At 47.9% G+C, this 70,961-nt stretch overlaps 3 protein-coding genes and 1 long non-coding RNA gene across 4 annotated transcripts; all 4 read left to right on the top strand.

Moving 5' to 3' along the window:
• The first annotated feature begins 26,189 nt into the window (after positions 1–26,189).
• On the top strand, positions 26,190–29,830 carry LOC144122842 (uncharacterized). The gene is made up of 3 exons (XR_013312913.1): positions 26,190–26,276; positions 26,389–26,575; positions 29,811–29,830. It is a non-coding gene; the product is annotated as an uncharacterized LOC144122842 (long non-coding RNA).
• A 51-nt stretch (positions 29,831–29,881) lies between these two features.
• LOC144124418 (uncharacterized) lies at positions 29,882–34,953 on the top strand. The gene is made up of 4 exons (XM_077657050.1): positions 29,882–29,918; positions 30,447–30,746; positions 31,017–31,097; positions 33,719–34,953. Exons 2-4 carry the CDS (start codon positions 30,567–30,569, stop codon positions 33,791–33,793), a joined length of 336 nt encoding a protein of 111 aa, XP_077513176.1. The 5' UTR covers positions 29,882–29,918; positions 30,447–30,566; the 3' UTR covers positions 33,794–34,953.
• A 3,625-nt stretch (positions 34,954–38,578) lies between these two features.
• Positions 38,579–42,560, top strand: LOC144122934 (uncharacterized). The gene is made up of 3 exons (XM_077655890.1): positions 38,579–38,744; positions 40,511–41,213; positions 42,506–42,560. Exons 1-3 carry the CDS (start codon positions 38,579–38,581, stop codon positions 42,558–42,560), a joined length of 924 nt encoding a protein of 307 aa, XP_077512016.1.
• Positions 42,561–51,184: 8,624 nt separating this feature from the next.
• On the top strand, positions 51,185–52,668 carry LOC144124417 (uncharacterized). The gene is made up of 5 exons (XM_077657049.1): positions 51,185–51,495; positions 51,649–51,937; positions 52,048–52,221; positions 52,289–52,402; positions 52,460–52,668. The coding sequence occupies exons 1-5, from the start codon at positions 51,390–51,392 to the stop codon at positions 52,656–52,658; spliced, it is 882 nt and encodes a 293-aa protein (XP_077513175.1). The 5' UTR covers positions 51,185–51,389; the 3' UTR covers positions 52,659–52,668.
• Positions 52,669–70,961: the final 18,293 nt, after the last annotated feature.

The following is a 70,961-nucleotide window of genomic DNA, read 5'->3' as shown; positions in this document are numbered from 1 at the left end:
GTATTTTCATTGTTTTTGCCTATTTCTTTTTTCTATTTCTTATAGCAATTTAATGTCATCATCAGCTGAACTTCGTCCACGGGAGGACGAAGGCCTCTCCTGTATCTTTCCAATTAACCCTGTCCTGTGTCAGCTGCGGCCGCCTTGTTGTGGCAGAATTCCTTATCTCATTAGCCCACCTACTTTCTGCCGCCTTCTCCTATGCTTGCCTTCTTTTGGGATCCATTCTGTTACCAATGGCCCAACATTCATCTTGAATTCACATTACATGCCCTGCCCATGCCCATTTCTTCTTGATTCCATCTAGGATGTCACCAACTCTCATTTATTCCCTCATTCATTCTGCACTTTAACCGCTACATTTATCATTTTCCTTTTTGTAGTTCTGCACTGTATCGGCCCCATAGGTTATAGGCTTTGCCCCACAAGATATGGCTGTTGAAGAATACTAGTAAACTGCCATTCATGGCTGGAGAGTGCCTGCCAAATGCGCTGCACCATCATTCTTATTATCCTAGTTAGTTTACACGTGTGGTGCGGATCTGTGGTCACTATGCTCTAAATAGATGCATTTACCTTACAACTTTCAATGCTTTGCTGCCTCTCGTGGGCTGTTCCGTTCCGAGTGTTAACATTACTGGAGATGTCAATATTATTTTTACAACCACCGTTCTGCTTTCTTTGCTTGTCTTCGATCATGCTTGGAAGTTTGTCCTTAGCTACTTAGCAGTGAAATATTTTTAGAAAATCTCAGATTATTGAGGCATTCGCCATTAAATTTCATCTACAGTTGCTTCCTCTCTAGTTCTCTGTAAATATCCTGGAAGCACGTGGCAAATAGTACTGGAGACGTGTCTCCCTGCGTGACACCCTTCACAACTAGTATTTTGTAAATTTCCTTGTGAACGACTATGGCACTCTCCAATTTCGGCCAACGACGGATTTCCTTTTGGCCGCTTTTAGGCTACCTCCCTTTTTTACTGATTGATCTTTTCCATATTATATTTCTTTGTGCTGTTTATACATGTGCAGTGTGTTAAATAAAGAACATTGTTTTTAAGAAACTGACGGAATGAGCATATACTGTACGACTGCATCAAAATGACGACAGTGTTTGTAATTATACACAGAAGTGTTCCCAGACAAAATATGTACAACTAAATTTTATTTTTCTATTTAGCGCTGCATTGCTTCTAACTGCTTTTTCCGAATTTGAATGTCGAGAGAAAGCAGCTTGCGCTGCATTTTGACTTTTAGCCGCTGCTCGGCCAGCTGGCTCCTGCGGAGTTGCACATCGAGTTGGTGCACCTCTTCCTTGCGCCGCTCCTCAGCTTCAATAGCCGTAATTCTGGCGGCTAGTTCAGGAGCCAGCGTCCGCTCTACCGCAGCAACACGGGGGCCACCTGCCCTCGTGCGAGCAGTTTGTGTTGGTGGGATGCCTTCAGATGAGCTCTGATTTGGCACGACCACTGTTCGTCTGCTTGCGTTGAGGCACTCTTCCTGAACAGGAAGTTCATCCTCGTTTATGGGTCGGCTGTTCAGCAATGGTGACTGTGCAGGAACATCATCTGCAAAAACATGTGCATACATACAATGCCTTCATGAGAACTCTGCAATGCTTTGACAAAATTGGTGGACTCTTATGCTTACATACAGACTACTGTGATATGACACGCAAAGAACAAATAAGACCATGAATAGAGGCTATTCAGACCATAACAGAGAACCAAAAACATCCTTTACATGGTCACGACTATTGTAGACATCTAAAAATAAACTTATCAACATATATGTGACGTCATGAAAAATGGACCCAGTAGGAGCCCGTCAAGAAGTACTAATAAATATGTGGCCCCGCTTGCTTGAGCATATGCACATACAACGAGCAGAAAATAACTAACGTCTGCTGCAGTGCCGCTCGATCGCTGAGCACCAGTTGCGGATTGAATCAGGGATGCTGCGGCCACATATCGATAGGTGCGAGATGTGTAAATGCCCGTGTAATGCGGCATGCGGCATGTAATGCGGGCGCTAAAGAATCCCTTGCAGTTGAAATTTATCCATAGCCCTCCCCGACAAAGTCTTTCTCAGCCCAGGCGCAGGTTTTGGACTTGATGCATGAGGAAAACTAACCGTGACAGTTGTAACTAGTATTTAAAGAGGGCAGCCTTATTTACTAGAAAAGTCACCTTGGCTTGTTTCGTTGCCGTTTACCATGGCCTCTAATAGTGCAGCAGGTGGCAGGGACAGCACTGCCTCGCCGACGTGGGCTCCGTCACTGTCAAATGGGTTTGGCAGTCTTGTTGCCATATGGTCAGCAACTGCGCCAACCAGTTCCGTAGCCGGACTCATTGGCCGGCATTCGAGAGTACCACCACCTGCACCAAAATTCTTAATTGTGCATCTCCCACAGCACCATCCGTGCAGTGAAACACACTGAAGTGAGGTGTATTTTGTACGCAGCATGCAATGCTTGAAAAAAAAAAAAGCTAACCAGAACAGCACAAACCAGCAATGTATTTTTTCAGGAGGACACAGGGGCGCAACAAAAACACACGGACAAAGAAGTAGACAGGGACGAGCGCTTACTATCAACAGGCTTTATTTGACGTAGACCGTTAATATACTTTCGCCTACCCAAGCGCCACTGTGCGAATCACAAGCACGTGGGTAACAGAAAACACCAAAAGAAATCGAAAGGTAGGCGATTACAGAAATCTATCTAAGAAAACCGTTTCAGATCGGCGAAGCATTACAGACGAATCACTGATGCAGTTATCTCCTTTTTTTCTGATGTAATAGGCTTCCACCAGTTCCCGTTCAATCTGATCGCGGCTTCTCAACAATACTCTACAGTCCGATAATCGGGGAAAACAGGCGACCTTAGTCTTCTTAGTGCATTCTTGGCAATGGTCCGGGAGATGGGAGCCTGTCTTCTTTAAAGAATTTTTGTGCTCCAGAAGGCGCTGGTTGAGGCAGCGTCCAGTTTGCCCAACGTAAACCTTCCCGCAAGTGAGCGGGAACTCATACACAACTCCTTTTTTGCAGGTTACGTGGGGCTTACGGTGTTTAACGCCACACTCTTGCCGTTTTTCTTTTCTTCTTATGCGTGCGCACAGACCGGACAACTTTCGCGGAGCAGAAAAAACAACTTCTACTCCGTACTTCTTGGCCACCTTCTTGATGTTGTGGGAAGTTCTGTGTACGTATGGTACCACCTCCGGCCTTGAACACTTCGTTGGGTCTTTCGCGTTGCTCTGCTTGCTGCCCTTCAATTTTTTGACCAAGGACTGCGTCACAGCAAGAATGAGGGAATCAGGGAAGCCTGCCTTTTCCAGCCTTGAGACCTGTGACAAGAAGCCAGCGTACACAGCGTGGTGACAGGACTTCGTTAGTGCCGATGAAAGACATTGTAAAGCGATAGCCCTTTTGACCGTCTTAGAATGATTAGAATGAAATGGTAGCAAATCTTTCTTTGCGCGCGGACAATACCGCCAGCAAACATGTGAAGGGTTAAATGTTAAGGTGATATCTAAAAACTGCAGTTGGTTATCACTGCTTGGCTTTTCATGGGTAAAGGTGAGTCCCATGCCTTTCCAACCAAACATATCTAAAACATCAGCTACGGCCTCGTCAAAACTAAAATCACTTTCCTTCAACAGAACCAGGTAGTCATCTACATATCTGAAGACATGAGCTATACGGTCTGAGTCAAAAGTTTCACTCAAAGAGCGGTCAACTTGCGATAAAAAAATAGTAGAAAGAACCGGGGCTACGCAAGAGCCTATGCAAATACCTTGCTTTTGAAGATAGGTACGATCATTAAATTCAATAAAAGTGGCATTCAGGTAAAGCTCTAGTAATGACATGAAATTGTCCACGTTCAAACCGGTGGCATTTTGAAACGCGGTGATACCATTTCTATCTATACAATCACGCACCGCGGTGAACAGGGGCTGGTGTGGAATAGAATAGAAAAGATCCTTAACATCGATTGAGAAACCGGTCTTAATATTCCTCGCAGACTGAACAAAGGCTATCACTTCATCAGAGTTCTTAGTGGCATAAGGGTCCGCAACTTGCAGTGTCCTGAGGTGCTTGAGCAGGAACTGGCTGACTTCCTTTTGCCATGTGCCCTTTTCGCTAACTATGGTCCGAAAAGGAATGCCGCTCTTGTGGGTTTTTGCGGTGAAAAAAAACCGATAAACAATTCCCTTCAGCCTTCCCAATGGCGCCGGCTAGTCTGTGCAGTTGAAGTTCCTCGCAGAGTGACATGGCACTTTTCTTCACTGAAGATCTTTTCACTTCCACTGTCTTAAAAGACTTGGTGACGGCTTCAACTGCCTTTTCGTTGAAAAGGCCTGACGGAATAATAACGAAACCGCTTTCTTTGTCTGCCTCCATAAGCTCGAGCGAATTGGCTTTGAAAAAAGCAACAACCCTTGCGGTGGGATCGGATCGGTGGTTTGGAGTACTCCTATTACTGACTGACCTCGTGATGGTGTCGATGCCGTCCAGGAGGCACCTTTCCTGGTTTTCTTGCTCCGTTCTGTTGGCAAGTCGTCGGTTCAGGGACAGCCATTCGTGAGGCTTGAGAATGGCTAGGACGCTGAATTTCGGCCCCTCCTTTAGGACGGACGCAAACTCTTCCGGTACTTCGGCTCCTCCCAAGACTAGCACATCTTGGCGTTCCGGTGCCTTCATCTTGACTTTCCTCAATTCTTCCAGGCGTCTTATCGCCTGGTTGATGGAGCACTTCCACCAAACTTCCGTTGTCTGGACTGCGAGCTTCATGAACTGGCGGTATCTGATGCCCGCGAGCCACTCCTTGTTTTGGGCATAGCATGCCGCACGTAGAAGGTCTTGAAGTAACCTCACTTGGTTCCATAGTTCGGACCGGAGGATCTTGCATACTCTTTTGGCATGACCGAAGGACGGTTTGTAGGCGAAAGTATATTAACGGTCTACGTCAAATAAAGCCTGTTGATAGTAAGCGCTCGTCCCTGTCTACTTCTTTGTCCGTGTGTTTTTGTTGCGCCCCTGTGTCCTCCTGAAAAGATATGAACCAACACGCCCAAATACAAGTACTTCTGAGCAATGTATTGCTCAAAAGTAGTTCGAAGATTTTTCACATTAAGAAAAATTAGACGATTGCACATACATCTGCTTATGAGCGGAAATTCGAAAGCCTTTCCCTTTCCTCTCTTTCTCCCTCCGTTATTTTAACTTTTTATTTTGTTTTCGTTACTAGAAATTGTTTTTATTTCAGTTAATTTTTCTTTTTGTTTTTATTACTTGTTTTCATTTTTTAACTTCAGTTTTTTATACTAAGTAAGCCTTCTCGTGCATTTACATCGTTTTTCATCGAATCAGTCACACAAAACCTGCTTCAAAGACAGCATTTATTTTCATTATTTCAACTTAATTAACTAATTACAATTAATCAAAAAACTTTTCCCATTTCAAGATCTACTCGCACACTGCCTAACTCAAACTTTTGCATATTTATCTCCACAGAACGACATAATCGCGCGGACAGAATTTGCGGACACGTTTTGCTGAGGTGACGTAACCATATAATTTTTTCGCATTAGTAAGAAATAACGTCAAATTGTTAGGATTAAGATGATGCCTGGAGATGAAACGTGCGAACATGCAGGAAAATGTATGGGACAGTTTTTGAATGTAAAACTGTTTCGCTCACCTGTCCGATAGATTTCCCTATTTTCTTCGGACTTCTTCTTCCAGCGGCACTTCATATTGTCCCACAGTTTCCGTAACTGTGCTACACACACAGTGCGTGTGCCGGCCAAGCTATTACACTCTTCGCAAACTTGAGCCAAGGCTTCGTCCTTTGCCTTTTTCGAGGTGTTGTCTGTTCGCTTGTTTTCGACAACGTCCCGATACTTCGCCATTATGTTTCTTAACACGAGGCGTTCATCTGCGGTGAAAGTGAACCGCGGAACTGCGGGCCGTTTCTTGGCGCGCTGGGAAGCGTCCGAAGCAGATGCCGATGGTGTCGTATCGAAGTCCGATACCACATCATGGTCGAACATTGTGCACGCAAAAAAAAAAAGGAAGGGCAGATACAAAAACACCTAAACACACACGAACAGTCGAACACGCGCAAGCACAAACACTGCAACAAAGCTGCACGAAGCGAGTCGGGAGCACAACAGACGAGAAACACGCGGCGAGCAAGGGGAAAAAGGGAAGAGGGACCGTAACAAAAATGCCGCGCCGGGCAGCTGCGACGGCTGCAGTTGCCAGACAGGTAAAGAAAACTGGTTATTTCTCCTAAAAGTACACGTTTTTTTATAGAAAAACAAAAAAAAATGCATTTTATTTGTTTTTACCTTGCAGTTTACCGCTAAAATAGACAAATGACTTCTATATTACCAAATAGGTGGTGTTTTAGTTGCAAAAATTTACAATACTCTCGTCATCGGCAGTTTCTTTCTTCTCCTCGAAAGCACTGGAGTGGAGGAGGGCTACTCGGCCAGCTCCTCGATGGAGGAATGTCCGAGGTGTGTTCAAGAAGCGCGACTGCTCCTCGGGCCGAGGATGAGCGCTCTCCTCCACTCCCAGGAGTGGAGGCGCAGCGTCGAGTGGAGGGTTGTTTGTGAATACGGCGATAAGTCTTCTCCTTATCCTCTCTTCCTGTCCCCTCACCTCTTTCATTTAATTTCTCCATTCGGCCTGCTATCCTTTACTTCCGCTGCCCCAGCTCGGGTGCTTCAGTATTGATGGCAGATGCCGGGGCTAGCGAAAATCTTTTCCTTCCTTTTTATTATTATTTTAATAAACCATCTACTACTTGTCAAAGCGTTTTACAAATGACATGCTTCGATTGTATGAAAAATGAGATCAGAGCAGACATTTATTGCAAGCTAGAAAAAGTGTGTAAATAAATTAGAATCAGTTTTGACGAGAGATGTACCTCCCGTCAAAAGTATTCGGCCCAAGGGGCTTTGCTTGTGAGGCATCCTGTATGCATCCTCAGTGACGATAACCTCTCGAAAAAGGTATGGCTTCACGTCCTCAGTCCTCCCAAGCTTTGGACTGCTAGATGCGCTAGGGATCCCACTGAATAGCTTAAAAGCAAACCCCTTGGGGTATATTCTTTTGACAGGGGCTGTACACCTCAAACCAAGTTCTGGATGCTACTCCTTTTCTGCTAGAGTTTTCAAAAGTGCCATATGCTCGGAATGAGCTTTTAGCAGCTCCTGATGCCTTTGCTCCTTCCTTTGTTCTCTATCTTCCTTTTTTTTCTCTTTCTCCCTGTGCAGTTTGTTCATTTCGTCAAAGAACAACTGCATGTGTTGCATTCTAGAGTTGCTTGGGCGCAACCTCCGGTCGGCTCTTTTTTTTCTTGGGCTCTTCGTCCTGCGAATCTGTACCGGCTTCAAATGAACAGTCTCCCCCTGATGATATCAAAGACAGGGTATCACCACTGAACTCTGAGTTTTCCTGGACGTCTGCGCTGTTGATGGTCGAGGACTTGCTTTACGAGTCGACGCTTTCTTATACCTCACGGTGTCCACACCGCGCAAGACTTCCGGCTCCAAGCTGTCATCTATAGCCTTTATGGCATCAAACTCTTGCTCATATTCCACGCGGCAGCGGGAATTTCCTGATGTATTATTGTGCTTCTCTTCGTTCCTCTTCCGCTTTGACACTGTCTTGAAGCGTGTTTCGCACTGCACAGCAGTGCGATGAATGCCGAGAATGCCGAACATATCGCAGGCAATTTGCTCGAACATAGCTCGCTTGCTGCGAAATTTCTTGAGTGGGCCCACGTCTCTGGCATAGCGTGCATAGTAGTCCAGAAGCAGCTTTGTTTGGCGTTCATCCCATGAAGCTGCGTTTGAAAAGAAATATGTGAAACAAGCTTCTCTAGGCATTTTTGAATTCAGTCTCACAATTAAGTTTGAGTGTTGTTTATTTGGTTTATATATACATTATACCTGGAAATTTATCTTTATTAAGACCTTTTTTATGTATGTTGTTTACCTCTAGGTGAAACTTTCAAGCATGACCAAACAGATATATATTATTGCATACAGGCTCTCTACATTCATTTTTTTTTCAGGCATATTCACCACACCAGGTAAAATGAATCCATCCTCTTGGTGGGTACATAAAAATAAGCATGCAGCTTCACCATTAAAGCATAACAGTGGAAGAAAGACGAATTGATTTGATGCATGCAGGGTAGCTAACTCAGGTTTGCCAACTGCATCTGAATTGCTATGGTATTAACATGCATTCAGGAAAGTTAGTATCTGAACTAACCAATTGACACCGCAGTTTCGTTCGGCTCCTTTGAAGAGTCCATAACTTCAGGCATTGTATGGTCTTCCTCCTCTGCATAGAGAAAACATCAAAATAAAAAAAATGACTGGCGGTTTAGCATTGTCAAGCCCAAAATATTGCGCGAAAGCACGTTAATTTTTTTAGGCACACTGACACAGATAGCCAGTTATACGGCCTTCCTTTCCTCAAAATGAAAGGGGTCTAAACTTTGCGCTGTTTTTGAGAAAAAGAAAGGCGCATAACTGCCTCAGTTTTGCAGGTAGACGTCACCGTTTACTCGCAGAACGATTCAGGTGTCCGCCAACCCAGTTACGCTTTTTAGAGGCTTCACGCAGACACACACTGCTGAAACCCCGGGGAGTGTGCTGTGTAGCGACACGCGAGGTAAGTGCAGGATGCTAGACATGCAGTTGACACGGGTGTTATGAACACGGACTTCATACGTTGATTACGCATTTCTGCTGGCCACGTGAAGAAAATTATCTGCCGCGCCAGTAGTGTTATTGGTGAAGGCTTATTCCAACGGCCGACCAAAGACCATTATTCATTCCCGGGCAGACAGATTGCACTGAAGTTTGTCTGAAGATGGTAAGGCTAGGAATAGACGTGCACAAGCGTCCTCCGTGAGCTGCTACAAAATGTGCAGTGCGTACGCACGGAGGATGAGGGAAGGAAAAAACGCAAAGTTGGAAACAGTCACACCATAGCAAAAGTTATTGTCCATTTTTTTTGTACACTAGAAATCGCACGCCAACGCGCAAGATATTAGGAAAAAACCACAATGCTGCTTTCGGCGTCGTACGTCGCTAGAAACTTCCACAGCCCTCAAAACAACGCCGCTGCGAAAAGGCGCGGAAGCGCGTTGTTCGTCCGGAAGAGAAATAAGGCCCGACTTACCGTCGATCATTGTAGTCAACACGACTTCGGCTGGTGAAGTATATCCAGAATGGTCCCATGGGGCGCTCATTTTTGCCGCAGACTGACAGCCGAAGTAGCGACAGGTACACGTGAAGCAGAAGCGGCGACTGCGACGCAGACTGAGTGCGACCACGTGCGGCTACTGTTGAGTGTTGACACCAGCGGTGCCGCGGCGGGGTTCCGGAAGTGACGGCCCCCTTCTGCCTCCTGCGCTTCCGCTCTAAGAATTCGCTGACCATTCGGATTGACTAGTCTCGCTATGCGCTCGGAGCGAGAGCGGCTCCCACTCTGCCAGATCCTAACCGGTTTCTGGCCGGTGCGGATTTTGGGGAAAGACTTGGACGGGCCCGGGCCGTCTCATTTTCCACTGCGTTTCATGGACCGTTCTGCGTCGAAAAAGCCCCCCCCCCCCCCCCCCCCCCCCCGCCAAAGTGGTTTCCTCCTTCCCTCCTAGAAACGTTCTTACTTAGAAGAAGGGGGGGGGGGGGGGTTAGTTGCTGTCGGTAGACGTGTCTGAAAAGGAGGCCTCGACCGTTGCCATTGAATAAAGTATTTCTCTCTATCCCCCTCTGTCTGTCTTCAGCAACCGGCTCGTGACTCACACGGCTGCATCCTCGAGATCACTCACTCTTCGCTAGTTTGACCCCACCGCCCTCCCTCTCCTGTACAGTGGCAGTGGGCCGAAGTGAGGCTGAAAAGAGCGCGTGTCTTGCTTCCATCCTGTCAACCCCGGAAATGGTGTCGAGTCGTCAGCCAAACATCCGCTCTCTCAACAGACAGTCTTTTCTCCTAATTCGCCTCGCGACCGGGCGCATCTAATGTTCACGTTTCAGCCTTCGGAAAGCGCCGGCGCCGGCTTTGTGCTGATGGGCGTGTTCATCAAAGCAAGCTCGATCGTTCGGCGAAAAATGCCTGTGGATAAGTTGTCTCCCCGAAGCCTCCTCTGTCCCTTGCGCCCTTCCCTCCCTGCAACAATGCCGCGACCTTCTTCGGCAAGTCTGGAAGTGCGCGACCGCTTGGCGGTGCGCCTTCGTCCCGAGGGGGATACAAAAACTGCTTGCACGTGAACGGGGGAGGGGGGAGCGACGCATCTCTTTCTTCTTTCGCAGCTTCAGCAGGCAACCAGACTCTGGTGCGAAGGTAGACGAGCAGCGTGCACGAACGCCTTTCCGTCCACCGCAGACAGGAACAGCAAATGAAAAATGAACGCGGTGAAATAAATAAAAATTTGGCAGAAACTGCTCGCGTGTGCAAATGCGAAATCATTACTACCCCCGGGTGCATTGATACCCACGCACACGCATGTATAACACCACCCGGAACGTTGTACGACAAACAATGCACCATTTCGGAAATCGCAGCGCCGCGAAAAAACCTAGCGGGCGCGCGACGCATTATGGGAAAAATGAGCGAGCGCCGACCGGCCGGTCATCTTTCCTGTCTCCTGCGTTTGCATAGCTGTGGTTGGTGTGTGTGTGCGTACTTCGTTTGGTTTGAGATTTCGTGTATTTTTTGGTGGTGGGCGGTTGCAGGTGCGCTATATTAAGTGTTACGTGCCTGTTGGTCACTTAGTGACCGCAGCCACTACTGCACGCGATGTCGTCGAAGTGCCGAGGCGGCGGTCAGACTTGTTGTGTGCCTGGTTGCGACAACAACACGCTGAGAGACAATAACGTTTCATTTCATGCGTTCCCTGCAAATGAAACAGAAAAAAAGGAGTGGGTGAGAAGAATTAACCGCCAGGGAAGTGCTGGTCGCTTCTCTTTGTGGCAACATTCTAAGCACCACCGGATATGCGGAGCCCACTTCAACGCAAGTGGACGCCGTGGTTATATGAACCGGCTGCCAACAATTTTCCCCCATAAAGTCATCAATCATCTCTTTCCTTTAATACCGGTAAGTATATATATTCAGACTGTTATTGCATATTATCATAACTTCCAAATCCTTTCCAGTCGCGAAACGCAAGAAGACGAGCTCCAAAACTGCCTCTGCCAGCCCGGTGCTCCTTCTGAACGAGTTGGAGATCGGCTGCGTTGTTGACGTGCCCCAATGCGATCAAAGTAAGCGACGCTTTAACTGTGCCATCTTTTTTCTGATGTTTCGGCTTTGTGTGTACGCATTTTCATGAAAGCGTTTTGTACGCAGAGAGTGACGCAGTTTCCAAGGAGCCCACCCAGCTGACCTTCGGTGCACCGGCTTCGCCTCGCACGGAAACGGAAGGTTAGTGGTGGTTAAAAATTGTCGCTTTCTTCATTCCACTATGAAAACTTATTTTTCGCTTTTAACGGAGCCCTATCGCGCCCACCTGATACCGGGGTCCACGGGTGTTGTGGCAACCGGCATATTTATAGCGAGCGGCTTCTTCATCCAGTGAAAACTGACAAAACTTTTTCCCGCGAAGCCAGTTTTCCGCGAGCTTTTGCAGCTAGCCATGGGACGTCTGCATGATAGGTTGCATGTTAGGAGTGGCAGAACCTCATGTGTTCTGTGACATAAATGTCATCAGTGATTTCTACCGTGCATATGTTACTACAGCGAGTTTTATGATAAACGCGGTACCTCTTCCACCAGTGCACAAAATTGTGAAACTTACCCATTTCATTTCTTTTTTCTCGACATTATTGCCTTCACCCCAGCTTGGAGAAATGTCCCAAAAGTCAGGCTATCCAAATGTAGTGCAAATTTGGCGGACTTGCTGGGTGCATGAAACCTAGTATTTATGTATTTTGGTTCACTACGGATACGGTCATGCAGCATGATTGGCGATTCCACACCAGTACGCTGGTAGCTCAAGCTGCAACGTCGTCGAACTGCATGCTCAGGAGGGGAAACAAACAGCTCATGAGGTTTAGAAGTATAACTGGATAGTATTGATCTGGGCTTGCTGGTTGGTAAGCTGCTTGCACAGGTGGATCAGTGGAGTGAAAGAGAGTTGGGCTGTATGGCTTTGTTATCCTGGTTCTTTGTTGACACTGCAGTATGAACCATGGCGCCCGATGCGGACGCATGTGCGCGCTGCTCCCAGCCCATTCGTGGTAGGCAGCAGTTTTTGCCGTGCGCGTCTTGCAGTCAGCGTTTTCACTGCAAATGCATCAACATACAGGCCGAGGAATACAACATCCTCATGGAATCCGGTGCCAGCAAGTACAAATGTGTTCATTGCGTGAAGCGGCGTGATCCTTCGGCGGCAGAGCTTATCGGCGGAGCCGGCGACACGGAAACGCCCCCCGAAGTGCAGCGCTCTTCCCTGGATTTTCAAGACTCAGATTCCATCAGTGCTTCCCCGAGTGTTGTTTTAATGCTACAAGAAATGGCTAGTCGAATGGATGCGTTAACTGATGAGGTGCGACAGCTCCGTGCGGAAAACGCGCTCCTGCGTGAGGCTTTGAATGGCCTGAGTGCGTCTGTTCGTACCGTCAGCCAGAGTGAGTGCTCGCATTTTGACTGCTCGGAATCTCCCAGCTACGCTTCAGCCGTGGCGGCAAATCCGCCTGCTGGAATGTCGGCCCCTCCATCGAAGCCTCCTGCTCAGGACCAGAGTACTCATCTGCAACGCCCGTCGAAAGCGGTGAGCCAACCACCTCGGCCTCGAGCAACGTTTGGCACAGCTAAGCAGTCCATGCTTAAAGTAGCGCCCAGACTACCGGCGAAGAAAAGCTTATTTGTTTCTCGTCTGGACCCGACAACAACGGCGTCGGACATACAGGAACTTTTGGCGGACACAGTAGGTGACAAGGTTGTTACTTGCACAAAACTGAAAACTAAGTACGATACATATTGCTCCTTTCACGTTTCTATGGATGAGCATTTATTTGAACTTGTGAGCAAACCGGAAGTGTGGCCTGATGGTTGCGTATTTCGCCCTTTTTATGGAAAGCTGTGGTCTTCACGGCGCTTTGATGACGCTAATGGTGCTGTAACTACATCCGAAAATGGCTCAGGAAATTAAGCTGTATTACCAAAACACGAGAGGGCTGCGAACTAAAAGGGAAGCTCTCTTCGCGAATGCATACGAATGTGAGTATGACATTATGTGCCTGACGGAAACGTGGCTAAACGCATCATGTTCAAGTGCGTGTTATTTCTCAGATGAATACACTGTTTTCAGGGCCGATAGGGTGTACTCTGACAAGATTAAATACGGGGGCGGAGTTCTGATAGCCTGCCGTTCTGTGCTAAATGCATTTAGGAGACCAGACCTAGAGACATACGAAGAATGTGTGTGGTTGGAAATTCCAACGTGTGACAAATCGCACTATCTAGTCGGCTGTTACTACTTTCCACCAAATTCTGCTCCTAACGTTTTTACCGATCATTTTTTGGATATTGGGGAAAAAATTGATTTTTTGAAGTACAAGGTTCACATCTACGGGGACTTTAATCTTCCTAAGGTCGATTGGTCCACTGGTTTGGTCACTAGTGACTGCACAGCAACTCGAGAAAAAGCCGAATGTTTAATTGATTTTAGTAATTTTCATGGTTTATATCAATTTAATACAATGAAGAACTGTGCTGGAAACATTTTAGACCTAATTTTATCTAATGTGCCTCTTTTTGGCGTGCAAGCGGTGCGCGATCCTCTTGTTCTAGTAGACTAATATCATTGCCCGTTTACCTTGTCGTTCTTCTTGTCGTTTCGTGCAGTGCGTGAGATGGTGCCAGAAAAATTTAGATACGCGTATGGCAATTACCTTAGGCTGTACAATGATCTTCTGGCCTACGACTGGTCAGAATTGCTTGAGACTGAGGATGTAAACACAGGCGTTGAGCTACTTACATCAACTGTACAAGGTATTATGAAAAAATGTATACCTCACCGTAAATCGAAGAAGTGTAGATTTCCATGCTGGTTTTCGCACGATTTGAGACATTACTTGAAGAAAAAACAGAAGTATCACAAACTCTACGTGAAATCAGAAAGTGAATATTGGTACCAAAGATATTCATTGTGCAGAAAAATTGTGAAAAAACTGATTGCACGTGATGAAGCCGACTACCACAGACTTCTCGAACAGAACTTTAAAAAGGAACCAAGCAGTTTTTGGGATTTTGTGCGCAAGCAAAGAAATGATAAGGTTAGTGCTGCTGTGATAAAGACGCGCGATAGCATCTGTTTTAAACATCAAGATGTGTGCCAAGCTTTTGCTGATCACTTCAGCTCTTGTTTTGTGCGCCATGATAACACAACTGCTGTTATCACTCTTGAAGACAGCGCTGACTGTTTAGCTTATGATATTGTCACCGAGCATGAGGTTCTTTCGGCGATTCAGAAACTTAAGCCAAAACTTTCAACAGGAATTGATGAAATTCCCAGCTTCATAATCAAAGGATGCGCTGACATTTTCGGCCCTGTTTTGGCGCATTTGTTCAACTTATCGTTGCGAACTGGTGTTTTCCCTCGTCATTGGAAGTTGTCAGTAGTTGTTCCTGTATTCAAGTCTGGCGATGCTTGTGATGTAAACAACTTTCGTCCTGTGTCACTAATTTGTTCTTTTGCGAAAGTTTTTGAAATGATTATGTGCGAACGCATGGGCTCATACTTCAAACAGAAGATCTCGATTCTGCAGCACGGTTTTTTGAAAGGTCGCTCTGTGGAAACGAATTTATGCAGCTTTCTTGATTATACTGGGCCACATGTATTTAATCGTGGTCAGGTAGATGCAGTCTACTTTGACATGACTAAAGCTTTCGATATGGTTTCCCATGAGGTACTTCTGATGAAGATGGAAAGATACGGACTTTGCCCCATATACTGCAGGTGGCTCAAAAGCTACCTTGGCAGCCGCCGTAACATGGTACGATTTTCCGGCTGTGTGTCCAACGAATTTCTGTCATCTTCGGGAGTGCCTCAGGGCTCCAACTTAGGACCGCTGTTGTTTTTAGTGTTTATTAATGATTTGCCGTTACATGTCAAGAACTCGAGAATTTTGCTCTTCGCAGATGATTTCAAATTATTCCGTAATATTGGAGATATTGAGGACTGCCGCCAATTGCAAGCTGACATTAACAACGTTGAGAATTGGTGTTTCATGAATCGCTTAAAACTGAATATTAAGAAGACTTCTGTTCTGTCTCTAACTAGGAAACGCGACACAGTTACGTTTGATTACACACTTTTGGCGGGTGAGATTTCTCGCGTGGCTCATGTACGAGACCTTGGTGTTGTTGTTGATTCAAAGCTTGATTTTAGACTGCATGTAAATTCAATTGTGTTACGCGCATTGAGGCATATTGGTCTTATCTCTAGATTAACAAAAAAATTTCGGCGGCACGAATGTCTACGCACTCTATACTGTGCCCTTGTGAGACCGCGTCTTGAGTTTGCGTCAGTAGCCTGGAATAGCGTATCTGTCGCCTATTGCACGAAAATTGAAAATGTCCAGCGTAAGTTCATACGCATCTATTATGATAGATATATTGGTCGCCGTCGTTTCTACGACTATGATTCTCTCTTGGCAGACCTCAATATGTCTACCCTTGGCGACAGGCGACGCATACGTGACATGCAGTTTCTGCAAAACGTCGTGCGCGGTTACATTAACTGTGGGACCTTACTGATGTCGCTGAATTTTCGTGTACCGCATGCAAAAGCTGCAAAATGTTTCGACACATTTTATCCCGATTTGCACGCCATCTGTCCAATGACTCGTTTACAAATCTTATATAACAAAACGTTTAATGACATGGACATATTTGCCTAATTGTTGTTTTCGTGCCTGCTTTTAAATCTTTTGAAGTGGTGTTTTTGATGTATCTGACCTAGTGTGCGCTCGTTTAGGCCACTTGGCTGTTGAGGCACACTCAAATAAACATATCTATCTATCTATCTATCTATCAATGTAAGCCGAGAGCAAAGGTTCAGAACACCCATTGTCGGCTGAAGTGACTATTTCAAAACCTGAAATCTGCATTAAAGCAGGGTCTAACTGTTCGCAAACCATTAAACAGTTCATTTTTTTTTTAGGTGCCGACCACTCATACTCCATGGGGCCTCCAGACGCAGCATCTGCTGCCGCACTAAGAAAAGTCGCCCACCTTCTCGAACACTGCGAAAAACTCGAGCATGAAAATAGCTTGCTCCGCAAAGACAAATCTGGGCTCCAGAAAGAGGTCGAGGATCTGAAGTCTCAGTTGCACGATGTGAAACTTGAGGCACTCAAAGAGAAACTAAAACTAAAAGATTGTGTTTCCAAAGTTCACGATTTCGTTTCAGATGAGAAACGACTCGTGTTTTATACGGGCTTCAACTCCTTCAAAAAATTTGATGCGTTCGTTCAACATGTTGATGCATGTACCAGGCACTGAAAACGGGTGCTGGCAGGCCACCAGCACTGACAATGAAAGAACAGCTAATTGCAGTGCTTTGCAGGCTCAGAGTTGGCCTGCTAGAGCAGGATTTGGCATATCGCCTGAAAGTGTCTGTGGCGACCGTGAGTGCTATGTACTCATTTTGGGTTAATTTTTTGTATGAAATGCTAACTCAGGTACCAATGTGGCCATCACGTAACACAGTGGACCTGTTCATGCCAGACAATTTTAAAGAACTGTACCCATCTAAACGCATTGTACTGGACTGCACAGAAATTTTTATCGAGAACTGCCCTACATCCATCAGCTGACACACCGCCTAAAGAAGGTGGCGCAGAAAGGCAAGGTCCGAGTTGTGTTGACTGCACCCGATAAACTCGGAAAATTGTGTAAAGCTGTTAATGTTGCCTCAACTCTGAAGAAGCCCCGTTGCCCGATAAAACATCAAAGGCCATATGTGGCCTGCAGGACTAATGTGGTTTACAGAATTCCCCTGTCATGCGGGAATTGCTACATCGGCCAAACTGGCCGTTGTATCAATGTTCGGCTTATGGAACACAAGCTGGCTGTCGAGGCATTATCAGGTCCGGGATACTTGGCGGCACATTGCAAACGATGTAAGGATAAATGTTCTCCGATATTTAATCAGAGCAGGGTCAATTTTGTAAGCTCAGATCAAAAACGACGCGAAATACTGGAAGCATTCCTCATTCACATAGAACGACAGCCTTGCGTAAGCAACCAATCGGTATCACTGTCCTCTAAAGAAATACATTTCCTGAACAAGAAGGTGCCGTTGCACATGCGCTTTAGGGTGTGATCTGATGTACACGTTTGCCTATATATTCATGTGCCTGTCTGGAATAAAGCCAGTTGATGTTAGCGTTCCTGGTGTCCTCCTATCTTTGTCCGTGTCTCTAGCGCAGTTACCATGTGCATTGACTCTAAAGATCACCAGCTAGCCCAGCTGTCTGCTTTAAATGCTTCAACCCAGAGCGCTTGTTTTTAAACCCCCCTGTCTCCGCCCTTAGCGGGGAAAGCAACCAATGAGGTAACAAGCGACCCTCCTCACCAATCAGTTGTTAGGGAAGGAAATTAAGGTTTCCGCCAACTAATCACAGATTGGGGAAAGAATATTGATTAAACAATGGTCGGGAGAAAGGAAAGGCAGAGCTCTGCAATTCCCTCGACTGGACAAACATTGGGGAAAGGAGATGTTGCAATAATGATAATAATAATTGATTTTTGGGGAAAGGAAATGGCGCAGTATCTGTCTAATATATCGTTGGACGCCTGAACCACGCCGTAAGGGAAGGAATAAAGGAGGGAGTGAAAGAAGAAAGGAAGAGAGAGGTGCCGTAGTGGAGGGCCCCGGAATAATTTCGACCACCTGGGGATCTTTAACGTGCACTGACATCGCACAGCACACGGGCGTTTTTCCTCCATAAAAACGCGGCCGCCGCGGTCGGGTTCGAACCCGGGAACTCCGGATCAGTAGTCGAGCGCCCTAACCACTGAGCCACCGTGGCGGGTAGGTGTTGCAACTAAACTCACAAACAGTACATACACGACCACCATTTCCCACCGCACCAATGGCACAGCAGTTACTACATTCCTGACATTGCATGTCATCTGTTTTCTCTTTCGCACACGTGCACGCGAGACAAACGTATGCCGACGAGACGATCGCTCGAAGTTCTTTACAGAAAAAAAAAAGGAGACAGTCGTCAAGGGAAGAATGCGCTTCATGGTCGCTTGATCCTACCCAGACGTATCTCCTGCATTCCCGAAGCCTCGGCAACCCCTCGACGCCCCACACATGTCGACCGCCCTACCTGTATAACCTTCTTCAAGGCGGGTTATGCCAACACCCCCTGGACAGGTTTTCAGGCCTGCGCGTCACGTGATATGACGTCGGCGACGTCACGGCGCGAAGGCCAGCCGGTTTGGCTGGTATTCATTCGCGCGCGTTGCGAACGCATGAGCATGAAAAGGGAAGCATCGGCATATACGGACGTGTGTTTTACGTATAAAAATAGGAATTTTAGAGATGTAAACGAACGCAGCTCATGACGCGCCGGCTGAACATCCGTTTGGTGTTCATTTATTGTGCTGATGACCCAGGAAGAAACAGGTTGTTCTCCCAGACAAACTTTTGGTAAGGAGCTAGAGTACACATTTTGTACGGTTTCAGATTCCAGTGAGCCATACATCCTTAAATGACAGACAGAAATCAAACAGAAGTATCCTTGTTTATTTTGAGCATCACTCACGCGTGAACCAAAAATGATCGGCGAACTTGTTTAGATGCTAACGTTATTGCAAAGTGTACATGAGGAAAAACACTCAAAATATATGGGGGGCGAAGGACAAGCGTACATGACTTCTGCAAGCAGTGAATCAAAAACATAGCCAAATAAATATAACATGTATTTACATATATCACTCGGCGCACAAGTACACAAAGCGTAAGACAGGCAAAACTTACTTTTCAACAAAAATGCTCGCCTTCCTTTTTTTCAACTTATCCTCTCGTGCGACACGGTCAAGATCGTTTTTCTGCTTACACAAATTATTGAGCAAAATATTTGTGGCACAGTTAGTCACTAACGCCCCCAGCAAATCGGATGTGTGACCTTTTTCGCAAGTAGACACCTCTTCAAAGCTTGGGAGTGATTTCATTGTCAGGTACCTTACAAGCTTTTTTTGATTTCCGACTTGTAGAAAGTGTGCGTAGGTGCTTTCTGCTACAAGCTTCCTGACAACGGCTTCTGCGTGCATCACCACGGTGACCACAAATGCTGATGGGAATTTCAGGCCACCGCGATCAAGCTGGGCTATTAATGAATGGGCGTCATCATCTGGCGCACTTTCAACCCTACCAACATCCAGGCTGTCTCGACAGCTGTCGCATTTTACGACTTTTAATGCAGCATGAGCACAATAGCCGCCAACATAAGCAATGACAGGCATACGCGACTTCAGAGCATCAAGGTCAGCGTCAGTAACTGTTATGTGGAAACTGTTTTCCATCTCGTTGCTGGAGTCAGTGTCATCAATATCTCTCAAGTCCTCGGTACTCATTACGGGAAGAGAGTTCTGGAGGCGGATCCTTCCTTCAGTTTCGTACAGCTGACGAACAGAAATGTGATACTGTCCCCCTGCCATCTGCCTGTACTGCCCAAAGCGGCTTTCTAAAGAGTCGGTCTGAACTTTTCCAAGAAGTACGTACTTGTGGCCAAGGTCACTAATGCAATACTTCGAAAACTCCATTAGAGAATACGATGAAAGCCTTAAAGCGCTCAACGTTTCCTTTGTCAGCACGCCTGTGTCGTGACGGTAAAATTCCCAGGCATCAAGCCATGTGATGAAGGAAGACAAGAAGGCTATCTTTGGATCATCTTCAGTAGATGAAATGGGCTCCTCGAACACATTGTGATGGTGGAATCCCTTTTTTGGAGATTTAACATTAACAATACTCCACCAGCGATTGATGATCTTGATGAAGTTCGAAGTCGCTTCCGCATGGTAGAGAGAAGTGTCTGAGTTCTTGGCTTTGAGGGCTTCCGCTACATGTGGATTAAATACTTGAAGTGCGAGTTTTACGTTCTGCCTTTCTAAATTGCTGGGGTTCAGTGCCTTTGATGTTAGCCCATAACCTGACTTTAAAAGTTCTGAAGCTTCCTGCTTGTGCAGCTCGCGCAAGTCTTTGAACGAAGCTGTTTTAATGCTCTCGGGATGGACACTGTTGTCCGAGAGGTCGAAGTGAGGGTAGAAAAAGCATGTGCCAAAATTTTTTTGATTTAGCCAGTTGTTACGAATGCATTTCAGGAGGTGGACAGAATCCAGCACATAAAAAGTGGTCGCGAACAATCTGCTGGATTCTGATAAACAATGCGAAGTTTACGTGGTGTTGAGAACATCATCATCGCCTTCCTGTTGCGAGAGTTGTTGTCGCAGACGACGGCAGCTACTCTGTACCCAATTTTTTCTAAGCCCAAAATGACTGTTTTCAGAACAACATGAAGCTGATCACCATTTATCGTCTTAACAGGCAGAATGTGTGCCACTTCTTTAAAGGAACTTAGCTGGCTTTGAATCATGAACACATGCGCCGACGTCGCTGCATATGTTGCCACCTTTGTAGTCTAAGCAAGCTTTTATATATATTTCATCCAGCATCAGAATAACTGTGTGCTCATGAGGCTGTAGATTCTTGAACCTTTGTGCAACATATTGCAAGAAATTATTGTTTGAGCACTCATTCTCTGGCGAATATCGGAAAGATGAACACACATTCCTGATAGTGCTGGGATGCGGCAGAATGACTGAGGCTGTTTTCCTTAAAGATTTGTACGCGTGTGCTGAAATTGTGTGCAAATACATGCAAGAACCATAGTCTGTGAACTGTACTGGATGCGCTCTTTTCCAACAAGTAGCAACTGCTCCCGCATAAACTTCACGGTCTCCTTTTTGCTCTCATCCAGAGACGTCTCAAGCTTGTCGATGAGAGCAGTTATTGTGTTCAGAAAGTGAGAACAGGTTTGGTGCTCATCACCTAACGAGCCAAGACGTTCTAATAAATCCATCAAGTCGCTCACATCGCGTACAGAGTCAGGCACAACACCTTCTGCTACCCTCTTGATTTGAACGCCATAATGGCATGCACTGAGTTGCAGATTGCCGAAAACTGTCACTGACGCTTTCAGCCATGGTGTTCCTTCATCGACAATCTGCAGAAACATTGTGCACTGGGTCTGAAGAATGACTGTCCACATTTTGGGTACTTGTGCAGTTTCGAGCCGCACTCGCATCTCTTCAAGCGTTGAGAAGAGACGTTGTTGACGCTGTTCCTCATATGACGCTACAGACTCTTCGAGAGCCCGAGCTAGTTCTGAAGCTTCCTGTCGGCTTCTTTTCACGCCAGGCGCCTCTCTTGTGCTGTGACCTGCCTTTGATAGGTATGACGGACATTCAGGGAACAAATTCGGCACAGATCCGAGGCGTAAACGAGGCACTGGCAAGTCCACCTCAAGCACTCTCCCTGTCCTCGGATCGGTGTACGTTGTTTTTCGCTCGAAGCACGAAGGATCGAAATGATCGGCGCACACCTGCGCAAACACTGAGTACACATTCAGTCTCACAAACATTACTACTACCGGTTATCCTGCCACATCGCTGCATCAGCAATTAACGCTTTCAATAAAGCAGGATTAACGCAGATGAAGTGGCACTAGAAAAGCTACAGAGATGCAAGAATGAGCTCACCTTGGTGTACGAAGTCGGCACAAAATCCTTCCGAGGAATGGCACGTGTCCATTTTCTCATGGTGTTCTCGTCTTTTGGAAATGAAAACACCTGCACCTTTTTTCCCTTCAGGTAATTGCCAGAACAACCCGGCACGCAACACTTATTGGGCATCGCACCTTCAACCTCCTATAACACGCATAGGAAGTCAGCAAGTAGCAAGCATTGAAGCGCTGACTGCAGTATAGCACAGAGAAAGCACGGCCCTCAAGGCGAGGTCGAGGGTCACTCTGGCCACTGTAGCCGCTTCCGTGACGGCTCAATTTTAACCACATTCCTGACGGGAAGAAGGGAGGCCGGGAACGTCGGCCGGCGGGCCGTGACGTCAGAATTTTGGGCGCAGGCCTGAAAACCTGTCCAGGGGGTGTTGGTTATGCCCGTGACGGCGCGAAGAACACACAGACATCCGCTGCAAGAAGGGGAGGTTGGGACGGGTCCCTTTGTTGGCGACGCGCTGATCACAATACAGCCGCCGCCGAGTCCCCATCGGGCGTCCCTCTGAGGCTAAGGGACTTCACTGGTGCGGCATTCCTCGCGAACACCAGACCTACCGGCGCCATGGAAAGTTCATCGAACTTCACATTCTCTATTTTACATTCATAGATACCTGCCAGTCCTCATACCCCTGCTGGCGCAATGGTGCAGGGGTAGGATGCGCCGCTACCCCGCGATGGACCGTGTGTGGCAGGGACTCCGGAATTTTTTTTAGGGGGGGGGGGAACTTCGAGCTTTTTCTATTTATTTATTTAATGCTCATTTACATCATATATATATATATATATATATATATATATATATATATATATATATATATATATATATATATATATATATATATATATATATATATATATATATATACACACACACACGGTTGATGCAAACTGTCACGTTGTAGTGACGACGCTCCAGCAGTCAGGAAGACAAAAGGCTTCCAGAAGAAACTGTTTAAGGGGCTGACTCGTGCCCCATAGAACTGAATGACTCGGCGGCGGCGATAGGCACAAGCGTGCTCGGCGGTCATCCGACTGAATGCCTGCAGTTCTTGGCCGCGCTCAATTTAAACATGGCAAGGAACCTTCGAGATAAAGAACGAAAAGCTACTACTACAATCTGGGAAAATGTGGAAGCATTTGCACGTGGCCACGATCATTCGAGATAAGTCTGGTCGCATCTCGCATTATAAGACAAAGTGATAAAGCCGCGTGCCGGCGCTTTTTTCGGTGCGAACGAATAAACGGTACGAAGATGCACTGCAATATAAAACGAATTGAAATGAGAAGCTTTATAGATGGGGAGCTTTACGCACGAGAAGTGATCAACTGCATTAAAAAAATTGTGCATAGTTAAAATTGTGCTAATCATGATCATGTAGACGGGTCAGACAGTCGACTTCTGTTGGGACATGGCTGCTTTAGGTAGCTCAGCCCCAGAGTGATCTGCATTTAAAGAGTCCTCGGACTGAAGTCTGATCGAAGTGCAAGCAGTTGGAGACTGAGGAGGAGGGGAAAAATGTTGGGGCGACAGCCCTCCTTGCCCCCTTTGTTCTGAGGTCCCTGATGTGTGGCCCAGGTTGCTCTTCCCGATCGACCAATCATTAAGTCATCTGCTACCTGCCACGGTGGGCAGTTTGCTCTATCAGGTGGGCGGACTGTGATGACGCCGCAAGGACACGTGTTGCAGGTGGCCTACCTGCCTCCTAGGGTGCTCTCTGGGGACCACCTGCCGGAGCCATGCCGGTAGTTTTTCGCTCACACAGCGTCGACGCCGGATTTTCTGCCCAACGGAGTTTTTAAAGCTATCACGTTAAAAAAAAAGCCAGTCAAACAAGCAATCGAAATGCTGGGACCCAGAGTTTTGTTTCGCTACTGGCCACCCCTCAAAGCGGAGCCGCCCGGAGGGCGCCACTCCGGCACTCTTGTATACCCCGTCGCCCTCTTACCTTTATTTTTCTTTTCCACTCTCGGCGGCAAACCGCGCTGCTGCCCCTTCCCCACCGACTCCAGCCCTCCCACCGTCTCCCTCACTGCGCCGAAGCAGGCGGGGAGAAAGCGCTGTCTGCGGGGGACCCCGTCACCGCGGCGCCTCCGCAGACACGCTGGTTGATAAAGAAGTTAGGACCAAAATCCAAGCAAACATTAATACAGGTAGTGAACAAAATGATAGTGGACGAGAAAGTCCCCGATGAATGGCGATTAAGTAGAATGAACATGATATATAAGGGAAAGGGGGACAAAGCAGACGTAAGTAACTATCGCCCCATAACAGTGACGTCTGTGGTTTACAGGGTGGTGATGCAAATTATAAAGGATAGACTGCAGGCTTGGGTGGAGAACGAGGGGGTGCTAGGGGAACTACAGAATGGGTTCCGGAAACAAAGGAGGTTGGAGGACAATCTATTTTCATTGACACAGTGTATAGAAATTGCGGAAAAGGAACATAGGCCCTTATTGCTAGCATTTCTGGATATTAGGGGAGCCTATGACAACGTTACTCAGGAGCATTTGTGGGACATATTGGGCACATTGGATGTGGAAAATGGAGTAATTAATCTTTTAAAAGATATATATAGAGGTAACAGAGTGCTCATAAAATGGGAAAAAAATGTATCAGGGCCTGTAGAGATACAGCGGGGGCTTAGACAAGGATGCCCTCTGTCCCCTTTGTTGTTCATGTTGTACCTGCAAGGTTTGGAGGCCAAGCTAGAGGGGAGCGGACTAGGATTCAACCTATCTTTTTTCAAGCAAGGGGAATTGATTAAACAGACATTACCGGGACTAATATATGCGGACGATATAGTGATAATGGCTGACAACAAGGAAGACCTGCAGAAGTTGTTAGACATATGCAGTACAGAGGGAGATAGATTAGGCTTCAAGTATAGTAAGGAAAAATCTGCAGTCATGACATTTAATGAAGAGGGCGGCGAGCATAGAATACAGGAGTTCGTGCTAAAGGTAGTGAATGAGTACAAGTATCTTGGGGTGTGGATAAATAACAGTGTTGAGTATCTGACAGAGCATGAAAAATATGTAATGAATAAAGCTAGTAGGAATGCAGCTGTCATGAAAAATAGGGCACTGTGGAATTACAATAGGTATGAGGTGGTAAGAGGGATCTGGAAAGGGGTGATGGTCCCTAGCCTGACCTTCGGGAATGCGGTCCTGTGTATGAGGCCAGATGTTCAAGCAAGGCTGGAAATTAGGCAACGGGGAGTAGGGAGGTTAGCTTTGGGAGCACATGGCAATACACCAAATCAGGGGGTACAGGGTGATATGGGATGGGCGTCTTTCGAGAGCAGAGAGGCTAGCAGTAAGATAGCATTTGAGGAACGATTGAGAAGGATGGAGGAAAAGCGGTGGGCTAGGAAAGTTTTCAGATACCTGTATATAAAGAATGTTGACACGAAATGGAGAAAGCGAACTAGAAAATTGACAAGCAAATATCTGGACAGCAGTAAGGGGGCAAATCAGCAATTATCGGTTAAGAAAAAGGTTAAAGGAACAGAGAGAGCTTTGTGGAAAACAGGGATGCTGACGAAATCGGCACTAGAAACATACCGGACCTTTAAACAGGAAATTGTCAAAGAAAATATCTATGATAATTGTAGGGGAAGTTCTTTGTTGTTTGAGGCCAGGACTGGAGTTTTGCGGACTAAGAAGTATAGAGTCAGGTACCAGGAGATAGACACTTTGTGCATTGCGTGCGGAGAGGAGGAGGAAACGGCTGAACACTTGATACTTTTCTGTAAAGGGCTTCACCCTACAGTGGAAGGCAGCGGAGCTGACTTACCCAAGGCATTGGGGTTTAGGGATAGTGAAGGGAAAGTGGATTTTAAGAGGTTAGAAGTAACCAAGCGAAGGTTATCTGATTGGTGGCTAAAAGCAAGACAGGAGTAAAATTTCACAAGACATGGCTAGGTGGCTTGAGCCACCGCCCGATGTAAAGGGTTCAGCCGTATCCATCCATCCATCCATCCATGGTGCCTGCCGGTCATCGCCCTGGTGTGACGAATGGGGAAGGCAGTGCGCCGCGGGACTTGAGGAGGCGTGACCTTGGAAAATCGCCGTTTCACGGGCGATGTAGACGCGATAGCAGCGTCCGGCATGGCGCGGCTTCGGAGGGAAAGGAATCTCGAATCCATGGAGGAAAAAAAACTGAGGAGGGAGCGTCCGGAGAGAACCTTGAAGCCAGTCATAAAAAGCAAAAAGCATACAAAAAGAAGGGAGTCGGTCCCCCCGTGACCATATCACGTGGTGGCGTGCGGTGATTTTTATCAGCGCGCGCGCATGCGCGCACCAGCGCGGAGAAACTGAAACCGAAACATTTTTGACGGCCTCAGGCGGGCACCGCATCATGAAGTGCTGCGTGCCCGGGTGCAGGAGCCGCACAGAAATAGTTTCTTCGGAGGTTTCGTTCCACCGGTGAGTGAATATTTCATAGTGCTGCGGTGAACATATGCGCTGTGGTTCTGCATGGCAAAGAGCCCAACGGGCATGAATGGGTAACATTTCTTTTTTCAATATTTCGCGACAGGTTTCCGAATGACCCTGCCGCCAGAAAACGGTGGACTGACGCACTGCAACGTTCGGACAATTGGTTGCCGACAAAATGGAGCGTTGTTTGCTCCCTGCATTTTCGTGCAGAGGACTTCAAGGCTGCGACAGGGAACCTTCGCCGACTGACTGCAAGCGCCGTGCCATCGCTTTCTCTTGCTTCAGCTGTAAGTAGCATATGCGTGCATGCCAATTAATTAACAGCAGTGTTTATAGGAGCGAATAGGTGACTGATATGACGACATCTTTGCGTGCTTAGTCACCCTAATATTTAAGTGAGAGTGAATGCTTCTATAATAAGCACGACTGCAATGCACATATGCGCAATTTCGTGGCGTTGTATACAGCAAGTTCAGAACTATGCGCGGTATAGTACCATATATGACACCAGCCGGGACGAGGTTTGCCGACCGCCGTACGTTGGTTATGCCATGACAAAACAATTTAACGAGCTGTCATTCCCAATTGTAGCGCTCAGCTTAAAATCTATACAGCATTAATTATCAATCCGCTCTGTCTATGCATGAATACGCTAGTTGAAGACACTCTGGTTTTCTAAGGACATATGCATGCATGGTGTTGTAGAGGACGAGAAGAGGACGTACGCGCCGACACCGCCGTGGGTCGGACACACGAGATGCCTCGATATATATCGCGCATCCGCGCCGCTAACTTTTTATGCCTCACACCTGCGCGGCGAGACAGCATCAAACCGTCTCTCTCTCGTTGGCTCCGCGCTCTCGACCTTTCGAATTTGTTTTTATTTTCTGAAGAACAAAGTACTCAGTCTGCTGGGAATCTCGGATCCATGCTGTCAGCACGTCTCTTTTTATCCTGCAGCGCTAGGGCGAAGACCTGGCTATAATATACTGTGTAATATCGGTGTGAAACCAGCTTTACCTATCATAATCATTTTACTACACTGAACATGCGTGAGCAGCGTACGCCTCCCTCCTTAATGCCTGCATGCCTGTCGGCAACTTCACTGAATCTCCACATGTCGATGAAATTAAGCCTCAAACAAACGTATAGTTTCCTGTACTGTTGCGGAACAGCTCCTTTAGTGGCGTCGTTCCCGCAGATCATCGTCGCTTTTTGTCTATATCCGATAAATTCGAAGGCCAACCGGGCTAATAAACCTACGCGAGTCAGGGCTGCGACGTACTCAACCCCTTGCGGCTTAGCCCCACTGTTCGTTTTCATCACGAAAAGCGATATGCTATCTCTTCAACGGGCGGCCTTTTGGCAGGCAAAGTCAGTCCTATTCGCTGCCTCGTATTTTTTTTTTCATGTTGTGTGTGTGTGCGCGCGCGTGCGTTTGCGAACGAGGCGAGCTTTGAAACAAGCCGAACCCTCGCCTCCCAAAGCTGCTGGCAGCGTTTATGAGGTCTGCGAGTATGCCGGTCTGCGCGCTATCCCCCCCCCCCCCCCCCCCATCCGCCACACACACGTGCCCACACACGCCGCTTCTCGCTATCAGTGTTATCTCGCTTCTTATTTTCCCTGAGATATGGCTGTCGATTAGACCTAGCCTACGTAAGTATGATGGCATCTGTTTGTAGACCTTACATGCGTACTCGCAAACATATCTTTACAGTCGGGCCCACTGATAACGGTTCGAACACTCGTTTAATACGAATAAAGATGCGCTGCGATTGATATTATATGGCCATTGCGCCGAGTCTCAGAGGGTGCGAACATCTGGGACACAAAATTCAGTTACAGCAAACATGCATAGCACCAGGCACTCGCGTATCGATTCGGACGAGCTGCGCGCGCTCTTGCGCGGGCATCGATCGCTGTCGCTTTTTTGCGCGAAGGCCAATAAAGGGGCGTAGTTTAGGGGAAGCAAATGCAAAAAAAAGTTCGGACGTTTTCGTCAGTCGCATTAGTTATAGCCTGCCGCGCACGCACTGATCAGCGATTCCTTAAGACATATTGAGCACTACCATATGAAAAAAATTAAAGGTGCATTGAATTCTCCTTCCGTTGCCTCCTCTGATATAGTAATGTAATTGTGCATTGATGGTAAATTGATTAATTACGAATCAAACACTAATTAACAATTACATAACATTTCATTGTTAATTTTATGAATTTACAGCTAATAGTTATATTCAATAATTATCAATCAAATGATTTAATTGTTATTTTTATTGTTCATTCAGTTCTAAAGGAAATATTAGTAATTCACCAATCTCATCACATACTCAGAGTAATTGGTGAAATTAATTGCCTTATGTATTCAATTATTTTATTTAGTCATTTAAACATTCCATTCAATCATTATTGATCATTACAAGATACGCTGTGCCAAGAGCAGAGTTAACAGTAGTGATTCACAGGCAATAATTAGCGCTGTGTAGGAGTTTCCTAAAACGACTTGTTCATGCTAATATTGTTGCCTGCCAAAGTGCGTTGGCCCTTAATTAAATTGATTGATTATAGAGGGATATACTAAAACTTAAATATTGTGGTGTTTTTTGTGCACGAAAACCGACTGCCCTCGCCATTGCACTCGCATGCAACGATGGCGCAATCTTCCGCAAAAGGATGACACTGGTTGCCGTTGACCAAAGACTGCATTGTGAAAAAAATTGAAATGCCACAGACGCAGAAATGGCAACATATGTAGGTACACATATCTCATGTCTGGCTGACAGCAGACTTTCTCATTGTGGGATACCTTAGGCCTGAACGCACAACACTGATCGCCCTGTGGTTGCAATATGCGTGATGCTCGCAGTGTACCCTAATCAAAACAGAAGTGGGAGGCATTGACATGAATAAAATACGGCCTGCTGGTGTCTCTATCAAGCATGATCAATCCACTTGCTGTGAATTTCCGGGTACAATTCACAAGCGACGTGTGGCGGTCATGTACAGTTGAGGTCAAGAGTCTGGACCACGTGTTACTCAAACGAAGCCGATAGCTTATATACTATTAGTCGGCGGCTGTGGAGGTCGCACTTGTAGAGATGAAAGAAAAAAATTTTCCCTGGTCTCCAGCTGCCGAATAATAGTGGGGCTATCGGCTTCGTTTCATTCACATGTGGTCCAGAGACTTTTGACCCTGATTGTACATCATACTTGTAATTTCCCAGCATTTTTTTCCAATCAAAGAGATTTGGAAACTAACCTACACATGCCAGAATGCTTCCATGCCAATGTTCGATTGCCCCGAAGTGCTCCAGATTAGAAATATTAGCGCTCAAAGCTCGGCGCACCTCAGCTCAAATTCTCCAAAAAGAAAATTTTCAGTTCTAAAAATTGCTCTAAATTCTGATTTAAGATACTGCCACACTGTGTAATGCCACTTCTGAAGCACGCATCAAACCATGTTTAATTATTCCATAATAGTAAGCGTGTTGTCTTATTACGTGCCTATTTTCTTCTGTGCAGACACACACAGGAGAACCATCGACAGCAGCTGCAGCAACGGCAACTGAACAAGAAGTTTCGCATGAAAAGGATATTATACAAACAAGCCTACAGCCCTCAAATGAATCAGTATGTAAACCTGTGCAAATTCGTTTAGTGAGAGTGAGATCAAGATTGGCCTCTTCTGAGGGCATTGCAGATGTTTAATCAATGCAGCAAATTTCTTTGAGGACTCTAACAATTAATGAAATTTTATTAGTGTAACACACATGCACAAGGGAGCATATTTCGGACCATTTTACAATTACACTTTGCGTAGCACTCACCATGCTCTTGCATTGCTTGCAACTGCACTTATTTTCCACTTCCAGTTACTTTAAAGCTAGTAAATTGTACTGCATGCTATCTCGTGATGAAACAAGTACCTTAGAAACATTGCACAGTCAAAAAATAGGCAAAAATACCAGCGTAGAAATGCTTAAGACGGCACTTTTATGTGGCGAATCCATCCAAACTTACAGTTGCTTGGCCAATTTTTTTTTGTGATTTCGCAAATGTGTTTTATAAGGTGTAAATAGATAGAGACCAACATGCATGTCAGCACTCACAGTTCAGTTCTAAATTCTTTGATTCTGTTGCCCTTAATTATGGCTGCAGGTGCAGCATCTGTGTGATGCCGGCAGTGCTGCTGAAATTGCTGGTCCCTCACAAAGCGACTCGCAAGGCACAACTACTGCTCCGCCGCTTGCAGAGCAACACAGTGTTTCACCAGAGGAGATGGCAGCAGAAGAACTGAAGGAACAAGAGGTGGAGGTCCTGATGGAGTGGGAAACAGATTCTTCAGGAACCATATCTGCCGAAGAGGAAATGCCAATTCCTGTGTCCCCTCCGATGCGAAAGAAGCCTTGCCACAGGCAGCTGCCCTTCGACCGCAACCAGAGTGATCGCGAAGCTGCAGTGAGTTATATTCATTTACACTTCTGCATTATGCAAAAAATATGCTGCACTATTTGCCTGTGCCAGTTGGCCAATGAGCGCAACCCAATTTTGCAACCTTTCTATTCCCTAAGTAATGGATTAAATTTTGATTATTTTTCTTGTTCTCTTTTAAGGCTGTGGTCTGCAGCTTCATGCACTTGTTTTTTTTTGGTAGCATTCTGAGCAGAAAGGTCAAGTTGACTTGCTTTTGTGTGTCCTCACAACAGCTGTGTGTTCGTGTCCATGCAGGTGGCCGGCCTAAGACAAGGCACTGGAAATGCACAAGCCACTGCAAGACCGTCTCTGCAAGCCAGGAGGGTTGCAGTCATGGTGAGACGGCTACTAGACATTACTTGTATTCACTCAAAGCAACAGTTGGAAGAAAGTGGGACCCCTGTAATCCCTGTTTAGTACATAAAATGTATCATTATCTACTTCAGGAACATTATGCTTTGAAAATTTTCAGTTGAATGTTGCAATCAAATGCATTCTTGATTTTGAAGTTTTCTGTATTAACGGAAAGTGAAGGAGGTTCTGTGAGGTTGCACTTCACAATTCATAGATAGCTTTGTCAGAAAAAATATATATCGTTTTCAAACCTAAACAAAAATGAGGCTTTACAGTTATTCTTGAAGCCTGGGTGTTCAAAATAATGCAGAGAAAAAATGTGGCAGTTTTTCTTCCCCATACTTTTTGTTCCATGCCTCCGGCCTTCGGCAATGTGCCACAATCGCTTATGATGCACATTTCGTTAAATACAAATGTGATGGAATGTGCGTTTGTTCCAGGACCAAACTTGAAATTATCTCAAAATAAAGCACTGGAGCTATGTGACCACTGAACACAAAAATCAGATTTAGACTATTGAACTAACTTGGAAGGCTGTGAGTGCTCATACTATTACAAGTTTTTGAAGGGCGACACTGAGGCGACAGGGAGTACTTTCTAATTACTGATGGCATGCCGGCTGCAAAAACTATATCAAGTATAAATAACTGGAAGCTCATTCCGTCCAGCCCTATTCTGCCTACCGTACAGCTTTGTGTGTTTAGCTTGATTATGAAAAGCATTTATCAGATGTAAACTTATGAAAAATTATTTTGAAGTTCTGAGAAACGTTACTTTGCAAGTCATTATTGCTCTAGCATTTTAATATGTCCATCACCTTTCCTAGCAGGATTTCTATGAGAAGCACTTTAGGCTCAAATGCTTGCTTTCATAAGCCAAGTGGTGCTTATGACACAACCACCATTGAATTCCCACCATATTTTTGCATGAGCTCTGGTTTTTGTGGTAAAAAAAATTGCTCACCGTTACTTTTTTGCCTGTGTATACTCAAACTTGGGGTGATACATGCAATCATGTCTTCATCATATCAATAAAGTGCAATGAGAAAATTTTTGATATTTGTATGTGCTATTATTGCCAGCCTTCAGGAAAAAAGGATACCCCCGAAAAGGCGTTCCTGCGTCATCAGGTGAAGCGCTATGCTGCCATCCATGTCTTCACCAAAAAGAAAATAAAAAGACTGCAGCAAGCGCAGCGCCGTCTTCAACGCAAGGTTGCTCGCCTTTCAAGTGTGATTGATGATCTATCAAAAAACAAAATTCTGATTGAGGAAAACATTGCTGCACTCCAAAGCCTTGCAGGCTCCAAAGAAAACTTATTGATGCGTCACATCGTGGAAAAAACAGGCAAACCACATTCAATGGCCTACTCTCCAGAGTTAAGAGCTTTTGCTTTAACTTTGCATTTTTATTCCCCCAGGGCATACAACTATGTCAGGGCTGTTTTTGACACATGTTTGCCTCATCCCAAGACATTATCAAAATGGCTTGAGCACATTGATGGCTCTCCTGGTTTTTCAAAAGAAGCATTGGCTGCACTTGAAATGAAAGTGGAAGAAAATTCAAAGCTGGGCCATTCCACACTCTGCAACTTGGTTGTAGACGAAATGGCGATTAGGCGACATGTCGAATGGGACGGTAAGAGGTTTCATGGGCATGTGGACATGGGCACTGAAGTGAACGATGACAGCTTCCCCATTGCTAAAGACTCCTTTGTTGCTATGCTGGTGGCAATCAATGGGAGATGGAAGCTACCATTAGGGTACTTCCTTGTTGATGGCCTAGGAGGTGAGCAACGGAGCAACATTGTCCTCCAGGCTACTTCTCTTGCACACGAAAAGGGCGCACATGTAGTAAGTTTAACTTGCGATGGTGCAGCTGCGAATGTTTCTATGTTGCGCAACCTTGGTTGCAAGCTTGGCTTGGAAGAGCTGAACACTGCTTTTCCTCACCCTGTTACAAATCGGCCAATATTTGTTTTATTGGATGCCTGCCACATGCTTAAGCTTCTTAGAAACACACTATGCGACAAAAAAGTTTTAGAAAATGCCAGTGGAGGCCTAATAATGTGGAGGCACATCGAACAGCTGCATGAGTTGCAATACTCAGAGGGACTACATTTAGCAAACAAATTGAGACAATCCCACATCAACTGGCACTCTCAGCCAATGAAAGTGTCCCTTGCAGCACAGGTATTCAGCACATCTGTAGCAGATGCTATTGCAGAATGCAGGGAACTAAATGTAACAAGCTTGCGAGATTCTGCAGCCACAGAAGAGTTTGTAAGATATGTGAACAATGTGTTCGACATTCTCAACTCGCGACACTTGAAGCAAAGAGGCTGGAAAAAGCCCTTGTGCCCTGAAAATGTGGCTGCTGTTACCACATACTTGCAAAAAGCAAAGGAATACTTTTCCTTTATTCGAGACCCAGCACAAAAAAAACTGATCACAGAAACTAACAGAAAGACAGGATTTATTGGCTTTTTAATTTGCATGCAGAGTGTAATTTCCTTGTACATCCATTTAGTTCAGGACAATGCAGTATTAGCATACCTGCCTACTTCGAAATTGAGCCAGGACCACCTTGAACTGTTTTTTGCAGCGATACGTTCATTCGGCCGCTGCAACGACAATCCAACTGCACGGCAGTTTGCTGCAGCATTCAAGCGCCTTATAGTGCAAAATGAGGTGAAAGATGTTGCCAGTGGAAACTGTCTTCCACTTGAGCACATAAGCATTCTCTATGTGAGCTCATCTGTGAAGCCATCTTCAACAGAGGTAATAAACATGACCACCACTCGCAAAAGCCTAACAGAAAATGAGCCTTCTGTCGAAACAGTGCCGAGCATTATTGAAGAGCATGCTTACTGCTCTGATCCAGGCAAAATTTCAGAAACTTCCGAGGTTGTTGTTTCATACATTGCTGGATTTGTGGTAAGAAATCTACAAGCCAGTCTGAAGTGTCATGAGTGTGTATCTGCACTAACCACATCACGTCATGATGACAAAACCTACTCCCTGATTCGAAGGAAATCGCATGGTGGCTTAATCTACCCCTCAAAGGATGTCCTCACAATCTGTCAGCAATGTGAGAAAGAACTGCGTCGAGCCATAGCTTGTTCTCCTTTGATGTCACGAGGGCTTGTAGATAAGGTTGCAGTAGCTGCAATGACAGCATTTATAGGTAAAGACCTTTTTAGAGTTCTTAATGAACACATGATTGATAACCTTCCCCTTGAAAATCACTCATCCCACCTTGTGAGGGCAATTGTACAAAAATATCTAGACATCAGGATGCATTATCTTGCCAAAACGGCCACAGGGCAACTTCACCTAGAAAGGGTGCGACAAAAGCACACAAAGCTGACACAATTCAAAGGTCAATAGTTAAAAAAATTATTGAAAACGCAGTACTATGCTATGGGACAGATATTACTGCAGTAACATCTTTAAATCATTGGCTATCAGCCCTGCCAAGCCACTAAGGCAGTTTTCTTGCGGCTGCTTCCTGTCTTGAGGTCAGTGAAAAATAAATATTGTTATTATTAATTACCAAGAACTGACTTAATAGCTGTTAGGGAAATTGTGTTACATGATTAACCGAATTTGTTTCAACAAAGTGTGTGTGTTGTCTTTGAACAAAGTGTCTTCTTTAATTGTGTTTCATTTGATGCTTGCAGTACACACTAACATGCAAAGCTTTGAATGCATGTCGAGGCTGTTGCATGTTCTTTAACTCTAAATGTTGTATACTGCTCAAGAGTTCATACAAAGCGTGGGCAAGCAATGTTATTGTTTTTACTACCCTTGTCAAACTGCATATGCATCATAATTAATGCATTTTATTATTGTTTTTTAAGCACACAGTATTTCTACAGCCCAAGTGCTACTGGAAGTCCAATTGTACTTATTATGTACCTGTGTTACATTGTGTGTATAATAATGATTACCACTTATTCAGAACTGTATAATTATAGGGAAGCTCAACCTTAACCTATCCAACAATCAGCGCCCATAATATACATTTTCTTCTTATGCATCACAATGTTTGATGTTTCTACAGCTTATATTTAGTTCTCGAAATTGTGTATAATAGTCCTGAAATAAAATGTCTTGCTTACTGCTTCACGCATTGCCGTTTCAGTTCGTATTGCACCACAACGTGCATCTGAGCATAAGGTTTAATTTGATCACGCGCAAGTTTTGCATATTAATGTGTTTCGGAATTATACGCGCGCCGCATGCTTCTCTGAGCTCAACTGGTGAATCGCTCGAGCTAAAATTTCGCACACAGATTCCTCATTGCTTTTGAGAGAGAGTGAGTGTATGTGTGTGTGTGTGAGAGGGGGAGGGGCTGTGAAACCAGCGCAGAGACCCAGCCCCATATCAGCGGGCGGTTGCCCTGTTCAACTGAAATACGGCCAGCCTCAAATGACTGGCCGACAGGATCAAGCGAGCAGCCCAAGCCAGTGTGATCCTGAAATAGGGGTCCCTACCGGAACTCTCCCCTTGTATTGAAAAAAAGTTTTCAATGACAAGAACACTCCATGGAGTCAGAACATGAGCTCGACAAGCGCTGTCTACCATATGTCTATAGTCGGGTACAACTTAAGAGGGCTCACCAGCTACGAGGCAACTCAGATTTGAACTTTTTCGGTCGATAGATGGCGTCACTTAACTACCACAAAAAGGAGGGAACTTCTATTTCCCCTCCAGGTGTGTAAATTTTACCGCGACACCCCCTTGACCTCTAAGCGTAGACAGCTGGGCTAGTTGGTTCACAGTCGCATTATGATACATCGTTCTGGCGCACGAAAAACACGGACGAAGGAAGAAGGCGATTGTGTGTCTGTTCTTCCTTCGTCCGTGTTTTTCGTGCGCCAGAACGATGTATCATAATGCGACCCCCTTGACCGCTTCACGGAAGTAGTAGTTCTTCCGCGAACAAAGTAGGGCCGAGAACTTTCTTTGTATATCCTGCCAAAGCTGGAAATAAGAATAACCCCTCTCAAGGGGTGGTGGTCAGAGAATGGACCTTTTTCCAGTAACCCACCACACAGCTGACACAACGAAAAATACGTTTTTGAGTTTGGGTCCCCCTAAGCTCCCTGGAATCTTTTCTGAGAAAATTCACTTACAATGACAGGTGACAGCTAGGATGGGGTATACAGCCTATGCAGGTGTCCCATAGCCAGAACAGATAAGTGTGAGTCATCTTTTGACACACCTTGGGACCACCTCCCCTTCGGCACTTCGGCCGGCTATTCCGTATTCCGCGTATTCCTCCGTCCCCACACACAATGCAAGCCTGGTGGCCGTGTAAGAGTGTAGACGCCGATTCGGCGACGCGGCCTCAGTGAAAACTTTTTGCGCTCTCATTGTTTGCGCTGCCAGTGTTCATTTCGCATTGTCTTTGCTGTTGTTGCCCTTACTTTTCGTTTAACAAGACAACTCTGATTTGAACTTTTTCTGTCGATAGATGGTAGCACTTAAGTACCCCCAAAAAAAGGTGGTAAGTTCTATCCCCCCTCCAGGTGTGTAAACTACACAGCGACACGAAAGCATTTGTTCTTGCGCGTTCAAAGAGTAGAGCCCAGAACTTTCTGTAGGTACGCGGCGAAATTTCGGGGGACCGAAGCACAAAAAAGTTAGCCCCTCTGAAGCCATTCAGCAAAGAAGGATGTGGGCGTCAGACAATGGGCCATTTCGCAGTAACCCACCAATTTAGCGTTTCTGGTTTGGGCCGCCTAAGCTCCCTCGACTTTTCTGAGAAAATTATTTTACAGTGGTAGGGTGGGGTTTCTGGTTTCGCTTAAGCAGACAGGTGTGCTCGATTAAAATGGCGGAAGAGACCTGGCGCATCCCCAGGACATTACTGGAAAAAGGTCCATTGGGTTGAGCACCTATGCAGCCAGCCCCAAATAAAAGGAAAGAAAGGAGCTCCTAGTACAATGGATGGATGGAAAAACTTTATTTTCGTCAGAGAGCATGTGTGGACGATTCCGTGTCAGATGGCCATCAACCCATGGCTGACGGCGACCTGGGTGGCCCACTCCACGGCCCTGGTCTGGACGACCGGGTCTGAGCTGGCCAACACGGCCTCCCACTGCTCGAGGGAAGGATCACGCATAATGTCCGGCGGTGGCGGTGCTATGCTACAGCTCCATAATATGTGGTCATAGGTTGCCAATTCGTGACACCATTTGCACTCCGGCGGAATGTCCGGGTAGATTTTGCTCAATACGTATGGGTTGAAGAAACATCTAGTCTGCAATCTTCGCCAGACGCATTCCTGCGCCTTCACCAATTGCTTGTCCGGGGGTGGGTAAATCCTCCGCTCAAGTCTGAAATGATTAGTAATGTCATGAAAGGATACCAGCCCATCTCTCGTGGACCTTCCCGGGACGTCCAGCTCACCTACTCGGCTGACGACACCTCGAGCATTCATGTGAGCCGTCTCGTTCCCAGGGTTCCCAGAGTGTGCAGGTACCCAGACAAGGCCTCATGGCTGGTCTTCTTCCCTTTCCCGCGTAGCCTTCCTTATATAGCTACAGATGGATGTCCTCGAGTGCAGTGACAGCGTGTAGCTTACTTTTCCTAGTCTCGTACGAGCGTTCCCAGCGCCGAACACCCATGTTCCGTTTCTCAGCACCAACAAGGCTTGAGTGTTTGGCTTGTTCTAACGGTGGTCATCATCTTGTGGCACTTTTGTGCGCCATACTTTTGATCCCTGTCTTGACAGCAGTAGATTTGTCTCAAAGGGCTTGAATACCAGCAGGCAACAAGTCAGCAGAAAATGCCATCAAAGAATTTCAGGTACGGGAAGCGTAAGCGTGCAGGTGCACTGATTGCGAACACCAGAAAGCGGTCAGCTCTCGAAAACGAAGCTCCTACGAGCAAAAGACACTCTTCTCGCTATCGTGGTGACCTTGGCCACCCTGCTGAAGGTTATTCGACGCCTGAAGTCAACGAGCACAACCCAAGGCTGGCAGACGTTGAAGCCCTCATCAGAGAGCCGGAGGTGCCAGGAAGTGCCCTGTCATCTTCATCATCTTCAGTGATGAGCGCAACAGGGTTGTGCGACGAAGATATTGCTATTGGAGGTTCCGCGACCACCCCAGTAAAGAACGGCAGTGCAAGTGCTGGAATTCAAGGTCGGCGCATTGTTAGCCTTCAGTACCTGTTGAGCAGCTTGCAAAAGACCGCCCTCCATGCTCCCTTCAACTGCACTTTAGTGGATATGGACTGTGAGTCTGAAAGAAAGCAAGGTCTTCGAAGCACGTTGACTCTCGTATGCAGGATGTGCCGAAGGAAGGATGTCATCCACACGGACCCGCCACCTGACGCACAAGCTTCTATCGGCTGCGGTGATGTAAACACATCGGCGGTATGTGGAATAATGTCAATTGGCTGTGGCTTCTCAAACCTTAACGAACTGCTTGCGTCTATGAACATCCCAAGAATGTCATCGGACACTTACACAAAAATAGAGGACAACGTTGGCCACATTATCAATCAAGCCGCCTGGGAGGAAGTGAAAAGAGCGGGCGCAGAAGAGGCAAGGCTGGCAAGAGAATGTGGCAACATTGACAGTGACGGTACACCCACGATAGCAGTCATCGCAGATGGTGCGTGGTCAAAGAGATCCTACAAGAACAAATATGACGCTTCGTCAGGCCATGGCCGGGCTAAAGGGGAGCGGCGCGCGCGCGCCGCTTTCCTTTAGCCCGGCCGCGCGCGCCGCTCCCCTTTAGCCCGGCCATGGTCAGGCGTGGTGAGTGTAAAAATTTATTTAATTGCCAAAGTGGTAAAAATGCTGTACTTTAAATTTTGTATTTTGTACATGAAATATTTTACACTTGCTCCTTTGGCTATTGAAGAGATATGGAAAAGGCCCGCGCTTTCATAACAAAGCACTTAAACTAGTTTCAGTGCTAGCGTCAACGAAGAGAGAGAGCGTGCAGTGATTAGAACTGTGAATACAAAAATGCTGTCAGCGATGTTATGTGTGTTTGAGTTGGTCCTTGTATACGTGCAAACGCACAGTTTTAATAATTATAATTTTTTTCCTGTTGTGCAGTGATTAATATCTTCTGAAAAACCGAGTATTTACATAACACTACGAGCAGGAAGAAAGACTATAGAATAAGCATGAAAGCGGGGCTATGTACCGCTGTGATCGAAAGGCATCAATTTGCCTGGAGGTAGTTACAAAGCAGCACTTGAGTCACAAGCATGACAATACCTATATATGTTCTAGCGATTATCAGTGCAGCCAGTATGGCAGCTTCGTGACTAATATTGGTCTTACTCTTTCAGGCTGCCATCGTTGGTCACAGAACTGGAAAAGTCCTGCACCTTGGCGTGAAAAACAAGGTATGCGCAATGTGTCGTCGGACTCCACAAGGTGCCACCCCGAAAGAGCATCAGTGCCACAAGAACTGGCAGTGAAGCTCAACAAGCATGGAGCAAGCTATTGTTGTTGAAGTCTTCACGAAAAGCGTTGAGCTACATGGCATAAAATATACAAAGCTTATAGCTGATGGTGATTCCAGCACTTAACGATCTATCGTCGCAGCAGCACCGTATGGCAACCAGCGGGTTGAAAAAATTGAGTGCAGGAACCACCTACTTCGAAACTATGCAGCAAAAATAAGAGAGATCGCTCAGAAGAAGCGGCTGGAAAAAATTCCTCCTAAATTAAAAAACTCTATTCTCCAAGCAGCTGTGCGCCTACGGCATGGAGTTGCAACAGCAATAAAAGTTAGAAGCAGTGAAGATGCATCGTTTTCTGAAAAAATAGACCATCTTGCTCATGACATGAAGAACGGCCCAAATCATGTGTTTGGAGACCACGCAAACTGTGCTGATTACTCCTGTTCCGGAAGCAAAGCGGGAGAAGAAAATATATTTCCTGAAATAGTTCAGAAAGGCATCTTTGAAGAAATTTGTGTTGCCATGAGCAGAGTGGTTGCAAACGCGGCGAGCCTAATAATGGACGTCGATAACAATGCTGCCGAGCATTACAATTCCGTTGTGGCAAAATTTGTAGGTGGAAAGAGGATAAACTATTCCTTGAAAGCATCTTACGAGACAAGGTGTTTTGCAGCCTCCTTATCTCTCAACTGCCGAGGAACATACCAGGAAAAAATCGCGCGCAGGATATCGGGAGGGCACCTTGGAGGATGCACAGCATCATTTGTGAAGGCATTAATTTCTAGGAGAGATGCGAAGCGAAAGCTACCGAAAAAGAAGATATCAATCACTCCACGCTGCCAGCATCGAGAAAAAGAGCGACATATTGGTGCCGATGCTGATTACGGCGTACCAGACGTGGAGCCTGATGCATTTCAATCTGCTTCCGACAACTTCCTGAAATCGCTCTCGCTATCAGCAACTAACATCGAAGACCTGCAGCGAGCAACGTCAAAGCAAAGTGGATCCACTGTGTGGAAACAAGAAAGGCGAAAAAGATTGACGGCATCATTGTTTGGTGCTATTTGTAAAAGGAAGCCAACGGCGGGATGTGGGCGGACAGTTGGTGACATCCTGTGCAAAGAAATAACTTCCGAAGCGATTCGGAATGGAAAGGACCACGAGTGCTTAGCACTCAAACAAATCGAGAATGAGTGCAACGTCGTGGTGAAGGAGTGCGGCCTGTTTGTTGACCAGGAGAGCCCCTTTCTTGGCGCTTCCCCGGACGGACTCATTGGGGAGGACGTTCTTGTTGAAGTCAAGTGTCCGTACTCAGCGAGGCACCTTACTCCACTGGAAGGAGTTCGCGCCAAAAAAATAACGTGCTGTGAGGAAAACAAGAACGGGAGATTGCAGCTGAAGACAAACAGTAATTACTGGTATCAAGTGCAAGGACAGTTGAATATTGCTCGCCGTAGGAAGTGCTTGTTTGTGTTGTGGACCAAAAAAGGCATCAGCACTGAGGTGATATCCAGGAATCAATCGTTTTGGGAGGACGAGATGTTGCCGCGGCTCAAAAAATTTTATATGCACTGCTTGCTGCCTGAGCTCGTGGACCCAAGGAGGAGCCGTGGCCTTCCAATTCGTCAGCCTGATTACATTCTCGAAGCACAAAACACTCGGTCGCTCAAGCGACCATTGAAGGAAACGTCGAAAAACGACGATAACCAAGAAACCACTGTTAAGGCGGAACCGCATGGCGCGATTTCAGGCGCGATTGACGCGCGGATGGTGGGACGCGCGCGTCATTTTGACGCGTGCCCAGTATGATCCGTCACGAAATCGCGCCGCCGCGTGCTCCTACTCGCAGGAGAAAAAAACGCCTCGCGCGGCGCGTCCGGGGCGCGTCCGCCAATCAGATTTCAAGTAAGTCACGGGGTATTTGGTCACGTGGCATTTTTGGTTTTTGTTTTTGCCACTAGATGGCCCTACTCTCTGCGCATCTCGACGGAACCTCTTCGCCGCATTTTTTTTTTCGCTCTGCAGAACCGGCGCGCACGTGAAAAACACGTGCTACTGTTTCGTGCGCGCATCGTGTTCATCGAAAATGGAGAAAGCAGTCTTCAACGAGGCCCTTATCACGGAAGTGGAGAGGCGTCGCGTCCTGTGGGATATACGCGACCGCCTCTTATGCTCTGTAGTAAGCGCCCGACACTCCATTTTCTGTCGAGTTGTAAACAAGCAGCGGCCTCTTGGCATGCAGAAAGTACATAGTCGCTGTTTCGCACACACTCTTCCTGCTTGAAATTAAGCTTGATAAATATACTTTGGAAAAAAAATGTCGTTGTGTAATTACATTTAGATTATTTCTATTGCAGTGTTGTGTAAGTTTAAGGGCATATTACATATGCGGTAGCAGGGACAATTCATGGGAGTTACGTTGTCTGGCAACCCGGAAAACGCGCCGCGAAGGCTCCGCTCCCCTTTTTACGTGCGGGTGCTCGCGCGTTGACGGCAACGCGGGCGTCCACCGCGCGTCGCGTTTTTCGCTCGCGGAAAACGCGCCATGCGGTTCCGCCTTTACGTTTCGCCTACGACGCGCGGTATAGCCGGCGCGGATGCAACGGACGCCGGGGCTTCGTTCAAAGTGGCGGTCATTTTGGGCCCGTTCAGTGCTGCCGTAAAGGCGGAACCGCATGGCGCGATTCAGGCGCGATTGACGCGCGGATGCTGGGACGCGCGCGTCGTTTTGACGCGTGCCCAGCACGAAATCGCGCCGCCGCGTGCTGCTGCTCGGAGTAGAAAAAAACGCATCGCGCGGCGCGTCCGGGGCGCGTCCGCCAATCAGATTTCAAGTAAGTCACGTGGTATTTGGTCACGTGGCATTTTTGGTTTTTGGTTTTGCCACTAGATGGCCCTACTCTCTGCGCATCTCGACGGAGCCTCTTCGGCGCATTTTTTTTTCGCTCTGCAGAACCGGCGCGCACGTGAATAACACGTGCAACTGTTTCGTGCGCGCATCGTGTTAATCGAAAATGGAGAAAGCAGTCTTGCTTCAGAATCAGCATCCCTCTTAACAGTAGCAATCGCCTCTTCTGCTCTGTAGTAAGCGCCCGACACTCCACAACTCCATTTATATGTCGAGTTGTAAACAAGCAGCGGCCTCTTGGCATGCAGAAAGTACATAGTCGCAATTTCGCACACACTCTTCCTGCTTGAAATTAAGCTTGATAAATATACTTCGGAAAAAAAATGTCGTTGTGTAATTACACTTAGATTATTTCTATTGCAGTGTTGTGTAAGTTTAAGTGCATATTACATATGCGGTAGCAGGGACAATTAATGTCGTTGGGAGTTACGTTGTCTGGCAACCCGGAAAACGCGCCGCGAAGGCGCCGCTTCCCTTTTTTCGTGCGGGTGCTCGCGCGTTGACGGCAACGCGGGCGTCCACCGCGCGTCGCGTTTTTCGCTCGCGGAAAACGCGCCATGCGGTTCCAGCATAGCGCCTCCCGCCAAGCGCGTCCAGGCAGGTTTCAATGCCACGTGTCGTCGTGTGTGCGTGTGTGTGTGTGTGTGCATGTTGGTGCCCACGCTTGTCAAAGCGCGGCAGCCGGGGAGAGGAGCTCCCCAACTGGGAGGCGAGGAGGTCTGACCGGCGCCGGCCCGGCGGAGGCGCCCGTCACGTCTGTACATGTCCGTGCGTCGCCGTCTCGTGCGACTCATCCCAAGCCGTTCCTTCTTGCCCTCGACTCCGAGGGTATAAAAGGCAGCTGCGCCGGACGCCAAGGAGACTCTTCGATTTTCTTCCTTCGAGTAACGTGGTCGCCCTGACCGGCTGCTCTTTTGAGATGTCAGAATAAACAAGTTGTTCTGTTGCCAGTCGACTCATCCTTTGCCAGGACCTTCGGATGTTTCCAGTTGTGCCCCAGGCCGCCAGGCCAACGCTACCCTTGGGGCTTGCAACCCATTTGCAACAACTGGTTGCCAGCGGTGAGATCGCGACAACGGAGGCCAGCAGCGAAGATATGCGGTCAACTGTATGCTGAGCAGCTCAACGACCATCCGGGAGCAGTGCAACGAGCCCTGTGTGATGACTGGTTGCCTGCAGCGGAACGACTGCGCTGAATTCTTGGCTGCGAGGTTTGGTGAGTGCGGGACTTTCTTCTTCTGAGTTTTGCCAGGCTTTTGTTAGTGTCAGAAACAGAGCTGGTAATTGTGTTGTCGTTGCTGCCGGGTTAGTTTGCGGCAAGACAATAGTAGGCAGTAGAGAAAGCAGCATTCGGAGCAGCCATGGATTTGAAGTCGTTGCGCAAACCAAAATTGCTGGAGCTTGCAAGAGAGTTGGGTCTGGATGTCTCAGACAAACTCAGAAAACCAGAACTGCTAAGGGCTATTCTTGAATTGGAGGCTGAGGATGACGAGCTGTCGGAATGCCTTGAGACCATTGAGGAGAGGGAGCAGAAAGAAGAGAAAGACGAGCGCGAACGTAAAGAGCAAAAAGAGAAAGACGAGTGCGAACGTAAAGAGCAAAAAGAGAAAGACGAGCGCGAACGTAAAGGGCAAAAAGAGAAAGACGAGCGGGAACGTAAAGAGCAAAAAGATAAAGAGAAAGAAGAGCGCGACCGTCAACACGCTTTGGAAATGAAGCGTCTCGAGGTAGAGATGGAACGCGCTCGTAATGGAAGTCAGGCACACGGTGCAGGAGAACGAGTATCGTTCAAAATGACTGACCTGATGCGGCCGTTTAAGCTTGGAGAGGACATTGGTTTGTTCCTGGTTAACTTTGAGCGAACGTGCGAGAAGCAGGGGTTCTCTCGGGAAATGTGGCCACAGCGCTTGCTCACTTTGTTACCCGGCGAGGCGGCCGACGTAGTCGCTCGCTTGAAGAGAGAGGAGGCAGAGGATTTCAACCAAGTGAAATCGAGTCTGCTAAAAAAGTACAGGCTGTCAGCGGAGGCGTTCCGTCGGAAGTTTCGGGAAAATGAAAAAGGCAGAAGTGAGTCATATACAGAGGTTGCCTACAGGCTTATGTCAAACATGCAGGAGTGGCTCAAAGAAGAGAAAGCGTTTGGTGACCACGAGAAAATTCTGCAGTGTTTCGGGCTAGAACAGTTTTATAGTCGGTTACCTGAGAACGTGCGGTACTGGGTCTTGGATAGGCCAGACGTTAGTACAGTGGCTAAAGCCGCCGAGCTAGCCGAGGAGTTTGTGACGCGTCGGGCTCGCGGAGCTAAGGACGGTCAAAAGGGTGAATTTGGCTCCAAGTCTGAGAGGCCGAAGTTCACACCCATGAGAGCAAGGGGGGACACACGTAGTGCGGTTGCGAGTGAAAGCAGTCCGACCGAACGTAAGGAGACGGCGGCAGCCGAAGCCGAACGCAGAAAGCGGTTCGAGACGAGGCAAGCGCGCGTGTGTTATACGTGCCAGAAGCCGGGTCACTTTTCGGCGCAGTGTCCAGAAACAAAAAGAAAAGTCGTGTGTTTGTCATTATGTAGCACTGACGAGAACATGAAGCTTCTCGAGCCTTACATGCGAGACTTCCTCGTGAACGGGAAAGAGTGCCGAGTGCTTCGTGATTCCGCAGCTACAATAGATGTAGTTCACCGCTCTTACGTAGAACCCGATATGTTCACGGGCGAGTGCGCATGGATCAAGCAAGCCGTGGAAGCTCATAGCACAATTTCACCAGCGCTGCGACTAGGAACAAGAACAGAGAAGGAAGACAAGGACAAGCGCTACTAACAACTGAAAGTTTATTTGAAAAAAACACAGATTATATGCACACAACTGACAACCCAAAGCGCCTGCGCTTCCCCCACCAGGCACGCAAAAGAGAGTTAAAAATCTAGATACAAAATTTCACACTCATGTAAGTTTGCAGATGGTGTGCTAACGCACGTGTCGATGTTCTTGTGAATGTGATAGGCTTCACACAACTCCCTAGTTAACTGATCTGGATGTCTGAATTTAATCTTAGCCCTGTTAAGCAGAGGAAGGCATGCTTTTTTGTTAGACACACCGGGTTTGTTTAGAAGACAATCTCTGTAATGAAGGGACAGATTTGATGAAGGAGCACCATTCAAAGAGGTTCTATGCTGACGTAAGCGTGTATTTATGCATTTACCGGTTTGCCCAATGTAACTCTTGCCGCATTTAAAAGGTATGTCATAAACCACTCCCTCTGCACATGGCACAAAGGTTGACTCATGATCCACCTGGCATGCATTTTTTCTTTTGCCTCTTATTTGCTTCTGTTCCCGGGCTCTTTTGTCAACAATAGCACAAACCTTGCCTAGTTTATTAGGGACCGAAAAGAGCACTTTAACCCCATATCTAGTGCCAACCTGCTTAAGCCTATGGGATAACTGATGAATGTAGGGTATTACCGCATACTTCGTTCTGTCATTGCCGGAATTTTCCTGTGCTTCATGTCTACCAAACGACTTCATCTTCTTCAGGATCTTGTTGCTAGCAAGCGCTATCACATCTTTGGGGAAGCCCGCTGACCTTAGCCTTTGAACTTGCTTATCGAAACTGCTGCCTAAAGTATGAATACATGACTTAGTAAGTGCAGATCCTAAACAAGACACTGCTATGCCACATTTAACTATTTTCGAGTGCCCAGACTGATAATTTAGCAAGGGCTTTTCCGACCGCTGTAGGAAGGACCAACAAACATGATTCACCTTTTTCTCCAATCTAATATCCAAGAATTGCAGCTGATTATCTTCCGGTAATTCAAAGGTAAATTTCAGACCAAACCCGCAGTTTTCAAAAGTCTTTAAAATGTCATCCACATGTGCCTTGAAGTCATGGGATTCAACAAAAACAAGATAATCGTCTACATACCGGAAGATTTGTTTTACACGGTTGTCTAAGTTAACTTTAATGCTCCTATCTGCATAGGAAAGAAAGATATTACTAAGTACCGGAGCCACTTTTGAGCCAATGCACACTCCTGTTTTTTGAACATATAGCCTGCCTTCCCAATCAACAAATGTGGATTTGAGATAAAATGACACAAGCTCCAAAAACGAGCCCACAGAAACGCCACACTTTGAAATGAATGCTTCTTCATCATTATCCTCTACTATACATTTCTTAACACACTGGAGGAGCCTATCATGTGGCAATGAATAGAATAAATCCTGCACATCAATACTAAACATATCACACCCACCAGGATTGTTTAGTTTCAGATATTGCACAACCGCCTCGGAATTAGATACAAGAAACGGGTCTTCTACTGTCAGTGAACACAATTTACTTTGCAAAAAACTTGAAACGGCATGTTGCCAAGTTCCCCGTTCAGTAACAATGCAACGGAAGGGGATGTCAGTTTTATGAGTTTTGGCAGCAAAAAACACTTCTAGCTCATAGCGTGTGTCTGCCCGTAGCAAAAGTGCTTATTGAAGGACCTTTCGGAGCACTTGAGACGGAGGCCGTAGTGTCATCTATGCTGCCCCCCCCCCCCCCCCCCCCCCCCAGTACCCGTACCTATTTTCGAACAGGTCCGATCACCTCCTGCGCGAGAAGGGGCTTTTGTTTGGTGAGGCTAGCGTTCAGGCCTTAACCAGATCGAGAGTTCGGGAGCTCGCTGCAAAGGCGGTAGTTGCGGGGCCGACGTTGTCGAACAATGAGAAAGGGTCGGAGGCGCAGCAAGCTGGTATTCAGAGCACGTCCGAACTGAATAAAATTGAGCCTGTAGCGTTGAAGGCACCAGGTACTGGAGAGGAAATGCCCGACACGGGAAAGTTAGTCGAGCTTCCGGGACTAGGCTCAGTGACGAACAGGGAAGACACTGATCAGGTCATTAGTGACTTAATCATTAAAGCACCGCTGTCGCCTGAGCAGAAAACCGAACTACACCAACTCTTACAAGAGTTTCAAGGTCAGTTCTCTGAGAGGCCTGGTAGGACTTCTGTCCTTACTCATGATATAGAACTTACCTCCCCAGAGCCAGTACGATCCAAGGCGTACCGGGTGTCACCCCGCCAGCGCGATATTATGGAGGCTGAGGTAAAGAAAATGCTACAGCTCGGTGTTATTGAGGCGGGTGAGAGTGATTATACCTCCCCTTTGATTTTAGTTGAGGTACCGGGCAAGGAACCTCGTCCTTGCGTCGACTACCGCAGGCTTAATTCCATCACTAAGGATCAAATTTATCCGATCCCTAACATCGAGGAGCGCCTTGAGAAAGTTAGTAGCGCTCAGTTTATTTCCACCCTAGATCTTGTCAGGGGTTATTGGCAGGTTCCACTTACAGAAGAGGCTAGTAGGTATGCGGCGTTCATTTCACCAATGGGAACATTCCGTCCTAAAGCTTTGAGTTTTGGTTTGAAGAACGCGCCATACTGCTTTTCAAGCCTCATGGACAAAGTGTTGCGGGGACAGGAAGAATTCGCTTTACCGTATTTAGACGACGTAGCGATATTCTCCGCATCCTGGTCTGAGCATATGGCACACTTGCGGGCAGTGCTAACCCGGCTGCGCGAAGCGGGCTTGACAGTCAAGGCTCCCAAGTGCCAATTAGCACAGGCCGAGGTTGTCTACCTCGGTCACGTGATTGGACAGGCTCGTCGCCGCCCCTCTGAAATAAAGGTGGCCGCTGTGCGAGACTTCCCGCCACCGCGCACGAAGACCGATATTCGGTCGTTCTTAGGTGTCGCCGGCTACTATCAGAGGTACATCCCCAGGTACTCCGATATCGCGGCTCCCCTGACGGATGCTCTAAGAAAAACAGAGCCCCAAACAGTCGTCTGGAGCGAGACAAAGGAAAGAGCTTTTAGCGCCCTAAAGAGCGCCCTAACAAGCCAGCCTGTGCTACGATCGCCAGACTACACAAAAGGGTTCGTTGTTCAGTGCGATGCTAGTGAGCGAGGCATGGGCGTTGTACTGTGCCAAAGGGACAATGGAGAAGTGGAACACCCTGTCCTGTATGCTAGTCGTAAGCTGACCTGTCGTGAGCAGGCGTACAGCGCCACCGAGAAAGAGTGTGCGTGTCTCGTGTGGGCCGTTCAGAAATTGTCATGCTACCTAGCCGGCTCGAGGTTTATCATTGAGACGGATCACTGCCCTCTCCAATGGCTGCAGACCATCTCTCCCAAAAATGGCCGCCTCCTGCGCTGGAGCCTCGCTTTGCAACAATATTCCTTTGAGGTGCGTTACAAAAAGGGGAGTCTCAACGGTAACGCCGATGGCTTAAGTCGAAGCCCCTAACGTAGAAATCCGCCTCAAAGTTGTTTGTTACTGATGTTTTCTTCCTGAGGCAGGATTTTTAACATATTGCTTTTGTTTAGTGTTTCAAAGTGATTATGTGCTTTCTAGTGCAATTTTCCAATTTGTGGACGCGTTCTCAGTGCTGCTTGACTACTGTAAGAAATTAGGCAGTAGTATAAAAGGGGAAAGAGCCTGGCAGAGCTTAGTGAGGGTTGTCTCGTGCTTGCTGACTGAGCGGTTGCGTTTCGGCGTAGTTCTAACGCTTGCTGGGAACGAGCACAAAAATGGCAACTCTCCCGAAGTCACTTTGCAGTGTCCTGTGTGATCCTGAACCTGAGAACGAGGCCTTCTCTGTGCGCTGCGCTCAAGCAACGTCGAGGGACGACCGGTTTCGATTACGAGCATCATCGAGCGACATCCCTCCGGACAGCGGATGCAGTCCCCTGACCATCGGGATCTCCTTCTCCCGGCGGGGCGGTCTGTTACGTTTCGCCTACGACGCGCGGTATAGCCGGCGCGGATGCAACGGACGCCGGGGCTTCGTTCAAAGTGGCGGTCATTTTGGGCCCGTTCAGTGCTGCCGTAACGCCTCCCGCCAAGCGCGTCCAGGCAGGTTTCAATGCCACGTGTCGTCGTGTGTGCGTGTGTGTGTGTGTGCATGTTGGAGCCCACGCTTGTCAAAGCGCGGCAGCCGGGGAGAGGAGCTCCCCAACTGGGAGGCAAGGTCTGACCGGCGCCGGCCCGGCGGACGCGCCCGTCACGTCTGTACATGTCCGTGCGTCGCCGTCTCGTGCGACTCATTCCAAGCCGTTCCTTCTTGCCCTCGACTCCGAGGGTATAAAAGGCAGCTGCGCCGGACGCCAAGGAGAGACTTCGATTTTCTTCCTTCGAGTAACGTGGTCGCCCTGACCGGCTGCTCTTTTGAGATGCCAGAATAAACAAGTTCTGTTGCCAGTCGACTCATCCTTTGCCAGGACCTTCGGATGTTTCCAGTTGTGCCCCAGGCCGCCAGGCCAACGCTACCCTTGGGGCTTGCAACCCATTTGCAACACCACCTAGGACGCCCATTGTGACTACAGCGCGTATTTTCCTTCTTTCACTGTGTCCTGCGTGACACACACGAACTGCGTTCACTGCGGGGCTAACGCAAGTCATCGTGCACTACAGTATAGATGCCGTCGGACGACGACTGTGTTTCATCCACAGATGAGCGGCCTCACGCAGCGCTTGAACAAAACCACTGCAGACAAGCTCGCCATGGTCGCCGACGCTGAACCTGGGATGTCTTCCTTCCGTACGTCATGTTCGTCTACTACACCGCAGTTGAGATGACCAGTCATATATGACACATTTTAGGCTCATTTACGGCGAAGAAGCAACGACAACGCTTGACGCCATGCTGCCAAACGTCACCAGTGAGGACAACCTTGACGTCACCGCCTGCTTGCAGCGTGCGGGAGCTCTACGAGTCGCTCGGCTACGCATTACACACCAAGAGCGAACCCTACGCCCGACGCTACAATCTCCGCCGTCGCCACGCACAATACAAGCCAAGTGACCGCGTATGGGTGTAGACGCCTATTCTGCAGCAGCCCAATAAAGACCTTGTTTCAGTACCATGTTAATCTGCTCGTCTGTTTTTTCATGGCATTTTCACCACCTCGTGACAATATTTATTATAAATTGTAGTAGATTTACTTCCTTTCACACCTCCTTCACTGCTTATAATTTCACAACGAAATAAGTCAAAGTTGGATAAAACTTAATAGGGCGGGAAGCGAGTTCTTGGTTAGCCCTGTTTATATGAACCAATAACGTCTGGTTGAGTAGGGGGTCGGGCTGAGCGAGGTCCACCCAACTCGACCAGTGCGTGTTTAGATGAACTTGATTTTTGGGAGTCGAGACCGGTTCAACTGCAGCGACACCAAGCGTCGAGCGAGCAAGCAGTGGCAGCCTCCGAAATTGGGGCCGCCATCGCTGTATGGGAGGCGCGACGGTGCACGTGATAAGCAAGTGATTACCAAAAGAGCTAACGCCGCGGTGGCTCAGTGGTTAGGGCGCTCGACTACTGATCCGGAGTTCCCGGGTTCGAACCCGACCGCGGCGGCTGCGTTTTTATGGAGGAAAAACGCTAAGGCGCCCGTGTGCTGTGCGATGCCAGTGCACGTTAAAGATCCCCAGGTGGTCGAAATTATTCCGGAGCCCTATACTACGGCACCTCTTCTTCCTTTCTTCTTTCACTCCTTCCTTTATCCCTTCCCTTACGGCGCGGTTCAGGTGTCCAACGATATATGAGACAGATACTGCGCCATTTACTTTCCCCAAAAACCAATCATCAAACGACGCACTGGGTGTACAACTGTTGCCAGATTATCTTAAACGTTTGGCAACGCTGGTCAAACAGGTGTTTCCTCCCGACCCATGACTTGGTCTCCTCGATTTGGCTGCACTTTCGGCACTAGTTCAAGAGTGCTGCACTCTGGCGCTCGATTTGGCGAGTGCAGCGCGCGCCACCTGCACTGCCGCACTTCATTTGACATCGTGCAAGCCTTTTCGTACACGAGTTCTCTGCACGTTTGCACTTGCTCCGCAGTCAGTTTTGTTCAGTTCACGAGATCACGAGGTGTGTTGCAGACGACATGAAATTGCTTCTGCAAAACGAGGAAAGGGACGTGTTCCCCGTCGTAGACGAAAACGGCGTTCATGCGGCCGGGGAGCAAGGAGGATTGCTGTACGAGACGGAAGGTGAGTGTCCCCATTTGAGCACATGTGACGGTAATAGCAATAGCACGTGTGTGGTAACTTTCGCGGGTACGCAGTTCGCACTTCTGTTCATACCGCGGTGGCTTGCTGATCCTAGTTTTTTTTTGTTTTTTCTTTGCCGCTTATTTTTCATAGATGGCATACGCGTCAGCGTTGTTTTTGCCAACGAGGCCGGCGGAGCTGGAAGTGCCGAGCTGCCCGGCAGCCAAAGGGCTACGGAACCCACAGCCGACATACCAAACAGTGGAGGTAGAGGCTCGGTTTCGGCAGCCGACGATTCGCAGCTGGCGCTGCCAGGCCCTAGTACGAGCGCCGAAGCCCAGCCCGATGGTGAAAGAGAATTTTGGCCGAGGCCTAAGGCGCTGCTTCTCATCGCGAATTACAAAGCGCTCACAGAGTTCGGGAGCAAGAAAGGTGGCTTCAGGTAAGTCGTGCATTACTAGTAAACAAAGTTCTATTTATCTAGTAAAAGTAACATGGCTTAATATGTTTGGCTTCTTGCATGCACATGCATTACTCCAACATTATATACAGAACAAAGAAGCTGATGTGGACGAAGCTGGCTGGCATTATAAACGCTGAGTTCGGCGGAAACCTGACAGCGGTTCAGGTGGAGAACAAGTGGAAATCACTAGAGCGCCAATATAAAAAAACCAAAGTAAAAAACAACTCGTCGGGCCACTCTCGAGTGTCATGCGACTACGAGAGGTAAGTAAAATAAGCTTGATTTCGTGTCTGTTTCCAAACTGCTATAAAAGCTGCTTAAATTTTTCAGCGAGCTAGCGGACGTACTGGAAAAACAGCACCATATAACACCAACGGTGCTGCTGACACAGGGAAGAGCCCTGACTTCCCAGCCGTCCCCAGAACAAGAAGACACCGCCTCTGGGTAAGTTGTTTTTATTTGTGATGACATGACGGGAAGTCATTCTCATGCATTTTACAGGGAAGAAATTGAACCCAGCAGCGAGCGCCAAGCAGAGCCACAGCTTGGGCAAACAAAGAAAAGGCGTCGCAGGGACACGCCTGTGGAAGTCCTTTTGAAAGTGATTGCAGATGCGGAGGCTGCCAGGCAAGCACGGCACGAAGCAAGAATGGCCTTGCTGAAGGAATTGATAAGTGTCGTGCGCACAAATAAAGAGTAGCCATTCAGAACTTGTCGGGGAAATGTTTTTTTACGCAAGCAAGGATGTTTTCCTAGCACTGATGCTGAGCAATCATTTGCCTTCGGCTCTCGGAGCACGCTGGTGAGGTGATTCCGATATCTTCATCGTTGTTACCTACGTCGTCAATGTGAGGGTTGTCTGCAAGCTCGGCTATAAAATCTCTTTCAGCATTACACAAATTGTGAAGCACACAAGCGCCCATTACAATCTTGCAGCACTGGAGAATGCTCTTGGCATCAATCAGATACAGCCGCCTGAAGCGCTGTTTAACAAGACCGAACGTATTCTCTATAGCCACTCGTTGCTGGCTATGGTACTTGTTAAACTTCTTTTTCCACGAAGGAAAGCTTGATCCATTGTCCCTGTAGGGTGTCAATAACCACGGTAGAAGCGGGTACGCCGAGTCGCCCAGTATGTAATCGTCCCCGCATTTACTGGTGGCTTCCGCGAAGAAGGGACTCTCCTTCAGCACGCGGGCATCGTGCGCAGAGCCGGGAAATCCGATGAACACATCCAGGAACTTGTTCTGGTCATTGCAGATCCCCTGCAGTATTATCGACGGCCACTTCTTCCTATTGATATAGGAAGCAGTGGAGTCTTCAGGCTTGGCAATCTCGACATGGCTGCCATCAATGCAGCCAACAGTATTTCGGGGACCTTTCCCACCACTCTTAGAGAGAAAACGTGTCTTGCTGCGGGCCAGCTCTGCATCGTCTGGCCAAGCGATCACTTCGTCGCTGATGTCCATGAGAAAGTCCAGCACCCTCCGAAGGCACAACACAACAGAAGACTCGGTCACGTCAAATCGGTCGGCCACAGAATTCATGCTGCTTTGATTCCCGATATAGCTAAGGGCAATCAAAATTGTCTCTTCAGCAGAAATTTTCCGCCGTCCGCTCACAGCCTTCGGATACGAGGAAGAGCGCCTGAAGCGCTCGCACACGAGGTCACAAGTCTCTCGAGACAACCTAAAGAGCTTTTTAAACTCAAAGTCGAAGTATCTGGACGTCACATTTTGGAAGTAGCCACTGACGCGGTTGCGGTCTGCACGTAGTAACTTGCATGCTGCAAGGGCAAACGCAGCTTCCAGCTCGGCGTCGAACTCGTCGTCGCTCTCGTCGTCCTCTACAATCTCCATCGCTAACAGAACAATGTCGGCCACGTTTTTCCGCGATTCACACAAGACGCGCACTTCACTCTCGTCGTCTTCGACTATTTCCATGCCTAACTGAACAACGTCAGCCATGTTCGTCCACGATTCACTCACTAAAATCACTAGTTTAATCACTGATTTAATCGGGAAGTTGAAGGGCCGATGGGTACAAGCAAAAACCAACGGCGCACGGCTAGCACGGCAAGAGCGGCAGACGACAAGGCTTGCACTTATGCACTCGATTCGGCCGCGCCACGAAGAGCGCTAGTGTCGCGCTGCACTGGCACCGCAAGAACTGGCGCTGCACTGGCACGGCACTTTTGTGAACTAGTGCGGAAAGTGCAGCCAAATCGAGGAGACCTACTGTGTGATAGAATGGTGCAGGTGCAGCCCTTTGTCCAATTCCTCAATGGCGTGGGCCGTCTTGCTAACCCCCGTCGATCGCTTTGTCATGGTAGGGAACTCTGTGCAGCTTGTCAAAACAGCGCGCCAGCTCAACGTCACGCACCATAAGCTCGAGCAAAAAAGGAAAGCAGAAATCCTTTCAGAAAACAGCCCAAGCAAGAAAAAAGGGAAGAGCTCAAGTCCGTCCAAGTTCTGAGTAAAAACCACCGCGCACCAACACAGACAGCCAAGAGGCTGGTGGTAGAGTGTATTAGCGACAAAAATATGCTGATGCCAGGTAGAGCCACGTCGCATGGCGTACGACAAGCATGGCGTGCGTGTGGCGTGTTGCCTGCTTCTTGGATACGGCGCAATGTTTTAATGTGACGGGGAAGTTCGTAAGCAGCATATGATGGTCGTCAAGTCCAGACGCTGTGCTAGTATCGGCGACAAGCTCACCATCATCTGTTGATCAACCCCGAAGCCTGGATTTCCGTCGCAAAGTGTACGTAGGCTTAAGCGCCTCCATCGTCATTTCACGGCGGGAAGGCAACGTGCAAGGAAGCAACCGCCCCCCCCCCCCCCCCCCACACCCCACCCGTGACCAGCTCTCCCGTCCGACCGGTTTTACCCTGTAGCCGGCCCTGCAGAAATTCCCGGAACGTCATGGCGAAGGGAGTGAAGAGGCGACAACAAACAGACGAAGACCAGGTGCAGTGTGACAAGTGTGGGAGGTGGGCTTACCTGGAGGAGACAGGGTTTCCAGACCTGAAAACGGCTACGACGATCCCCTTCGTTTGCAAACAATGCATATGATAGAGGCGTTGCAAAAAAAGGTACTGGATGCGAACACTGAGATGGGGGCGCTGAGGTGTGTCATCTTGCAGATGAAGGAGCAACTCCAACAGCAGGACCAACTCCCAGTACCATCAGGCAAACCTCTACGCGGGGACGATGCTTCCGGCTCTGAGTCGACCCAAGTGGAGCAAGTCAGTACTTCCCCCAGCACCCCTAGTGGCCTTGAAAGTCCACTGCACATCGAGAAGTCCTCAGAATCACCCACGGCTGTTGGGGGGGGGGGTTCAGGGGGAGTCAGAGGTGCGAAGGCTACCGCAAGGGGAGCCAAGCACACCTACAGCGAGCACAGAAAGTCCTGATGTTGTGGAGGCTGGCGCCCACACAAGTAGCGCAGTGGCGGGCGATGAGCTCGACAAGGCCTCAGCCAGCGGGTGCGCCTCAAAACGATCAGAGAGAGCAAGCAAACCGGCACAGAGGGATAAAAGCGGCCAGGAATCCGGCCAGCGGGGCAACAGCGAGAGACACCCCCTACAGAGAGACGACGCCGACTCGGTTCGGGCACCTTGCGAGAGACAGGCTCCACCCGACTCCTCACGAGAAGTCTGGGTCGTGGGTGATGGCAACGCACCAAGAATAGCCGGGGCACTACGACGGCAACTGGGCAAGCGTATGAGGGTGGAATGCGTTTATGACCGCCATGCGACTGTGTTCGATGTGCACCGGAGGCTCACTCAACACCACAGCGGGCCCAGGCACAACCTGCAGCTGCTGGTCCTGCACGCAGGTGTGGCGGATGTAATTAAAGGTGCCCAGCCGGAAGCGGTCGTCAAGTCAATCAGACAGCTTTTCGCCCCTATGCTCAAAACATGGCAATATTTTCCGTCCTTGAAGTTAAAACACGTGGAAAAGAGTCACGGGCGAAGGCAATGCTCCTCAACACACAGCTGAGGAAGCTGTGCGCCTCGGGGAACACAGTGTTCGTTGACTTCTCCGAGCTCTTGGAGGGCGACAAACGGATGACACAGGATGGCGTACACTACCTGGCAGCCACAGCTCGCCAAACTGCAAAAGAAGTGGCACTCGCGGCTCGCCCTTTTTTAGGGAGGAGGCGGGAGCCTCGGAGCGGACGACCCAACCGACTGCATCCGAAAGCGCCGGCCCTGAAGAGCGGTCGGTCGGCCCTAGGAAAAGACACACCCCGTCGACAAGTGGAACTGCCCGGGAAGAAACCGAACGCAGCCGATGCGGTCGGGGCAGCGGGACCAGCCCCAGCAGACCAAGATGTCCGGACGAGCTCCGGAACAAGGACAGGACTCACACAGGCGCCTTCGCCTTGGGCCCAACCGATGTATTGGGAACAGCTGCCCCACAGGACGCAGCTGCCGCTGGTGGCGGCGCCATGGCATCTGGGCACGATGCGGAGCAATGTGATGACATCGCACGGTGGCCCAACCCCTCTCCAGGCGACGCTGCACCTCCCGCAATTGGCTCACCCGAGGGGAGTGCCCGGCGATCTTTTCCAGATGGTAGGCGACTTCGTCCGACACCACATACGGCAGCAGTGGCCGCGGCAAGCACAGTAAGGGGCGCGCAGCAGCGTCGCCGCCCAGCACCTCGGCACAAGGAGCAAAGAAGCTTCAGAGTTGGCTTTCTCAATCTGCACGGCGCTCGACGAGAACAAAAGTGGGCGGAACTGTACAGCGCGCTTCGAACAGGGGAAGTATCCGTATACGCGGTTGCCGAAACCCACCTCCGCGATCTGGAGGAGCCTCCCATCGACCCGAGCTGGTGTTGGGCAGGAAAGAACAGATTGGGTGAAAGTCGGAAAGGTGGAGGTGTGGGAGTGATGTGGCGCCGTGATTTGGAGTGGCAGGCGCAAGAGTGCAGTGATCATGTGGGTCATGACGAGGCATGCAGCGACCACTTATGGTGGGTAGGCGATCTTCTTGGGGTCCCCACAGCGCTATGCGTGGTATATCTTTCCGTACGCAGCAGTCGTCCCGACACTAACCGTGGTTTAGTGGAGTACGTGTGCACAGACGCTCACCTGGTTGCAAAGGACAGGGAGGTGATCATTCTTGGGGACTTCAACGGCCACCTCTCTGAGCTTGACGGATACACTGACGTTAACGGTGACCTTCTCCTCTGGCTGGCGGAACAGCTCCAGCTCAACATCGCCAATCTAGACTCGAGATGCAACGGTCAATATACGTGGTGCGCCAGAAACAGTGCAACATGTATTGACTATGCGCTGGTATCGCCTCGTCTTCTGAGCCTTATGCAGCAGCTCCACATTGATGAAGAGGGGTGGTTAGCATGGGCAGCGACCATAATCGCCTGCGCCTGGACTTCACCCACACACATCGTCGGAAAAACAGACCCGAACGGTCGAAAGCTCTCTACCTTCCGGTAAGGCAGATGGAGGTCGTCGCCAAGGAATTCGAAGAGAGCCAGAGGCGGCTAGGAACCGCTACTTACGGCGAGTACATGGAAGCCTTGCGTGCGATAATGCGCTCACACATGGTCCACAAGGGACATAGGCAAGCCTACAAGAAGCCATGGTTGGACAGGCAGGTGGCAGAGGCATGGCAAGCGCGCCGGGACGCGAACCGCGCCCATCGCAGGGCGGTGAAAGGTAAGGACCAGGGCGCAGCAGCAGTGGCGTGGGACATGTACCTGCAACGCAAACATGAAATGCAATCACTGGTGCAGGCGAAGTTGGCTGCCGCAAATCTCAAGCAAATGCAAACCCTGCGGGCAGAGGGCAAGTCGGCGGCTCAGAAATTCTGGCGGTATGTCAGCTCCCTGGACAGGGAAAGGGTGGGGCCAACAGAAATGGTCGATAGTGCCACTGGACAGCCCATCACCGACCTGCAACAGCACGTAACGGACTACTTGTCCGGCCTCTATGGGCCACCAGCCTACATGCCTGAGGACAAGCTTGAAGGGTCATCGCCCTCAGCTCCATCCTAGGACCAACCAGACATCGCATGGGAGGTCACACTGCCAGGCATGAACCGGGAACTGGGCCGCATCAGCGCTTGCACAGCCACGGGACCCGATGGAATACCAGCTCACTGTTACGTTTCGCCTACGACGCGCGGTATAGCCGGCGCGGATGCAACGGACGCCGGGGCTTCGTTCACAGTGGCGGTCATTTTGGTCCGTACAGCGCTGCCGCAACGCCTCCCGCCAAGCGCGTCCAGGCAGGTTTCAATGCCACGTGTCTTCGTGTGTGCGTGTGTGTGTGTGTGCATGTTGGTGCCCACGCTTGTCAAAGCGCGGCAGCCGGGGAGAGGAGCTCCTTAACTGGGAGGCGAGGAGGTCTGACCGGCGCCGGCCCGGCGGACGCGTCACGTCACGTCTCAACATGTCCGTGCGTCGCCGTCTCGTGCGCCTCATCCCGAGCCGTTCCTTCTTGCCCTCGACTCCGAGGGTATAAAGGCAGCTGCCCCGGACGCCAAAGACAGGCTTCGATTTCTTCCGTCGAGTAACGTGGTCGCCCTGACCGGCTGCTCTTTTGCGATGCTAGAATAAACAAGTTGTTCTGTTGGCAGTCGACTCATCCTTTGCCAGGACCTTCGGATGTTTCCAGCTGTGCCCCAGGCCAACGCTACCCTTGGGGCTTGCGACCCATTTGCAACATCGCCTACTAAAGCTACTCAGTCCAAACTCGAGAGAACAGCTGGCCGAGTTGTTTACCACCATTATTAACGGCGGAGACATACCCGAGGATTGGCGCAATGGCAGGGTGGTGCTCCTACTGAAGCCCGGCGGCAATGCAGCCCACATCGGCGACTACCGGGCACTCACGGTCACCAGCGTGGTGTACCGAGTTTTCATGCAAGTCTTTAAAGCCTGGATCAGCGGATGGGCAGAATCAGCGCACGTCCTAACGGAGCTGCAGAACGGGTTTCGTCCGGGCAGACGGCTAGAAGACAACCTCTTCGTACTCACCAGCTGTACAGACATTGCCAGGAAGGAAGACAGGAGACTCATCTGCTGCTTTCTGGACGTCGAAAAGGCTTATGATAACGTCCCGCACGAAACTCTCTTCCATCGCCTTGGTACTCTGGGAGTGGCACCACCACTTCTCGAGACGATAAAGAGGTTGTACAGGGAAAACGTAGTCACAGCCGTTTTTGGCAATGTGCATTCGTAACGGGTCTACGTACACAGGGGGCTTCGGCAGGGATGCCCATTGTCTCCCCTCCTCTACCTCCTGTATGTGTCCGGACTGGAAAAGGCACTCCTGCAGGCAAACCTGGGATCCGGCCTTAAGCACAGCACCACAGGAATCGACAACTCCAGCCGACTGCCGGGTCTTGCCTTTGCTGATGATTTGGTAATTATGAGAGAAAACACAGATGATGTGCAAAAAATGCTAGACATTTGTGCCGCGGAGCTGCGAAGCCTTGGCCTCAAGTTCAACCAGCGAAAATGCAGGGTTGTTCAGCTGGGAGGCGAGGCGACTGATCAGCTATCGCTGATGTTGAATGAAGAGACCCTGACAGTCGACCGATCTTATAAATACCTGGGCATAAATTTGTGTGCTGAGACTGACATGTTCAGACTGCACGAGGCCAAGGTCCGTCAATCTGCACTTCGAGCGCAATGCATCCTCCGACGTCGGTGCCTGTGGGGGTGCCACCAGTACACCATGGTCCGCGACCTCTGGAAGCTCGCGCACGTGCCAGGACTCACATTCGCCAACGCGGTGGTCTGCCTCCCATCAGCCACCAGAAATTGGTTAGAGCGCAGACAAACAGAGGTCGGCCGCACTGCAGTCGGATGTCATGGACGGGTGGCCAATGCAGCCATTCAAGGCGACCTGGGATGGTCTAGTTTTGAGGCAAGGGAGGCATGCAGCAAGCTGGAGTACCGCGGTCGACTGCAGTTCATGAGCCGCAAACGATGGGCAAGGCGGGTCTTCGAATACCTCGCTGCGACATGCCTACGCACTACATGGGTGAAGCGCCTCCACAAGATAGATGGCAAGTATGGACTTTTCCAGACACCCATAAGTCCCGAATCGGCAACGGCATGGAAACAGGAGGCAAGGAGACGGGTCCAGGAAAAAGAGAATCGCCAATGGCTGCAGGCGCTCGCGGAAAAACCGACACTGGCTGTGTACAGCGAGTGCAAAAACAGCATCGGACCCGAAAAGATTTTTGACAACGGCCTGTGTAGCGCATTGCTGTTTGAGGCCCGTGCCGGAGCGCTGCGAACACTGGTGTACCGCCGTCGCTTCGATGCAACACCAGAACACGGTGTAAGAATAATTTAGGTGCTGACACTCCCCGCTCCCCGTAGAGAGAAGGCGCGGGCAGATTGTGTTCGCAGATGACCTTGAATCAGCGGTAGTTTTCGCCTCAAGGGTACAGATGGCGCTGTACTATGGGAGCCCAGGGCGCGCGCGCGCGTGTGTGTGTGTGTGTGTGTGTGTGTGTGTGTGTGTGTGTGTGTGTGTGTGTGTGTGTGTGTGTGTGTGTGTGTGTGTGTGTGTGTGTGTGTGTGTGTGTGTGTGTGTGTGTGTGTGAAGGCTTCTCCGGGTTCTCGAAAAGTGTTTGGTTGTGCCTGTGAGTCCAGTGAGTGCATTGTTCGGCTGATTGGTATTCTGCTGGGATTCACTCAACGTATACCACGCCGCGGCATGTGACGCCGAGTGCAATTAGTTGCGCTCAGCCTTGCTGCGCTTCAAAATGGGCAAGAAGTGCTTTGTACCGAATTGCAAGTCGGGGTATCGGACTTGTACGGAGCGTGTGTCGGTTTTCAAGGCTCCGCGCGAACCCGAACGTTTAGAAAAGTGGCGACGGGCGATTCCGAGAGCAGATAGAGTTTTGCAGCCTACCGACCACGTGTGCGCAAAGCACTTCCCGAATGAAGTGATCTCTGCAACATATCACGCGGAATACAAGGGGAACGTCCTTCTACACGCACAAAAAAAAACCGGTGCTCTGACCCGACGCTGTGCCTAGCATTTTCCCGAACTGCCCAGGATACTTGACTGTGCAGCAAAAAACGAGAAAACCTCCGCGGAAACGGCAGGCTCTGCCGCCGACTTCTCACAAGCCTAAGAAGCAAGGACAGCCAGAAGCGTCGAATGCTTCTGAAGAGCTACACCTGGCCGTTGAAAATACACCAAGTTTATTGCTGGTTGACACAACGAGTTCAAAACATTCTGATGCCTAATCAACAGACGCGCCTTGTAAGAGGCCACGCTTGAATTTAAACAGCGTCGCGCCCCCTCCACGTGAAGAAGAGGATACTTTTCAATACGATACTGACACATTGAGTGGCACATGCACTGCCGACGCTCCTAGTCATAGAGCTGCAAAGGTAATTTCCTGTTTTAAATTCAGGTGGCATTCTTCCAGCCGCCTCATCTAAGCTCACTAGGCGCAACAAATCATGATATTGTTCTACAATAACTACTGAGCGGAAATTATCGTAAATACGATACGATTCTTCCCTTCAGTATATTTATTTGATTATAATTAATTAGCCAGGATCTCATTGGACATCTAATAGCACAGAGTGCTAGTAATCGCATAAGCTTTGCTCACTATTAGGTGGCATCCGGAAAGTGAACATTTATTTATTTAATTTCAGCGCCGTTCAGGCGTTAAAGAAGAGGTTGGTAACAGGAAAATTTTAGATTAATAAGAAATAATAAAATAGCAAGAAACATATAACACCGACTTGTTTAAGAGAAGTAATGACATAATATAGGTGACGTAAACGAAACTTTGGCTTAGTTGGGACGGCAGAAACATTCCTGATTCTATCATATCTTTTCATTCAGCAACAAGTTTCTTCCTCATCTGAAAAAACTACGCAGCAAGAGAGAAGTCATGGACCAACGCAAGAGCAGCGACCCACCGAGTCCCTGTTCCTCCAGGACGGAGGACAGCAAATGACAATTTCCGCTCTGTCATGCTGTGCATCCAGCCTTAAACTCCCAAGTGAAGCCTGGGCAGTCCAAGTTTCTGACAGATTTGGAGTTAAATCTGTTGTTTTCGGTGAGCTAGAATTGCCGAAAGAGAGTAACCAGGCGCCTTTTCATAGAAAAGTACTAGTAGTAACCACATCACATAATGACTCCTTGTCAGTGAAATGTTTTGTTTATGGCCTTATTGTTAACGTACAGACTATAAGTTCTGGTTTGCCCATGAATTCCCTAGCTGATATAGAGTGTGCAGTGCGGGTCTTTCATGAAATGCATGTGTGTGCATGTGGTCCCAGTGGTGAAATGTACAATAATATACGCCCCGAGTGCGCATATATTGACAAATGTGGAACCTGACGGCACAACAGTTGCCTACTAGTGACAGAGAGTACAAGTTGCAATGCATGTGCTAAGTTAAAAGATGTACTTCGTATTCATGCTGCACGAAAGAAAAAGAATTCTCAACTGAAACACATTCGCATTCCGGCCAGTCCATCGAAAAAAACACGCATTGAAATGTTGCGGCGCGCCAGGATTGCCTGCTACAAGTCAAAAGTGCGGCTTCAAAAACAAAAACATAATCTTGAACAAGAATTGGCTAACTGCAAATCAAAACTACTAGAAATCAGTAATGAAACACTCGAACGCCTTTCCAGAGAAGCAAACCTTCCTGAAGCGCAAAAGCTGGTGTTGAAAGAGTGTGTAGCTGCAGGCAAAGCTCGCTCAAAAAACGGTAGAAGATACTCAGATGACTGGATCTTGCTCTGCCTTCTCCTCCATATTAGGTCACCTGTAGGATACAGATTCTTGATGGAGAGTGAAATTCTCGCCTTGCCTTCAGTACGAACAATACGCCGCTACATCTCATTGGTGGGCTTTAAAACAGGCTTTGATAGTAAGTTCTTCATAACCTTAAAAAGGAAACTTGAAAAGAAAGATGACTTCAAGCGGCACGGTACTATCATCTTTGATGAGATGCAAGTCCGTAAAAGCAAGGCTGTCAACTCAAAGACAATGACCTACGTCGGTCTGGCATCAGAGACGGAAAACAGTAGCGAGCTTGCAGACCATGCTCTTGTTTTTATGTTCTGCCCTTTTGGTGAAAGTTATGCTCAGCCAATAGGTGTTTTTGCAGCAAAAGGTGCCACGAGGGGTACTATTCTTGCACAGTTGCTCCTTCAGGCAATTTTACTTATGGAGGAAGCTGGAGCAAAAATTCATGGGTTTGTTTGTGATGGAGCTTCGACAGACAGGACTATGTGGCGAACACTGGGTATAAGTGGGTCACTAGAAGCCTGCCAGAACTCCTTCACACATCCAAGCGACCCCACACGAAAAGTTTTTGCATTTTCTGATGCTCCACACCTCTTTAAATGCATCAGAAACGGTCTTTTGCAACAAAGGTACCTGAAAAAGGAGGGACGTTGGATTAGGTGGGAGGACTATGCAGCAGTTTATAAAGAAGACCAAGCGAATGTTGGAGCTCTGAAGGTGTGTCCAAAAATAGCACATTCCCACATTTATCCAAGCAACTGTGAAAAGATGCGGGTAAAGCTTGCCACAAATGTGTTCAGTCGCTCGATGGCAGCAGGTATTGAATTTTACAGAAACCGTGGTGTGCGCAGTCTGGGAGACACTGAAGCCACGCAAGAATTCACATTGTTTCTTAATAATATTTTCGATGCCTTGAACCGGCGGTTTCCTCATGAAGGTGTCACAAAGCAGGGCTCTGACCTAGGCATTCTGTCACGTGGGGTAGAATGGTTGGATAACTGGGAAAAAGAGCTGCAGAGTGGAAATATCACGAAAGATATGTTCCTGACAAAAAGCACCTCTGAAGGGCTCCGAGTTACCTTGAGATCAACTAAAGAGCTTTGTGAGGTTCTTTTGCATCAGTACGAGTTCAGATACGTTCTTACAAATAAAATAAACCAAGATCCGATCGAAAGATTCTTTGGCAAGATAAGACTTGCTGGAAGCCAGAATGACCATCCTTCAATGCCAACATTTTTGCAACTGTACAATACAATGTCCATTTACAGCCTTCTGAGGCCTCCCAAGTTTGGGAATTGCTGCGTGGTCGATGAGAAGCCATTACTAGACGCATCAGACTTCAGAGCCCTGATCGAACTAGGCAGTGCAAGCAACTCTTCGCCTGGCTTCATTGATCAGCTAAAAGAAAAGCTTGATAAACTGATTCTTGTTGAGGACTGGGAATGTGAGGATGTTATCACAGTAAACGGAAAGGATACAGCGCAAGTCGTTGACTGCATTCTTTACTATGTGGTTGGATTCTTGAGCCGAAAGTTGATGAAAACCACAACGTGCGATTGTTGCCGGTCTGCTTTTACCATTCCGGAAAACAGCTCTGCTGAAGCATCCCTGACCAACACAAAGAGCAGGGGTGGACTGTTGCACCCCAACGTGAATCTCTTTGAGCTGTTGAGAGCAGCTGAGGAGCACTTTGCAAAAAATGCCGACAGTCAGTCTGTATACTGGGAAACAGTGGAGCATGTGCTTGACACAAAGACCTTGACTTTTCCATGTGCTCAGCACAAAGAAGAGGTCATCGCACAAATTCTGCACTATTTCTTAACCATGAGAATGAGGCAGCACTGCAAAGCTGCAACCATGAACTTGAAAAAACAAGCTCAAGAGAAAAAAAAGCTTGCAAAACTTTGTTCATCCTGAATCCTGTTGCCAAGTTTACAGAATGTACTAATTTTTGTTAGATTTTTTGTGAATGTATGTTTTAAACAGTTTTTGCCATGTAATGTATAGTTTTGTGACAGAATAAAGTATATGTTCAGCCCCCCTTCCAGCATACCATTCCTAATATTCTACACAAATGTAAGAGCACTGTACACACCACCAGACCTACTTCAGGTCGCACATTTTTTTTTTCTGATATAAGAGCGCGCATTGTTCTCTTGAAATGACAGAGTAGGATAGAAAAATTATGCCCATTCATGGGCAACTAGCACAAGATATACTGCTTTGAGAGATGCGATGGATTTAACCGTGTGACATGCCCTTCATCAAGCTGTACTGCACACGGCTTGCTGTACTGGCGCAAAGTATAACCGCCATCGCCTTAACACTGAGCAGAAGTCTGCGTAGGGGTCGCGTGTCGAGAGAAGTTTGTAACCAAGTACATGTGTAAGCTAGAGGTGCAATGGTTCAAGGTGCTTTGAGGACGTTTATTTTTAAAGAGGAAGATGAGCAGCGGCGGCAGCCGCACCGCCAGCGCACAGCGCGAGATCACTGGGTTGACGACCGAAGCTCGGAACGGCATTTTGGCTAGCTGTCCTTAGGCTATTTCCCCGAAAATCCTGTTACAATTTATTTATTTTTGCTTTAATTAGCTAACATTGGCGGGCGCAACTAGAAAATACGATTGATATACTGGCTTCAACGTATGCTAGCTATCAGAGCTATTACAAAAACGCCGTCGAGAAATCAGTTGCACATTCATTTAGATAACCAGTCTTGTTACTGCAGAATCCCGGTGTATTCATACCTGTGCATACTTTTCTATATACCCCGATATCGAGCGCGACAAACGAGCAACGCTTAGCATCGATAACCTACGCAGCGCGAATCCGAGAGCCTCCACCTACTAGCGGCACCTGTCGCCGGGAAACGGAAACAGCGCCGGCGGCGAACACAACCAGGACGGCACGCCGGCTGCAGTGTCATCACCGAAATCATTCTTACACCGTGCACCAGAAGCACAGGCAGCAATATGCCGAGCGTGTGGCGACGCGGAGGAGACCACCGAGCACCTGGTGATGTCGTGCCAGAGACTCCATCCGATGCCGACAGAGGACACTACATTCCCGCAGGCGCTCGGATTTCACGGTTCTGCGGTGGACGATGAAGGAGACAGCTCCAAGGTCAAGAGCGAGGGGGTGCTGCGAACCAAGCGTCGACTAACACTTTGGTGGAGCACTGTGTCTAAAAGCGCGAAACTGCAGAGTCGGAAGTGAACGAGGTCGATGAGCGAACCCCCCACCTCCTGACTTTAGCCTTTGCGTGTTTTTTTTAATTCTTTTTCCTTTTTTGTGCATTTTATCTTTCTCTCCTTGTGCGCTTCCATCTTCTTGTTTTTTTGTTTTTGTTTTTGGTCCGGGTGCCAAACCTAGTGGTGCCCACCCGTTACAAAGGGCAAGGCCTCAAGTATATATCTACATATGGCGCGAATTTCAAATCCCCGCAGAAAATACACAACTTTCAGAGCCTGTAAAATGCAAACACTAGGCTCGATATGGATGAAAATTGCGGCTTAACAACCAAGAGAGAAAAAGAAAGGAAATGTTGCGGACGAAATTTTGATATCCGGCTTAGTTTTTTCACAAGATGACATGAAAGACCGACATATCTAAAGGTGCAATTTTTCTGGATATTTACCTCTGAATTGTAAAGAAATTAAACTTACAAAATAAAATCTGTCCGCAACATTTCCTTTGTTCACTACAAAAGAAAACGCTGCCACAAACCTCATGAAAATCTGTCCATTTTTAGACACGATACAGCTTCTGAAAGTTCCCATGTACAGTATTGTGCGTTTTTATCGCTGACACTTTCAAAAATTTCCCCGCCTCAACCACTGGCTCGTTTGCGGTGAAACTGCACACAGAGCTTGCGTATTATGGTAACTTTTGTATCGTAGGAAGTTTGACAACGGTACTTACTTAGTTGAGCCGTGCATCATGCGAAAACATAACCGTCTACGCAGAGATCGGCAACCAAAACCCGCAGCCGACGCTTTTTCGCTGAAGGGCGGCAGTGGCCGGTGACCCCGCCGACGGAGAACATGCCTAACATGGCCGCCCTCGCTTCGAACTGGGCCGAGTCGCGTCAGCTGTGTGCGTCTCCCTTCGTCAGAGTGAATTCGAATTGTTTGTGGGCGTCTGTCATGTCGGAAATATTATTGCAAGCTTACGATGCACAACTTGTGCCGCGTGCGTTTGTTCTGAGCCGTGAGGCGACGAAGAAAGGTTACAGCGAACATCGGTGACTGCGCTGCGCTTAGTCTGGAAACAGGATCCCGCAGCGGCCCACCGCTGCAAACAAACATCGTGCGTGTTTGTTCTATGGTGTTTTGTTTTGCTCCTAAGTGAAGCTACGGCGAGGACAATTTGCCAAAGTCTGGTACCTACTGTGAGCGGCGGGTGTGTTAGTGTACTGTGCCCCTGCGTTTCACGTCGAACGTGGCGAAGTGATGGAGCAAAACCATTCTCAGGATAAATGAGAAAAGCGTGCGCGGATGAAACCAACCTACGAGTTCCTCAACCGAAAAGATTTGCGGAAGCAACCTCCAACGCAAAGATTTGTTGCTGCCAGCTCAGCGCGCAAACGATCGATCGTTGGCAGCAGTATGATAAGATAGCCGAGCGTCTAGCAGGGCGTCGTTTGAGTTTTGTGTAGCACCGTCGATTGATCACTTTCCACCAGTGCTAACAATCAGTGACTAACACGCGCTGCTTGAGCGAATATCATTGGATTATTAACGGCCAGGCGTGTGGGAGCAGTGTTTGTTTCCTTAATGTCAGCCTTAGTACTAATATAAAATTATGACCGATACACTGGTGCCTTTACAAGGGAGCTTGGCATGAATTCGCGTCTATGTATGGCTTAGAATTCTGCACTCACTGCACGCGCCAGCTGTAGAATGCCTGCTGTGACACAATCGCACATCAGTTCGACTTGCTTTCACACAACACAGCTTTGAGCTGCTTTTCGATTGTTATGATATGTTGATACTAAAACAATTCCAAGACAGTGAAGGCAACAGAGCCATTATGTACATCAAATAAAGGTACGACAAAGTAGGCACAGCTGTTTGTGAACTGACTCCTAATACCTCTACTCGCGTCTGCATTAAATGTGTGTGCATGTGTTCTTGCGTGTTTGTTTATATTTGTTATTTTCCCCCTTTTTGAATTTTAGATCTTAGTTTTCGCGCTCGCGTTTGTGTGCATGTGTGTGAATATGTGAGTGCTTCTGTGCGTGTATGTGTTTATTATTCCTATTTCTGTCCTTTTATTTTTGTGTTTGTTCTTGTAAGCATGCTGCATCCACCTCTTCGTTTACAATCTCATTAACTCGTCTCATTCAAAGCACCAAGTCCTGTGAATAAATCCTTACACTCTTGTCTACCTTGCCTCCTCAGTCTGCCATCTTGCTGTGTTTTCTCCTACTATTCTGACCTTGCTTCTTGTGCTGTTGTCGCAACGTGATTAACCAACTTGCACTAAAGAAACTTCTGTCAGCTGTGACGACAGAAATATTGACCGATACAAAATGTTAAAAGCATCACGTGGCTTGCGCAATAACTTCGTCTCTTACCCCTGTTAATGTGTTTATGCATCAGTGCATACGGCAGCTCGCCAGGAGTGCACATGAAAGGGTGCTATATTGTGCAACAGCATCTTGCGATGTTGTTGCATTCAGTCTTAATAAATAGATGGTTTCGCTTCCTGTCACATGTGGGGGTACACATAACATTGTGCAGTGGATTATCATTTCCTGTCTGGACGCTTTCATCATTACAAATGCAGTTTTCTAGTGAATGGAGTCCAGCAAAGCAGTGCTGTGCGAGCTTTTTCAGCTTTCACCATTTATTACCTCACCAATATCACTGTCTGAATCTGGCCGTCATTTTGCCTACGGCTTGTAATGAACAAACTTACTCACTAAAACAAGTTCAACCTTGCTGAGCCTTTTTCTGGTACGTAAATATGACAAAAAAAATGCTAGCAAAGTTATTCACGTTAATAATTGTGCTTGCATTCGCGTTAATGCCAGAGTCAGATAAATAAATTAAAAATTGGCTATGACAAGGCTGCGCTTTTCAGTGCATACTGCTAACAGAGCCATAAAGCGTGCTCTGACTACTGTTATTTCAACATGGGGCCCGTCAAACTCGACGATGGCTGCCTGAATGAGTATTTTGGGCCTCAATAAGCTAATGATGCTTTATATTTATTCTCTTATTCTCATTACTTGTGTTGGCCAGATAACCAACATAAACAATGCAACCACATGAATGTGCTTTGGCATGCAAGCTGCTAACAGTGGCTGTCAGTTTCGTGTTGACTACTGGTATCGCAGCAGCACTGGCTATGACATGACTGCGATTTCCAGTGCATACTGCTAACAGAGCCATAAAGCGTGCTCTGACTACTGTTATTTCAACATGGGGCCCGTCAAACTCGTCGATGGCTGCCTGAATGAGCATTTTGGGCCTCAATAAGCTAATGATGCTTTATATTTATTCTCTTATTCTCATTACTTGTGTGAGCCAGATAACCAACATAAACAATGCAACCACATGAATGTGCTTTGGCATGCAAGCTGCTAACAGTGGCTGTCAGTTTCGTGTTGACTACTGGTATCGCAGCAGCACTGGCTATGACATGACTGCGATTTCCAGTGCATACTGCTAACAGTGCCATAAAGCGTGCTCTGACTACTGTTATTTCAACATGGGGCCCGTCAAACTCGACGATGGCTGCCTGAATGAGCATTTTGGGCCTCAATAAGCTAATGATGCTTTATATTTATTCTCTTATTCTCATTACTTGTGTGAGCCAGATAACCAAAATAAGCAATGCAACCACATGAATGTGCTTTGGCATGCAAGATGCTAACAGTGGCTGTCAGTTTCGTGTTGACTACTCGTATCGCAGCAGCACTGGCTATGACATGACTGCGATTTCCAGTGCATACTGCTAACAGAGCCATAAAGCGTGCTCTGATTACTGTTATTTCAACATTAGGCCCGTCAAACTCGACGATGGCTGCCTGAATGAGCATTTTGGGCCTCAATAAGCTAATGATGCTTTATATTTATTCTCTTATTCTCATTACTTGTGTGAGCCAGATAACCAAAATAAACAATGCAACCACATGAATGTGCTTTGGCATGCAAGCTGCTAACAGTGGCTGTCAGTTTCGTGTTGACTGCTGGTATCGCAGCAGCACTGGCTATGACATGACTGCGATTTCCAGTGCATACTCCTAACAGAGCCATAAAGCGTGCTCTGACAACTGTTATTTCAACATGGGGCCCGTCAAACTCGACGATGGCTGCCTCAATGAGCATTTTGGGCCTCAATAATCTAATAATGCTTTATATTTATTCTCTTATTCTCATTACTTGTGTGAGCCAGATAACCAACATAAACAATGCAACCACATGAATGTGCTTTGGCATGCAAGCTGCTAACAGTGGCTGTCAGTTTCGTGTTGACTACTGGTATCGCAGCAGCACTGGCTATGACATGACTGCGATTTCCAGTGCATACTGCTAACACAGCCATAAAGCGAGCTCTGACTACTGTTATTTCAACATTAGGCCCGTCAAACTCGACGATGGCTGCCTGAATGAGCATTTTGGGCCTCAATAAGCTAATTATGCTTTATATTTATTCTCTTATTCTCATTACTTGTGTGAGCCAGATAACCAAAATAAACAATGCAACCATATGAATGTGCTTTGGCATGCAAGCTGCTAACAGTGGCTGTCAGTTTCGTGTTGACTACTGGTATCGCAGCAGCACTGGCTATGACGTGACTGCGATTTCCAGTGCATACTGCTAACAGAGCCATAAAGCGTGCTCTGACTACTGTTATTTCAACATTAGGCCCGTCAAACTCGACGATGGCTGCCTGAATGAGCATTTTGGGCCTCAATAAGCTAATGATGCTTTATATTTATTCTCTTATTCTCATTACTTGTGTGAGCCAGATAACCAAAATAAACAATGCAACCACATGAATGTGCTTTGGCATGCAAGCTGCTAACAGTGGCTGTCAGTTTCGTGTTGACTACTGGTATCGCAGCAGCACTGGCTATGACATGACTGCGATTTCCAGTGCATACTGCTAACAGAGCCATAAAGCGTGCTCTGACTACTGTTATTTCAACATTAGGCCCGTCAAACTCGACGATGGCTGCCTGAATGAGCATTTTGGGCCTCAATAAGCTAAT

Source organism: Amblyomma americanum, chromosome 3 (genome assembly GCF_052857255.1).
Source record: "Amblyomma americanum isolate KBUSLIRL-KWMA chromosome 3, ASM5285725v1, whole genome shotgun sequence".
In the NCBI taxonomy this organism is placed as follows: domain Eukaryota; kingdom Metazoa; phylum Arthropoda; class Arachnida; order Ixodida; family Ixodidae; genus Amblyomma; species Amblyomma americanum.
Note: the sequence above shows the minus strand (reverse complement) of the source record. Positions and strands in the feature narration are given on the sequence as shown.

What these genes read in the sequence shown, in the direction of transcription:
- LOC144124417 (XM_077657049.1), top strand. Translation starts at nt 51,390, where the DNA reads ATGAAATTGCTTCTGCAAAACGAGGAAAGGGACGTGTTCCCCGTCGTA. An exon ending in ATTGCTGTACGAGACGGAAG is followed by an intron (nt 51,496 to 51,648) that starts GTGAGTGTCCCC and finishes TATTTTTCATAG; the next exon opens with ATGGCATACGCGTCAGCGTT. An exon ending in AGCAAGAAAGGTGGCTTCAG is followed by an intron (nt 51,938 to 52,047) that starts GTAAGTCGTGCA and finishes CATTATATACAG; the next exon opens with AACAAAGAAGCTGATGTGGA.
- LOC144124418 (XM_077657050.1), top strand. Translation starts at nt 30,567, where the DNA reads ATGGCAGCAGAAGAACTGAAGGAACAAGAGGTGGAGGTCCTGATGGAG. An exon ending in AGAGTGATCGCGAAGCTGCA is followed by an intron (nt 30,747 to 31,016) that starts GTGAGTTATATT and finishes GTGTCCATGCAG; the next exon opens with GTGGCCGGCCTAAGACAAGG. An exon ending in CCAGGAGGGTTGCAGTCATG is followed by an intron (nt 31,098 to 33,718) that starts GTGAGACGGCTA and finishes TGTTTTTTGCAG; the next exon opens with CGATACGTTCATTCGGCCGC.
- LOC144122934 (XM_077655890.1), top strand. Translation starts at nt 38,579, where the DNA reads ATGTCATCGGACACTTACACAAAAATAGAGGACAACGTTGGCCACATT. An exon ending in GATAGCAGTCATCGCAGATG is followed by an intron (nt 38,745 to 40,510) that starts GTGCGTGGTCAA and finishes TCTCGCTATCAG; the next exon opens with CAACTAACATCGAAGACCTG. An exon ending in CTCGAAGCACAAAACACTCG is followed by an intron (nt 41,214 to 42,505) that starts GTCGCTCAAGCG and finishes TTCGCTCTGCAG; the next exon opens with AACCGGCGCGCACGTGAATA.